Source organism: Gymnoscopelus braueri, assembly GCF_963280865.1.
Source record: "Gymnoscopelus braueri genome assembly, chromosome: 4".
Taxonomy (NCBI): Eukaryota; Metazoa; Chordata; class Actinopteri; order Myctophiformes; family Myctophidae; genus Gymnoscopelus; species Gymnoscopelus braueri.
This window is the reverse complement of record NC_137605.1, coordinates 13422843-13494931: the sequence shown is the minus strand read 5'-3', so window position 1 is coordinate 13494931 and position 72089 is coordinate 13422843. Positions and strand designations below refer to the sequence as shown.

The following is a 72089-nucleotide window of genomic DNA, read 5'->3' as shown; positions in this document are numbered from 1 at the left end:
TCAAGGCATTAATTCACACGTTGTGATGAATTGTGAGCTTGGAGATCCATTGTCAGCTGTTCTTGTCAGTGATGGATAAAACCTCCTAACTCCACTTGAGCTAGATTTCGGTAAAGTGGTGATAATTGAATGACACATGCAAGTATCTGACAATATATAAAGTCACAATACCAACTTTGATGAGGCAGTATTGCTTTGTTTTAAAAAAATATATAAGGTTTTCTTCATTTCCTGAAAAGAAAATATTTTGTTTTTTTATTTCCTGAGTTAGCTGGTTTCTGCCCGACAGCAGAGATATATTATATAACAATATACTGTACATGACCAATCCAAGTGACATTCTATGAAACCGAGGCAAAGTACGTTTACTTATTCCACTGCCCTTGAACGTTTTTGAATGTGTTCCGTCTCCTTTTCAACATTCATTTGGCAGTAGTCATAGCGACAGGCCAGTGATGAATCATCATTTGCATAATGGCAGGACAGGGTATTAAGGTTCCAGGTAGTGCTGAGATGTGGGAGGCTATTTCCATCCATCCATCTTCAAACCGCTTATCCTGGAGCGGGTCGCAGAGCTAACCGTTGGGGCGCCAGTGGCTCAGCAGGTAGTGCGGCCGCCTGGGAACTGGGAGTGTTCCTGGTTCGATCCCCGGCGTGACACTGAACCCCTCACTGCTCTTGTTGAGCCAGTTGGTGCCTTGCATGGTTGTGTGTGTGTGTGTGTGTGTGTGTGTGTGTGTGTGTGTGTGTGTGTGTGTGTGTGTGTGTGTGTGTGTGTGTGTGTGTGTGTGTGTGTGTGTGTGTGTGTGTGTGTGTGTGTGTGTGTGTGATAAAGGCGCTATTTAACATGCCAAACTTTTCAGTGCCGCGATCCCCCAAAATAATCATTTGAACTGGGGGGACCCCCACACCCTGACAAGCACTTGGAATTGTAGGCATTACATTTAGTTCCACAGATATATATTGTGAAAATAGCCGAACTACAAGCTCACGCTGCGACTCTGCGAGGCGTTGTGAGCTTGTAGATTGGCTATTTTCACAATGTTTGCCTCTTTCTTACGTTATATTTGACAACTTAAAAAGGTCTTAAAGGTTATTAAATTGTCACTTTAGAAATGTGCAGATACTCTATATACACTTACGTACCCCCAATTTGGGAACCACCGATATAATGCACTGTTCACCATTTTAATACTTCCAGCAGAGACTTCCAGTTCCCGGGCCACATTACGTACATCAAACATGAGGCATCATGAGGCATACCCACTTTGAACATTCAGTGGATTTTCTGTGGTCTGGGGTTTTCTGAATAATTGGGCTCAGAAAAGTGAGAGGCGATGATTGACAGGCGAAACCTGCAGGCAAATAGTTTTTTTTTCTTTGCAGCTGAAAAGGCCTCAGAACACCAAGAGAAAAAGTGGAGGGGACTTTTCAGTTAAAACCTTTTAATACATGTTTGAAGGACCATGATAAAGACTTGTAATGTTTTGTAAACCAGCATGTCATGAAACCTTTAAGTCATTACCCACACTTCATGACCATAGGTGAGAGTATAGGAATGAAGATTGACCGGTAGATTGAGAGCTTTGCCTTCTGGCTCAGCTCGCTTTTTGTCACAACAAAATAACGCAATGCAAATGATGCCAGCCAAAAGTGTGCAGTCCATTAGATGAGCTGTTCTCCAGAACTGGCCTGCTCCGATCTGGCACACCGTACAGGCCTGCACTTGTCTATGAATTTCGTGTGTGTGTGTGTGTGTGTGTGTGTGTGTGTGTGTGTACCCCCTTAGCCCATTAAGACCGGGAACGTATCTGTGTCATTTTAAGAATAATTTGGCTATTAAAAAATAGCAGATATAGATCCGCTACTTAAAAAGAAAGAAAAAAAAAGTGAAAATGTGTGCAAATCTACCTCATACGTTTAACTCAAATCTTTGCTTCTGGGGGTCCCTGGAACTAAATATTTTGAGATGGGGGAGGGGGGAGGGTCAAATACATATCATTTTGGGGGGTCGTTGACATGAAAAAAGTTTGAGAACCACTGATATTATAGCAACATAAGTTGCTAAAATGTGTAATCCCCAGAAGCAAAGATTTGAGTTACAAATGTTCGCTTTAAAAAACATATATTCAAAGATTTGCTTATCATGATTTAAAAAAAAATTGCAGATCTACAAGCTCGTAGCGCGGCACTCGGTGCCGTGCTATGAGCTTGTAGATCTGCTATTTTTTAATAGCCCAAAGTATTAAATAATGGTTTATAGCTATATTTTTAAATGACACAGTATGCTTTCCCGGTCTTTAATGGGTTACGGTGATAGGACAAGTGGCTCACTGCTTGGTATGGAAGATGCTCCACTCACTCTACAGAGGGAGGTCAAGACAAAACAGCACATCAACAGAAGTGAGCTGCTTGCTAGTCATGCAGAACATTTACGACCCAGACGGTAGCAGACTGAAGACGGGGTCATGCATGGCTTTTCTCAAAGGTCAGGTAGGAAGGGGACTGAAGGCTGCTTTCTTCTAGTAATGTTAATACTGGATATACTGAAATAAAATTAAAAAGACGAAGAAAAAAAAAGCTGTCCATGCAAACTTTTGTCTACTTCCATTCATATTTGGGAATATGTATCCACGCTGATGAGCCATATTGTCTCTTGTCGGGTGGAAACCTCATATGTCCAAAACCGTTACTTTTCAGGATTCAAATAAAAAAACAGCAAAAGTAGCACATCCACAAGCTCGAAACGCGTCGCTTTGCGCCGCGTTTCGAGCTTGTGGATGTGCTACTTTTGATGCTTTTGTGTGACGCTGTAGTATGATCGAGTAGGGCGTTAATTTACGAAAAAAACACAAAAAGTTAGAATATGGAGATAGGAGGTTTCTGCCTGACAGCAACGATATAAAAGGTTGAATTGTCTCCTGTCTCCTGGCTGCTTCTTGCCGGAGCTCAGTATGGTGGAAGGACATTCTAACTAGCCCTAAACTCCAAGAATACACTCCTCGTCTCGTCTTCTTGACATGTTGTCAATTTGTCATCATTCTTTATTTATTTAATTATTTTAAATTCAAAACAAAACTTTGGCATGGTCTAGCTCCGACATACTTTCACCTTGAAGCTTTGTTCAAACTTTACAAAGATTGTTTTCCTTAGCCAGTGTAAAGAGCCCAAAATATACCTAAACTAATACCTGTGGTTAAGGTGGGCTTAAGGTGGTTTTATACCTGGGGTATATTCAGGGCTAATCCAGTTTAATCCAGTTTATACCCCAGGCCATAAACAGGCTAGCCCAGAATATAGCCACCTAGTCCAGATTATACCCATGCACAAGTCTGCAAGACAGACATGCCCCTAGTCAGTGCACTTTAGAGATTTTAATACTGCTGCCAGGAGATCCACGCTATTGTAACGTTTCTGGAGTTGAACCCTGGTCTCCAGCTCGGCAGATCGGCAGGTAACAAGCAACGCCAAGAGAGCTAGCTCACTTGGAGGAGCAAGTTACGGCCGGGTCTTTTGCGGGGTCGCTACATCACCCCCTCCTTTCTGAAGTGCGCCTTTGCGCTTCTCGCTTCACTTCTGGAGTCCCTCACGTCCCTCACGCAAGGGCACGCTCCACTGGTCCTCAACCACTTCTGACACCAATGTCAAGTTTCCGCGCACCGAGTTGGAGTCGAACCCCGGCCTCCAGCTCGGCAGGTAAAAAGCAACACCAAGAGAGCTAGCTCCCTTGTAGGAGCAAGTTACGGCCGGGTCTTTTGCGGGGTCGCTACTAGGGTGACCATACGTCCTCTTTTACCCAGACATGTCCTCTTTTGGGGGGCTGTCCGGCCTGTCCGGGGGGTTTTCATAAAATCCTTCAAATGTCCGCGGTTTTGAGAGTTTGGGTAGCGTGTACTAGCCTGTGTACTGTAGCCGTGTATCAGTAGGGGGGATGTATCTTAACAACAATGAAAGCGCTAACTCTCATTGGTCGTGTCATGAGTAAATGAGCCAATGAGCTGCTGAGCAAACTCTCAGACGCCAGGATCCTAGTGTTGCCATGTCCGCTTATTTACCGCAACTTCTGGACAAGATTTGGCTTGTTTTTCTGGCTTGTTTTTGGAGGTATGTTTCCTTATTTCTCTCACGAGACTTGGCAACACTGCTGACAGGCTGCAGGCTGACAGCAACGAGACACACACACTCACACACACACACTGGACAGCACATACATCGCGCTGCCTGTCATTTATTGAAAAAACCTCCGACATCTACACTTCATGGAGTACATTTTTTTGTACCGAAGTAACCAAATTAAGGTAACAAAACCCCCCTAAAAACGTAACGAACCCGAATTTTTTTAATATCTGTAATCTTTCAGAACTCTGCTCAGCCGTTTCCAATGCTGATTTGTCAATTGCATGGTCTTCTTTCTCTCAAGTTCAGTATATTATGTTTTTATGGCTTATTGTGCATGTGCATATTGCATCGCTTGGCCCCCGTATTGCTGAATGTGGCAATTTCAGTTTTAATTAACTATATACTTCGTTGACCGGTGTTCCCCCAGGGGTCTGGACTTGGTCCCCTCCCTTTTCCCTCTACACCAAACCTCTTCGGTCAAAATAGTGATGTACAAGCTTGCAACACGTTGTGAGCTTGTAGATTGGCTGTTTTCACAGAATGTTTGCCTATATGACATGCCCAGAATAGGGGCGCTAGGGGTCATGTGGTTTGTGTGATATATATATAAAGTGTGATATATATATATATAAATAAATGCATCATAATCCGTCCTTTTTTTGTTTCCACATTAAAACAACTTTATTCAGATGAGTTCATTTCCTGATATTTAAACTAGTAGAAGGAATCCATGATGCGCCTCATGCTCATGAACCTCATGCCGCTGTCCATGCCCATGTTCATGAAGTTCCTGTACTCGCCGGGCCTCATGTACATCATCCTGCCTCTGTAGTTGGCCTGCTCGTACATCAGCCAGTGGCCGTCCATCACGTTGCAGGACATGCAGTTGTTCATCTGGTAACGGTCCATGATGTTCTCACAGTCGTCCATCATCTCGTGCATCTGTCCACCGAAGTTCTCCCTCTCGTAGATCCTCATCCTGTAGTTGCCCCTGTGCATGGGGATCATACGGCAAGACCTGATGGCGTCCCTCATGCCCATCATGCTCTGGTAGTCGGAGTACTCGCCCCTCCTCATGAAGTACTGGTTGCCCATGTAGTTGGTGCGGTCGTACACCATGAAGCAGCCCCCCTCCACCCTGCAGGAGTGGCACCTGTTCATGTAGGAGGACATGTCAGAGCAGTCACTCATGCACTCGTAGGAGCGGCCCTGGAAGTTCTTCTCCTCGTAGAAGGTGATCTTGTTCATCATGTTCATGCCGGAAGACATCTTTGTGTGGAAGTTGTTTCAGCTGTTGCTGCTGCTGCTGCTGTGGCTGTTGGTGAACTGACTTCCTACCTGGCTGAAGCCTTCCTTTTGTACAGTACCTGACCGGCAGAGGCTGCTTTGTGTGCCAGGCAGCTCCCCTGACACAGCAACACTCCATAGAAGAGCATAGAGCTGAGCTGAGGTTGTTCAGTGTTTCCACCTCAAAAACCCTTGGAAAGGCTTTTTCTATGACGGCACAAAGCCTTTACCATTACGACAATACAGACAAGAGGCTGAATGGGTTAACAATGACTAGGGGGTCGACAATGATCTAGCTGATCTAGCAGACCGTTCTGTCTCCCTAGGTGATCTTGTATCAGATCCAGTTGAGACAGAGTATGGGATACCCCCATTTTAGAACCCATTCTCTTCTCATTGTCTCCACCAGATTGAAGGCGTGGCCAAGACTATGTTTTGCCGTCCGTCCGTCCGTGTGTCCTACCTTCCGTCTGTGAATAGCTAATATCCGGCGTTGAAAATGGCTTGTTTTGACCACTGTAAAAAGATATGGAGATATGGACATTTTTCAAAGATCCTATCATTGGAACGGACGAAAGTGACGTTTTTTGGACTGGATTCACATCCGTCCATTCCATTTGACAGGGTCCTAGGATCATTCCTAAGTTGCATTAGAGCGGCCCTTCTGGGAAAAAATAAATAGCCGGTTTTATAGCCGGTTTTGGCACTCGACGGGTGTATTTGAAAAAACGGCTATAGCCGGTTTTGGCACTCAATGTGTTAATAACTTGGCACCTTCATATATCAAGGATTCTATAAAGTGTTATGTTCCAACCAGAACACTCAGGTCCTCCTCCGCTCTCATACTAGATGTTCCCAAAGCACTTCATAAAAACACTGGTGAGCCGCTTTCTGGGTCTATGGCCCTAAATTGTGGAATACACTACCACTGTAACTTAAAATGGCCAGCTCTCTTAGGGTTTTTAAGAGTAAGCTGAAGTCCCATTCTTTCAATATGGCATTTAATTAAATTGATCTTATGTTCACATCCTACGATTTTTTTATTATTATTTTCCATTTAATTAATTTGTGTTATTTTGCCCTACTTTGACTTGCTCTTCTAGCTTTAACTATACTGTTTAGTTATGTTTCTGTCTGCCAATTGTGTTATTTTTTCTGGCATCCTACTATTTATTATCTAAATTGAAGCACTTTTTATGTATTTTATGTATTCTTTATTTGGATCCCCATCAGCTTCCCCTGCCGAGGACACTAGTCTTCCTGGGATCCACATAAAAAATCTCAACACAAAACAACATACAATATTCATACAAACAACAACTGACACTCGTCACTCGTCAATTGCTAAATCTAAGTTACACTATTAAAATGCCTATGATAATTAGATAATATAGGAACATAGGTTAAGCATCATGTACAAAAACATATTGATAATTTCAGTGGTGTGGTATCTCATTAATATTTATTTAAGATATTTTTTAATAAGTTGCTATTGAAGGTGCGATACAAATAAAGTATTAGTATTATATTAATATTTATTTAAAAATGTGTGACGTATGTCCTAATGAAATGGGCATGGACATTAAGGAAAACTGTATGCTTTTCAGCAACTGTATGCTTTCAGCAAACGTTCCCAGTGAAGTGTCCTCTTCCCAGTGTCCCCCCATTCAGAATATGGTCACCCTAGTCGCTACAGTATATTGATGTTGCGTACTGCTGCTGTTTCTATTTGTTATATTATGTATGTGTGTTAAAATAATACTGTTTTAGTATTTTCTCTTTCCTTTTATCTCTTGTAAAGTATTTCTTTGTTGCTTGTTTTTATTGCTGCTGCATGCATGAGAACCAGAACAAATCATTTGTACTCTTGTGTACTTGGACACAATAAGATACCTTGACCTTGGTCTTTCTCAGTGTTCATCCAGAGCTCAAGAAGGAAACATCTCTCTTTTTTTGTCAGACAGACCTGAAGTAGTTGAGTAAAATAGGATGATTTCAGGCATTATTGTTTCAGTCCACCATTACTCGCATTATGACAGCAATCAGTCAGTCAGGCGAGTAGACCTGTGCTGTTTACATCACATAGGATGGGACCTTCCCTCCCATTCTGTCCTGAAGGCTGCTGTCCCATCTGTTTCTGGTTCACACAGAAAACTGCAAAAAAATAAACACACATTAACATTAACCACTTGAACCCATCCACATTCTGGGGTGACCATTAGCCGAAAATAGCCGATCTAAGAAACGTGACACATTGTGAGCTTGTTAGATCGGCTTATTTTTTATAGATATTTGGTGTAGATGGGGGAGGGGAGGGGGAGGGGGAGGGGGGGGGGGGTGCAAGCACTGTTGTAACTCAAGACCCTGAGAATAGAGGGTTTAAAGTGGTTCAATCAGAATTTGAGTCAAAATGCTGCATTCATGCATGAAGAAAATGGGAAAGTAAGCTTACATAAAGGATCGGAGCACTTTAAAAACGCATTCTCTTTTGGAGTGGCAGAGGATCACAAACATCCACAAAGAGTCAGCAACGATGTCACCGTTGGAGTGGTAACTCTCTTAAGCCTGAACCCTCCTCCCCCCCAAAACAAAACAGGAATAGAGAGGTCCACACTCCAAAACACCATATTTTCATGCATTTTCATGTTTTGTTTAGTTTGTCTCCTTTTTATACTAAAGCAAGGGATATACAAAGCAGCTTATAAATATTTTGGCCCAAAGTCTTCCTCTGGGTAAAAGAAGGAGAAATAAAAGCTGCTAAAAGCTGCTAAAAGTCTACAAATGCACTATTGTGGAAGATCCCCATGCAGACGATGCTTTGAATGTAAAACCTGAAAGATCTGCCCCCTGTTTAGCCCCTGGAGCTCTGCCAAGCCTTGGGCCTTGTGAGGTTAAAGACCTCTGGAAACCTCATAAGTCACAGTCCACTCCAGCACCTTTTGAGTTTTGTTACCCTGAATACTTTGTCGCGAAAAAGTTCCCAAAATAGCCGATCTACAAGCTCGCAAAACACGTCATGATGCGACGCGTTGTGAGCTTTTTAGATCTGCTATTTTTGCTGTGGGTTTTTTATAAATATGTAACGAATGAAAGGTATTAACAAGAGCTTATGTCTAAATAATGACTACACTGGATCCATTGGAGCACAGATATTTTTTCCCATCTCCTGGGAAGACTTATACAAGGTTTCCACCGGTCGACATCGACAATATACTACTACTAATAATAATAATAATAAACTTTATTTGTAAAGCACCTTTCATGACATGAAATGCAGCTCAAAGTGCTTTAACAGAGCAAGAATACAATTACAGAAAACATACAACTAAAATATAACTAATTTAACAATAAAGCAAAAAAAGAAAGGCAGTAAATCAGGCAAAACTGTGAGGACATGAATAACAACACAGAGATTTAAAAACCAACTAAAAGCAAGAGTGAAGAAATAGGTCTTGAGCTGTGATTTAAAGCTATCTACAGAGGCTGCCTGTCTTAGGTGTTATGGGAGTTTATTCCATGCTGTCGGCCCGTAGAAGCAGAATGCTCATGTTTTTTATGTCATTGTACACCTCGAGTGGCACCTCGAGCAGGTCAGCACTTGAAGACCTGAGGGGGTGGTTTGTAACATATCTAGGAAGGCATATCTACAGTAGTGGAGGTCAAGGCCAGAGTCATTGCATGTTGAGTTGCTTTTTGTTTGAAATGTGCTGTATATGATCGTCTCTGTCGGGTGGAAACCTCATATGTCCAAAACTGTAACTTTTCAGGATTCAAATTCAAAAACAACAAAAGTAGCAGATCTACAAGCTCGAAACGTGGCACGAAGCAACGCGTTTCGAGCTTGTAGATCTGCTACTTTTGTTGTTTTTGAATTTGAATCTGCTTGGATCTGCTACTTTTGATGCTTTTGTGTGACGCAGTAGTGTGATCAAGTTGGGCGTTCAATTACGGAAAAAAATGACAACATGGAGATAAGAGGTTTCTGCCCGACAGCAACGATATATGAAATTAAATGTGAGTTTTTGCTTGAAGGTCTGGCATTCAGCGTCCTGGCAGGTCAATGTGTCTGTAAGAATAACCAGTGGTTGAAAGAAACTATGTACATTTACTCACTGTACTTAAGTAAAGTGTTTACGTACTTTTACTTTACTTGAATATTTCCATTTCTTGATACTTTATACTTCTACTCCACTACATCTCACAGGCATATAATGTACATTTTACTCCACTACATTTATTTGACAGCTTTTAGTTACTAGATACTTTTCAGTTCTGATTTTTATTACAAAACCCAGTTTTATACTTGGCCTATTCAGAAATAGCAGCTCTGTCTACTCACTCACTTGTGAACTTGAAGTTCTGCTATTTTCAAAACTGCTTGAAAAATGAAAACTTTTACTTTTGTACTGCAAGTACAGTATATTTTGATGGCAATACCTTTGTACTTTTTTAAAGTAAACTTTCCAATACAATGCTATTTACTACTTATACTGTAAACCCTGGTCTTCACTCCTTTCACCCACAGTTGGTTTCTCAGTCTCATGTCGTTGCCATAACGCTGCTAGACAACAACTACTCCTAGTGTGTTTGCTCCTAGAGAATCCTAGTTCCTCACTTCTCAGACTTTGCAACCTTCGATTTCTTTGGTTGCCTCAGCTCACTCTGCTGCCTGCCTGCCTCCCACCTGTCTCGGCCTGCTCTAACCACACTACCTACACCTCCTTTGTCCCCCTTCTTTGTTTCTTAATAAACACCCCCTTTGACTTGGACTTTGTGTATGTGTTCTGCTTTTGGATCTGACAGTTTTACAAATCGTGTGTGTGTGTGTGTGTGTGTGTGTGTGTGTGTGTGTGTGTGTGTGTGTGTGTGTGTGTGTGTGTGTGTGTGTGTGTGTGTGTGTGTGTGTGTGTGTGTGTGTGTGTGTGTGTGCGCGCGCTAATGAATTCAGGTCACCCTGACCCACAACGACCCCAGAAGAAGCAAGTGAATCAAGAATCAATGGAGACAGAGATGAAAACAAGACAGGGTCTAATAGACACTAATAATGATGGACCTCTTCCCAGTAAATGGTGCATTTATATAGCATCTTTATCCGAGGAAACCATGCAAAGCACCAACCTGCTAAATTGGGGGCTAAATTGGGGTTACTTTTACAGTATCACTGGGGGAGCTGGAAATGGAACTGGGAACCTACTGTTTCCCAAGCGGCCGCTCTACCTCCTGAGCTACTGCCGCCCACTTCCCTGTCCTTGTATTATCCCGTTAAGACCTGAGGGCCATTCTACAAAATGCCTTATAAATCAGTAGGACCCGTGGACCATGTGGTTTTATCCTTTTAGGTAACAGGAAGAGTATGCACCTCGATGTAAAATTGGCTATTTGGTCAGAAATATTAACGGTCTTAAAGGGATAGTTTAAAAGTGCTCCGATCCTTTATGTAAGCTTACTTTCCCATTTTCTTCATGCATGAATGGAGCATTTTGACTCAAATTCTGATTGAACCACTTTAAACCCTCTATTCTCAGGGACTTGAGTTACAACAGTGCTTGCATCCCCCCCCCCCTCCCCCCCATCTACACCAAATATCTATCAAAAATAAGCCGATCTAACAAGCTCACAATGCGTCACGTTTGTTTGTTTTTCTGTGTGAACCATAAAGAGATGGGACAGCAGCCCCATTATTTATTACTTATACTTATTATTTACTACTTATACTGCAATCTGGGAACCCATCGCCAAATAAAAAGGAAAAGCTGCTGTTTTTTACTTATTCACTTGGCTCTGGGACAAGCTCAACGGAGCACCCGTGCGCAAGGAAACCGGGGTTTTTGGTCTGCCTTCAGCGCTCCACTTCCGGTGGTGCGACTATGTTTTCATTCCCACTAACAATATTTCTCCACGGAACACTAACACCAATTCTCCCAAAGAACATGGATCGTTTTGGTTATAAGCCCACTTGTTTCTATGATGAAAGAGCAATTTTAAAATGTTACGTGGTCTTGTCGGCTTCGAGGACGCTATTGTTAAATGAGTTTCGGCTTGTTTCTAGTGGGGAAGGAACGGCACACACGTAAATCCCGCCCACTACATTTGATTGGGTAAAGCACGGCCTGCTTCCTGATCTGATAGCACGCCCACTTGTAACCAATGCGCACGGGTTGTCAACACGGCTACTGACAGATTCAAACACAGAGCAGAATCTGTTCTTGAGAGATTACTTATACTGTAAACCCTGGTCTTCACTCCTTTCACCCACAGTTGGTTTCTCAGTCTCATGTCGTTGCTTAATAAACACCCCCTTTGACTTGGACTTTGTGTGTGTTCTGCTTTTGGATCTGACAGTTTTACAAATCGTGTGTGTGTGTGTGTGTGTGTGTGTGTGTGTGTGTGTGTGTGTGTGTGTGTGTGTGTGTGTGTGTGTGTGTGTGTGTGTGTGTGTGTGTGTGCGCGCGCGCGCGTGTGCACTCTCTAATGAATTCAGGTCACCCTGATCCACAACGACCCCATGCAGAAGAAGCAGTTGAATCAATGGAAACAGAGATGAAAACAAGACAGGGTCTAATAGACACTAATAAAGATGGACCTCTTCCCAGTAAATGGTGCATTTATATAGCATTTTTATCCGAGGAAACCATGCAAAGCACCAACCTGCTAAATTGGGGGTAAATTGGGGTTACTTTTACAGTATCACTGGGGGAGCTGGAAATCGAACTGGGAACGTTCTGTTTCCCAAGCGGCCGCTCTACCTCCTGAGCCACTGCCGCCCACTTCCCTGTCCTTGTATTATCCCGTTAAGACCTGAGGGCCATTCTACAAAATGCCTTATAAATCAGTAGGACCCGTGGACCTTGTGGTTTTATCCTTTTAGGTAACAGGAAGAGTATGCACCTTGATGTCAAATTGGCTATTTGGTCCGAAATATTAACGGTCTTAAAGGGATAGTTTACCCCCAAAAATATATTTTTTCCAATCGATTAGTCACCCCATGACTTGAATTCATGGATTTTTTTGTTTTTGTTGCATTTCTAAGCCAATAATTTGAGGCCCAGCGGACCGCTAGGCAGCGGTTCTAGTTCGAGTGAGTCACAAAGGAGACTCTTTGTGTCTCCTGCCGGAACCGCTGCCGGTCATCAAATGATTGGCTTAGGAATGCGACAAAAACAAAAAAGTATCCTTGAATTCAAGTCTCCATGGGGTGACTAATTAATTTGAATCCCTTTTGAATAGTCTACATAATTAGAACATGATTAATTGCTACAAATTGCTACAAAACCTGCCTTAATTTGGAGTATAAAGAAGTTGAAGGGTATAACTAAGTCTGATAATGATGTACCGTGGTCCGTGCATGTTCACATCATGTATACTTTACATTACTCAAATATTTTGAACAAAATAGCACGTTTTACATTGAGGTGCCCACTCGTCCTTAGTGTCCACTCTTCTTGTAACCGTCTTTTAACCCTCAATGTGTGATGGTTGTTAGAATAAATCTAATCAAATCTAATTAAAATGTGCAGTCACTACAGTACTTCAAATATCAATAGAATCAAGAGGGTTTATTTGTCACTAATTCTTACAGGTAGGAGCAGAGCTGTCGCTCATACCTGTTACTTCAACTGTTGATGCGGCGAAGGGCTCTTTTTTTACTTTGAAGGGAAACCCACAACCTTCCATGACCTGGAAACGACGACGTAGGGCGTTCAACATAATGATTACTAATATGGAGATAATAGATACAAGGTTTCTGCCTGACAACAGCCACGATATGCTGAGAAAGGACAGACTGGGACGGTAGGCCTATTGGACGAGTTCAGATCAACGACATCAATAGACCTTTTCACACATGACAACATATAATAAATTAACAAATTATAACTGCGTTTATAAACGGCTCCACAACCTTTATTTCCTGTTGCAGACTCGCAAGTGTTTATGAATATCAGTAGCGGACAGGAAACAAACTTGGACCCAAACTGTTCCCTAGCAACACAAATCCACTGACAAGGCTAATAGTCCGTGTGACCAAAAAAAAAGAAGAAAGAAATCACCAAGAGTCTTAGTTGTCAGAATATGGTTGTCAGGGAAACTGCGTGTATAGCTGCCTAATCTCCATTTGAATTCTCTCTGAAAGAGCAGTTTCCATATGATTTCCATGTCTGCCTTCATCCTTTTGTCCTCACAGTCACTTCTGATGAAATTAGAATAAAGCATGAGAAGAGGAAAAACTGGATAAAACACTGACCGCATGTTGCTTTGGATAACAAACAAATTATTCCCCCTCCTTGCCCGCTCTTCAATGCTCTTGTGCTCCAGTGGTTCTCAAACATTTTCATGACAATGAACCCCAAATTGATATATATTTGTTAAATAAAACATGTTTCCAAATGTTTGACCATTTTCAAGATTTTTCTAAATTATTCAAAAGTATCCGATCTACAAGCTCACAGTGGGTCGCACTACGATGCGTTGTGAGCATCGTGGGTGTCAGGCAGCCGGTTAATACGGAGAGCGGTGTTGATGGCAGCATCAACCTTCTTGACATGTGGGCTCCTATACACCTGGTTGGGGCTCAGTATTCGGCTGCAGTGATGACAAGGGCTTGTGTGGAAATTCGTAGTGTCTTGGCCGAAAGCTCCCCAGCTCGTAACGGTGAAAACTCCCTTGTACTCCTTGCCGTTCGATGATCCAGACTGAGAGTTGCTGTTTCGGTTATAGAAATGTGTCTGTGTGTTTCACCCTCTATGCGTTTTCCCCTGTTTATTGTTTTACTCTCAGTATTTTTAGTGTCTATTTGGTTACAGAGTGTACAGCACTTTGGTTCAATGCTTGTTTTAAATGTACTCTATAAAGTGGATTGGATTGAAAGACAGTGTCCAATCCAGGCGTATGCAGAGGTACTTTGGGACTCGAACTCCAGGCGCTTGTTGCCAACAATCACATTCGGTTCCTTCTTCGCTTCGCTGTTTAGTTGTTGAGATGGCAGGCCGCCGACACGTCTTACTAGTACTGAGCTGCAGGCGCGCCACCTGCGGAGGTAGGCAGCCAAGATGCCCATATCCTGGTCGAGACCCTCTTCCATCGCCTTCCATGTCGGGTGTCGTGGCATAATTGCCAGATCATCTGCGTAACCATATACTTTCTGGATGTTGTCTCTCCGGTAGGTCGTAGGTGTAGATGTTAAACAGCATCAGGGATAGAACAGACCACTGTGGAACACCGTTTTTCAGTCTTCTAAGTCTTCTTCACTGGAACCCCCCAATGACCCCTGGGGGTCCCCGGACCCCAATTTGACAGCCACTGCTCTGATAGACCATGTTGTCCTATACAGTCACTTCTGTGGAATTTAGAGTAAAACCTGAGAAGTGAAAAAACAGGAAGAAACCGTCATTTAAAAAACAACAAAGCAAACTCTAGCAAATGATTCCACGTCGCCCCCTCCTCAGTGCTCTTACCAATTTTCCATGACTGCATAATGAAGTAGATAAATGATTGAGGCTATTTACACTTTAATTTAATCATCTCCATGTCAACAGGGAAGGCTGTTTATTCAGACAGAAAACACAGAGAAGCATATTAACCTTTTCATTTAGTCAGCGGTGTTAATGCTTTACAGCAGACTTTTCAAGGTAAATACCAGTTATTAATGGTGGATGTCGTTGTTGTCGGGCAGAAACCTATCTCCATATTCTAACTTTTTGTGATTTTTTTGTTGTTGTAAATGAATGCCCTACTATCCACCATTAATTACTGGTGCTGGGTAACTATAGACCCATTTCTAATCTGCCTTTTCTGGGCAAGGTCCAGGAAAAACATATCTTCTATCAATTAGAAGTGTTTCTACAGAACAATAAGATTCATAACAAAGTCCATTCTGGCTTCAGGAAAGGTCAGCACAGAAACAGCACTTGTGAAAGTAATTAATGATCGGGTGTCCTCTGACAATAAAAATGTATCCGTCCTCCTACACCTTGATTTAACGGCTGCATTTGATACAATTGATCATACAATTTTAATACAACGTCTGGAGTACTGGATAGGTTTGTCAGGCACGGCCGTGTCTTGGTTTTACTCTTACCGAACAGGCAGGAGCTATTTTGTCAACCTAGCTGACTTTGATTCAGACAAACACGAGATCTGCTCTGGTATTCCACAGGGCTCAATTCTTGCTCCGTTATTGTTTTCCCTGTATATACTGCCGCTGGGAGAACTTATCACTGATCACGGAGTGAATTTCCATTTCTATGCTGATGATACCCAGCTACACCTTTCTGTAGCTCCAGACGACCCCTGTGCTCTGGTCTAGACCCGTTGTTGACCTGTCTGTCCAGCATCAAATGCTGGATGAGTGAGAACTTTCTCAAGCTAAATGAGGATAAGACAGAAGTTCTCATTATTGGTTCTAGTGAGCAGAGAGAATCAATATAAAGTAGACTCTGTAACCTGACTGTAGAAAGTAACACTACAGTCAAGAACCTGGGGGTCAAATCTGACTTTCCTCCCCTTCTGAAAATGAACATTATGGCATATACTAACTATGCTGAAAGTTTCACGCTTCTTACAAAAAGTGCACGATTTGCTCAAAAATGGGAGCTTAACCGCTCTACTATACCAAGTTCTCATAATTTGGTTCTAGTGAGCAGAGAGAATCAATAACAAGTAGACTCAGTAACCTGACTGTGGAAGGTAACACTACAGTCAAGAACCTGGGGGTTATTATTGATTTTGAATTACATTTTAATACACACATTAGTCATGTTCCCAAGATTGCCTTCTTTCATCTGATAAATATTGCATGAATTGGAGCCTATCTGTCGTTGGACGAAGCAAAAACATTGATCCACGCTTTTGTTTTCTCTGGCCTGCCAAAGAAAATAACCGACAGATTACAACTCGTTCAAAATGCGGCAGCCAGAGTTTTAACAAAAACTAAGATGAGAGAACATATTACTCCAGTTTTAGCATTACTAGCTTTATTTCTCTATTATCTCTATAAGTACATTTTGTCACTTAATTTACATCCAGTATTATTACTTCTTTATTATCTCGTCGTTATATTGTGTTGTACTGTATTGTTTTGTTGAGCACATTTCACTATTGTGCCTGTATGAGTGAGTGGTAAATAAATCCCTCCTCCTTGTAGATTTTCAAAAGATTTGTATATATTTTGAACACTTGTGAAATAGGATATTCTGCATAATGAGTACTTTCTACTTTTGGTACTTTAAGTGCATTTTGATACCAATACTTTTGTACTTTAATAATTGTAGTGGAGTATAATATTTGTCTCTGAGTGGAGTAGAAGTACAAAATATTGGAAATTGGAAATACTCAAGTAGGCCTAACTTACAAATACCTCAGAATTGTACTTAAGTACAGCACTTGAGTAAATGTACTTAGTTACTTTCCACCACTGGGCCAGCAGCCTGTCAGCCCAGAGTCGCTTATTATAAACCACTTTGGGCTTGTTTTCCTGTAAAGTCGCTTGTAAATATTGGCAGTGGGATTTTGGGCTTGCTGTTGTTTAAATCCGTGGTTCTCAAACGTATTCATGCCAAGGACCCCCAAATTGATGTGTATTTGTCCGCGTAAAATATTTAATCATATTCAAAGATTTGCACACATTAAATGGCAGAACTACAAGCTTAGTATATTTGTTATTTTTAACATATGGTTAAAGTGGTTAAAATGATTGTGACTATATTAACTAATTTAGCTGGGGACCCCTGACCACACCCCCCCCCACACACACACACCCCCCCAAGGACCCCACAGTGGTTCTCAAACTTTTTTCATGTCAAGGACCCCCCAATTTCATGTCAAGGACCCCCCGTGTGTGTGTGTGTGTGTGTGTGTGTGTGTGTGTGTGTGTGTGTGTGTGTGTGTGTGTGTGTGTGTGTGTGTGTGTGTGTGTGTGTGTGTGTGTGTGTGTGTGTGTGTGTGTGTGTGTGTGTGTGTGTGTGTGTCTGCGTGTGCGTGTGTACGCACGCTCATGTGGCATTGTCTCTTATTTTGGGGCTTGAGAAAAGCAAGAAGCTGATAGATGCAGGCGTGTCCATGATGTGACAACAGGCTGACAGTGATGAATGTTACTGTGGAAAGACTTGCTGCTGGGCTCAGATTCTCCTTCCAGTTGTTGCATCATCGTTAAATAAATGAAAATAAAAAGACAACGGTCAAATTGCTTTAACAACATATCGTCTCTGTCGGGTGGAAACCTCATATGTCCATATTGCAGGAGATCTTCAGCAGCTTCGAAACTTGAGCAGAGCTTGTGTGGGTCTGCTACTTTTGATGCCTTTGTGTGACGCTGTAGAATAATCAAGTAGGGTGCAGTGTTGATTTCGTCGACTAAAATTATGACAAAGAATGTTCGTCAACTACCTTTTTTCACTGACCAAAACTAAATAAAAGCTAAGCTACGATGCACTAAAACTAAGACTAAATATATTGTCAATTTCGTCAACAAATAAAAACTAGACCAACATGTTAGTGAGGGACTAGTGGAGAAGAGATCCAGTAGAACTAAAAGACAAGTCATTTTATGTTTGGTTGCGCTCAGGTGTTGCACTCTGAAAATAGCAGATCTACAAGCTCACAACGTGTCGCGCTGCGACGCGTTGTGAGCTTGTAGATCGGCTATTTTCAGCATGCAACCAAATGTAAAATCAGCCATTACGACGCCATCAAGGCACCGCCAAAATACATTTTAGTCGACTAAATCAAGTCGACTATAATATTATATTTAGTCGACTAAAATTAGACAAAAACTTACGACTAAAAAATATGACTAAAACTAAATTGCTGTAAAATCAACACTGGTAGGGTGTTAATTTCCGGGGGAAAAAACACAAATATTTTGAATATGGAGAAGAGAGGTTTCTCCCCGACAGCAACGATATTCTGGAATGGAGAGACTGGAACGATAGAAGAGTTAAGAGTATAGGGCTGGGTAATTAACCCAACATATATCAAACCTGACATTTAGAGCCAATAACTGACAATAATGTGTCTCATGTCTGTTGTCAGACCCACCCAACGGATGATAGCTGTAGTCTGCATTGTGGACACCTGCTATACCTGCTGTGTTGGAGAGTAACTCAGTAAAAAAAAAAAAAAAAAAATCATGTACTCAAGTACTGTACTTAAGTACAATTTTTAGGTATTTTGTTGGTGTCAGGGACTTGCTCATCAAATAAAGTAGCTTAACATATAAACAACGACATTCAATTAGGTTAATCGAATACCGGTAATCTATGGAATAATTGTTTCCCCTTACACATCCTCCAATAAATTTGAAAATTACCCCCAAAAAATCTACTTGTTTCCCCTTACACATCTACGAATCAACACAAAGAAATGTATAGATTAAAGGTAGGGTAAGTGATATTTTTTGGTATAAAAAAAGTGTTAAAAGGTTTGTCGTGTCTGGACTGCGGGTTACTAGGCCTGTTTACTAAAGTTTTCAAATAATTGTAGTGGAGTAAAAGTACAATATTTGCCTCTGAGATGTAATGGAGTAGAAGTAAAAGTATTGAAAATACTCTAGTAAAGTAAAACAAATACCTAAAAAAATTACTTAAGTACAGCACTTGAGTAAAAAGTACTTAGTTTACTTAACACCACTGAAAGCAGTGGAGTAGAAAAAGAGAGTTGGATGGCTGAGGGGAGGGAGAGGCCGGCGGGTGAGGAGCTTATGCTTGCATAAAAAAGTGCAAAGTGCATAAAAACAAAATCTATTTATTGACTTCTCATTGAGCGTAAATGCCACTGAGTGTGTTCATGTAGACGAGAGTCTGGCGCTCCTCTCTCCCCCTATTCATGAGTGGCTTTTGATGATAGCGTCGGAGCAGTACCGATTCTGAAGGCCACCATTCTGACATTTGAGTGTGCCCAAAGGCCACGCACGGCAGCCATTCAGCCTCCACAATGCGACTGCATCGCAGCGCACTTGGCAATGAGAGACGCTGGCCTGGAGACGATCAATACCACCAGGCACCGAGTACAAACCCGTCATCGGCTAAATCTGCCATTCTGCCAGCTCAATACTCATCTGTTCAGATTGACACTATAGCACTGTGATAGTGTTAAGCAGCACGGTGTGCTTCTGACATTTGTGTGAGTCTGTGTGTTTGAGTGTGTGTGTGTGTGTGGGTGTAACTTTACAAAAGAAACGAACCAAAATCAAGGTTCAGGATTCATGTGACGCCTCCTCCTCCCCGCTTCCGTTTTGTCTTTACAGTCGTCCTAATATAAAGCAAAAATAATCGAAGCATATATAGCTTGCTACTGGAAATTCTAAAATAAAACGTGAAGATATTTTTCTATATATTTTCGTGAACAGAAATGACGAACAGGTGACAGCTTCCGTTCTCGGCTTTCGGGATGTGTGGTTCCAGACTTTATAATAGGATTTGGACATTGCATGTGGAATAGTTGTCTGGCTAGGTAGGTACGCATTACATTCACACACAGACGGCAAAGGAAACCAGAGCCAGGAGAGTTGCGTCCAGTGGCGTCCCTGGGATTTATATTTAGGGCAGGCGAGCCCCCCCCCCCCTCTATTACCCCCAAAAAAAGACATTTCAACTCAATCGAAAATCGGCGATCGAAAACCGGCGAAAATTGCTGTTTTCAAGATGTTTTGGCCACTATCTCTGGAACAGAAGGTCCAATTTGCTCAGTTCAAAGCTTGTTGGATGCGTGACTTTAAGGACATTAAGCACGCTATGACCTTTTCGGTTTATTTGTTTTTTTTAGGGGAGGCAAGATCTTAGTTGGGCAGGCCTGCCATGCCTCTACAGTGGGTACGCCACTGGTTGCGTCTCCCGGCTCCGTTCACTTCATCGGGCCAGGTCTTCTACAGAGCCTTCTATTGGCGAATAGTGACAAAGCCCTGAACCGGAAGTTTACGGAATGCACTGGAGTCTATGAGCGTTTGTCACTATTTCGAGTTTACATGAACCACGTGACCGGCGCTGTTTACTGCCCCCGAGGTGAAGCAACTCTCTAATACAAGACTCTGGAGGAAACCATGCAAGGCACCAACCTGCTCATTGGGAGCAGTTATGAGGACACTTCGACGCTAACCCAGGGATCGAACCGGGAACCTTCCTTTTTTCCCCAAGCGTCCGTTCTACTTCAGTAGAACGGACTAATGCCAGTCCTGAGCTAATGCCACGGGAAACGAGGAAAAATGTCCCAGCGCTAAAGGTGTTTGAAGGTGCGGTGTGCAAAGTTCTTTCTCCCCTAAGTTATAAACGTATAAAAGTTTTTCCCCACCACTGGAAACTTGTTCTGAAAAGTCTGCTGTTCAAGGCCAACTCTGTCATCCACCTCAACTGCAGCGTATACAGTAGCTTTGCCAGAACGCCCCATCCTATCCTATCCCAGTCTCCCTATTACAGTAAGTGCTGCATGATGATACACCATTAACTTACTTCAATAACTAAATCGCTTATTAAGATCCCTTTGAATTGAGACAAAGGGGTTTGGTCCAGCAGTTACAGTATCTGGTACTGCTGGAACATCCATAGGAGTGTGATGTGACAGAGCCAGGGGCTTCAGGTTTAAGGGGGGAGGGAGGTGTCCAATCAAATTACTGTACAATAATCTCATTATGGGGGAAGCCATTCCCCACAACGGTGTGGTGGCAATATAATACTCCGTTAAAATGACCGCTACAAGCCTCCACAGTATAGTGTGAGAGATCAAGAAAGGGCCCATTGCAAAAAGCACAGGACTTAATGAACGAGAAAATAAGGAAGTGCATTTGGAAATGGGAGGATAATTGCCAGTCCGAGCTTCCTGTTTTGCGTTAACCCATTCAATCCAGGAAACACATCTGTGTCATTTTAAGATGTCTTTGGCTATTCAAAAATAGCAGATCTATACAAGCTTGTAGCGTGGCACTCGGTACAAGCTTATTTTCGAAAAAACCATTTTTTACAAATCTTTGAATATATATATTTTTTTAAAGCAAACATTTGTAACTCAGATCTTTGCTTCTGGGGGGGGGGGTCCCTGGAACAAAACATATTGAGATGGGGGTCCGCAGCCAAATACATATCTAAAAATGTTTTCTAAATCCTAACAGTATGTTGCTATATCAGTGGTGCTCCAACTTTTCCATGTCAAGGACCACCCAAAATGATATGTATTTTGCCACCGACCCCCATCTCAGAATATGTTGTTCCAGGGACCCCCAGAAGCACAGATCGGAGTTCAAAATGTTTGCTTTAAAACATATATATATTCAAAGATTTGTACACATTTTCCACAAAAAAACTAAAACAAATTGCAGATCTACAAGTTCATAGCGCGGCCCTCTGTGCCGTGCTATGAACTTGTAGATCTGCTATTTTTGAATAGCCAAATAAATCTTAAAATGACACGGATGCGTTCCCGGTCTTAATGGATTAAACACAAATGCAGGAGGAGGCGAAGCTGTGGATGTGAGAAGACGTTCTGCTAGCCAAAGTCCTCATTAAGTCCTTGCTATGAGACAGGGGGCCATTAGTACTTAGTGTCATTAGTGACGTCCGGCAGCCTGTTCCACAAAAGGAACCACAGCCCAGTGTAGAGCATGCCAGTGGTTCCCAAACTGGGGGTCAGGACCCCCAGGGGGATCCCCAAATGATTTTTGGGGGGTCCCCAGATGATTAGCTTAATGTGCAACATTGTTTTATCACCCAACAGCAAAACAAACCTCCGTACAGTATAAGTGTATACACCCTGCATTTTTTAAATCAGCCTCGGTGGCGCTATAACAGGCAGATTCACGTTTTTACCCTATAGCTCTTGAATGTGTGCGGCTATCGAGGCTGAGATACCACATGCCTGGCCGTGGCCACAACCCCCCCCCCAAAGGAATGGATAGGGGAGGGGAGGGGCGGAGAGGAGAGGGGGCGGGATTAATGGACTGTGACATCAAAGTCCAGGGGCCAATCAGATTACTTTTCAGCCTAATTATTCAGAAAACCCCAGACCACAGAAAATCCACTGAATGTTCAAAGTTCAGGTTTTTTGGGTCTAATTGAGGTCATAAACCCCCCCAAAAAACATTAAAAAAGTGAAAATGAATGTCATAGAACCTTTCAGGTTGTCATCAATGTGTGTGCCAAGGAATTTAAACTCACTGACTCTCTTTACTGCAACTCCATCGATTTAGATTGACGTGTGCTCCCTCCTCGGCCTCCTGAAGTCCACAATTATCTCCTTGGTCTTTCCAGCGTTGAGAGCGAAGTTGTTTTCCGGCACCATAGTGCCAGTGTATTGACCTTGTCTATAGGCCTTGCGTCTGTGATCAGCTCCATGAGTGTAGTGTCATCGGTGTACTTAATGATGACATTGCAGCCGTGCGTGGTCATACAGTCATGTGTGTACAGGCAGTACACACATGACTGAATAATACACTACAATCGACATAACAGTGTGCAGTAAGATCAACGTAAAATCATCATGAAAAAACACGTTGAAATACAAGCAGCATTACATGGTTTTGGCTCTGGCTAGCTTGTCATTCAGGGCTTTGATGGACTGGGGGACAACTGAGTGTTTAAAGCGGGGGGACTCTGAAACTTTGTTTAACTTCAAAATGATGCTTGATCTTCTGGGTTTCTGTCTTGGATTATGAATACACACTATAGCGGGGGAGTGTAGTGGCCTGAACCACCCTGTCCTGCAATGACACAGCACAGGCTTTAGAGAACAGATCATAGCCAAGAGAGGCTTTGTCTCCTGCTCGCACTCAGTGTGCCAGCGAGGGGTCTGGTGGTGGTGAGGGACAATGTACAACGGGGACATCTGAGGTGGCTGAAATGCCATCTAAGCATCTGTCTCGCATGCAGAGGTGAAGATGTGTCTGCGAAAGGAAAAGACACATTGTGACATCATGTATACTGTAATGACAGTGTGTCTAATACAGCCAATCCCAACCTGTGGGCCGGGTGAAAATAGCCGATCTACAGGCTCACAACGTGTCACGGTAGATCGGCTATTTTCACCATTTTATTTTCACATTTTAAAATGTTTTTCAAAATAACACAAAAAGGCCTAATAAGATTAGTCATAAGTTACTGTATAAGATGCTGTGCAAAATAAGGCCCTAAGATTCTAATGAGTGGTCAGACGGCTGAGAAGATCCAGAGAAGGTTTGGAAGCCCCGATCTAAGCATGTGTGTGTCTGGTAATGGAGAAAGACTCACCGTGCCATGACGTGTCTAATAGCACAGACTGAGCCTTTTGTGAAGCACAAGAAGATCCTTGACATGAGGGGTCCTTGACATGAAAAAGTTTGAGCACCACTGATATTATGCCGACATTTCAGTGAACTGTAAGGATTTAGAATTGACATTTTTTGAATCGGCCTCAGGTCTTAATGGTTTAAAAGCTGCAGGAGGAAGGATGCCATTTTCACAGCTTGATAGCTGCTGTTTATTTTACACACTTGAATGCAGGGATGGATTTGCTGCTGGGGTTGGAGGGGAGCAGGGGGGAGGGGGGAGGGGGGGTCTCTATGCCTTTGGGCTCAGTTTCATAGACCTGTTTGCTTATTTCTCTCACAAAATCTGGCAGTGCTGACAACAAGGTTCAGTGAATCATTTCCATCAATGCGGAGGAGAAGAGAGTATAAGACATTTCCATGCGAAGCGCTTCAGCCTCATTGCACATGATAATGGAGATGATAATGACTCTTGGACATCCATTGAAGTGTATTTGCATAAAACATTGTGGTTGTTGTTTTCCTTCTTTCATGCACCTGCATCACAGAGAGGCTGCTTCACCTTGACAGATTTGGCCAGGCTTTTGTTATGATGTCTTGGTAGGTTTGCTATATTTAGAGGTGCTGTAAATTATATTTTCCGGTAAAAACATAAAGTTAATTACGGAGCCCCAGAGTTAGCCTGGTAAACCCCCCCCCCCCCCCCAGAAATCTAATTTCCACTCCTGAAATCAAATGGAAATGAGATTTCCGCAGGGGGGGTGGTGGTTTACCAGGCAACCCCGGAGTGGCCATTGAAAGAAAAAAGAAAATAACTTGTGGCCTCGAATTACTATCTTGTGGCCTTTGATTACAATCTCGCGGCCTCGAATTACTAATATATATCTCGTGCGCACGAGTTAGTTAACTCGTGGGGACAAGTTAACTAACTTGTGGGAATGAGTTAACTAATTTGTGGCAACGAGTTAACTAACTAATCATATAAATAATAATAACTAATAATAATAACTAAATAATAATTCGAGGCCACAAGTATTTTTTTCTTTCAATGGCCCCTCCGAGCTCCGTAGTTAACGGTTAAAAGTTTAAAGCTCTATATTCCCATAATAATCATTGCTCTAGAAACAAAGTTACAGCTATCTAAATAAGGCAATAGTAGACCTACTGTTCAATTGACTTTACCTGTAGTGTGATGGGTTTGTCTTATTTCCCTTTGACTGTATTCGCTTTGTTTGGTACAATGTAATAAACACTATAGGTATGCAAATCAAACAAAGTATTTTTCTTAGTTGTCATTTATTAATCTAAAGTGTGCTTGCTTAACATCTGGGGGCAATATCCAAAATGGCAATATAGTCTACAGAAAAGCAAAACAAAAATGTGCACACACACACACACACACACACACACACACACACACACACACACACACACACACACACCTGCACGAGACAAACAGACACAAGCACCATTATATTTGGAAGTATAAACAAGTGAAATGAACAACTTATAATGTAGCGTTCAACCTCATGGAAGTTGACAGGAGTTGTCAGCGTTTGTCGGGGAGTAAAAATGGTCGAGTTACATCTTTGACAGTGACAGACAGTTGAAAGAGAAGTTAATTGTCGTGTTGGTCCTTTTGTATCCAACCGAGTTTATTCTCCAGTATGTAGGCCTAATTATGAGTCATAATTAGTTATGACACAAAAAGGCTGGTAAACGAGGCTACTTATCCAGGTGAGTTAACATTAACATATCTAGCAGAGCTGAATTGTGTGTAATGTCACTTTAATGATTTTGTCGTCGTGAATATGTATATATGCCAGGCGTGTACTTGTAGGCAGCGTTTACACTTTGCACCCTGTTATTAAAGTAAAAGGCTCCAATCATCCGAGTTGCTCCAGCATCTTCTTTATTCAGGAAACAGTATGTATGTGGGTCTGGGTCACTTCAATTATACTACAGGATGTTTGAGTTTGCGATTTCCTTTTAAGTTCAAGCTATAGAGGTTTTGGCCTTTGACATATTACAGGCTTCAATTCCAAATGCTGTGTGGATCTTCTACAGCATACATGGGCAACTGGCGGCCAAGGGGCCACATGCGGCCCCCACCTTCACTTAATGCGGCCCGCAGGTTAATATCGGAATACTGATATATTATTGATTTCAGCTGTTACAATTGCAAACATGATCCGCTTTGATTACTTTAGTCTATGTTAGTCGCTTAATAATTAGTATTAAAATGCTATTGTCTTTTTTATGTCCAATGTATTTGTATTTAAGTTCATATAACATGAGTATAACTAAATGCATTTTTTGTGCTACTTTTGTGTGACATAGATTGGCCCGACAGTATATGCAATGTGGCCCACTGGAGTGAGTGTGGAAATATAGTGGCCCTCTCTATCATCAAAGTTGCCCACCCCCTGATCTACAGTGTGTCTGTTAGGTTGTGGCTGCTATTGAAGGCTTGTAAGTTGTGACAGGGTTTCTGTATTGGTTCATGACTGGCATGGTGGCAAAACGTGTGTAGGCCTATTCTGCATCTCTCTCTCTCTCTCTCTCTCTCTCTCTCTCTCTCTCTCTCTCTCTCTCTCTCTCTCTCTCTCTCTCTCTCTCTCTCTCTAAGCTGCTGCTTGTGTAGTAAGCTGTGTGTACAAATGTAATTCAAGCTGTTGTATATTGTTTCATTCAGTGACTGTTTCCGCCTCTGAAATTGAATGTTGATGTGAATCTACAGTGTGTGTCGTTTCTGATGTTCAAGGTATATGTTGTAACGGGGAACAGTGTGTGTAGGCGTAGCGCTTGGTCACTACAATTAGCCAATGTGTGAGGTTTGCCATTTCCTTTAAAGTTCAAGCTACATTATGTGTGTTGTGGCTGCTGTTGAAGGTTAGTGAGTTGTGACAGGTGGATATTCCTTATTGGTTCACGATTGGCCAGGCAACAGCTCTGTCTATGTAGGCCTTTTCCTATAAGACCTGTTGTACCGTGGTAGGCTACTCCCTAATCAGGATAACCCATTACACTACTAGATAATGCAATTTCACCAATTTCTCAGTAATTGCTAACATGGTCAAATCAATAAACCTGTGGTGCTGGGTCTTTGTGTACATCAGATATATGATAATTTTTAAGTGAACTTAAGGGTTGTTTCATGTAATTGAGACGTGATGAGCATGAGCACGGTGGTTCAGAATGTAAAGATGTACCTATGATTACCTCCCTGCATGCTTGAGTTAAGCACTGGTTGACTACAGATTACTTGCAAACATTCAAAAAGTTTGTTGAGTGAACTTAGAACTCAACCCCAAAATTGAGTCAATACAGTCTGTAAACAAATATTGAAAAAACAAGGCCATTCGATTTGTTTCATTTCATTTAGAATCAACTGAATGAAAGGTACACGGATTCAGTTAGAGCATGTGCTGCTGATTATAATTCTGGGACAGTTTGGCTCACAGCATGTCTTTGCTACATCTTTACAGTTTTCCCCCATTATTTAGCTGACATAGAAGCTTGAATGCCTCATTCGCCTCATCCATTCGGCACAGTATTTGAATGGGTGAAAGACCTTCACACTGTAAAGCGCTTTGGATAAAGGCGCTATGTGAATGCAGATAATTCACCATAAAACCCAAGCTTTATTAATTTGCAGGCAGAGAATGAGATTTCCTCCCACTTCAAGAAGAGCAGCGTCTTGACAAATTATAGTTGTTTTTCAGACACCATCAAGATGTGCTGTTTTGCTGTCTGTTCGGAAATGTCAGTGGGGTCGCAGTTACTGTGGGATTACTGTGGTTAAAGTAAACCACCTAAATGACACTGCGGGACAGAATCCCTATGCGTCTACAATGATTGACATTTTCACTGCTCAACACTGGTGCACTGAGATCATAGACTTTCCATTTTGACATTTTTTATTATTTTTGGACAGCCAAATACATTTCATTCCAAACCACTGTAGGGCACAGACAGCCAAATGGCCTTCCCCCCACTGGAGATCAAAAGGCAGACAGCCTAAACACGAGAGCACACATCATCCATGCTCTTTCTCCAAGCATTTCAAACAGCTCAGAGATGTCTTCACAGCGAAACTTTTCGGCAGGGGCTTGCATGGCTGAAGGTCATGTGAGATTTTGCACTTTCGGAAAAGTTTCAGAAATCGATAAAAAAAAAGTATAAATTAGGCTATACTGGTGCAATGAAAGACAAACTGATGAAATGTATTCTCCGTCAGCTATCATGTATGAGATTGAAACACGTGGTCAACTAACACAGTACGACTTTGAACCATGAGGGAAATCCATGTGTCTGTTAATTTTTTCCTCTTTCAACATATATTTTTGCCCCTCTTAATTCCCTTGAGGCTATACAGAAACACAGAGATAAAGTGTATTATTAGTAGGCTATAATAGAGCTATAACCCCATCCAGCGAACAGACTTGTGGTGAAATCATTTACAATAGCCTTCCTCCTAACATCTTCACTTCTTATTCCAGATGCACTGCTATTGGCCTCCAGGGTCTGGGGATCCGTTTCTGGGAGGACGAAAATCACCTAAAAAGTTTTTTTCTATATTGGATTCAAATTGAACCAACAAATGATACTAAGATCCCCAGACCCTCCCGAAGGTTACAACCGTACGCCTATACACTACATTAACCCATTAAGACCGGGAAAGCATCTGTGTCATTTTAGATTTTAGATTTTAACCACCTTAACTATTATTTTATACTTTGGCTATTCAAAAATAGCAGATATGCAAGCTGATAGCGCGTCACTATGAGCTTGTAGATCTGCTATTTTTGAAAAATTCGTGAACATTTGTGACAAATCTTTGAATATAAAGTATTATATTAAATGCTATTTTTGAAAAAAATCTTAAAATACAATGTGGAATATTTGGAAGATCTTTGAAACACAAATCTGGTACAGGACTCCCTGGCACAAAATATTTTCAGATGGGGGTTAGGGGACAAATGCATATTAATTTGGGAAAATATTTGAGAACCATGGTTTAAATAATAATAAAAAGAATAATCAACTACACTTTAGAAACAAGCCCAAAAAAACGCAACCTGCAAATACCAATATTTATTAAAAAAAAGAGCACAGTCCCTTATAATAAGCAGGCCTAAGCTAAGGGATATAATTTTTTATTTTTTATTTTGTATAATATAATATATATATACATATTATTTTAATAATATGTAGTTAAGATCATTTTATATTATGAGTCAAACGTATTATTGTAATTATGTTGTATAGAATAGATCATACCTCAAAAGATTCCTCAGACATTGTAGACAATGTTATCACTGTCTCATCTGTACGCATGCTGTTTCCTCTGTCTGCATTGTGTGAAAAATACACTTATTACCAGGTCCCTTTCATTTGCGATTGTTCTCTCAAATTATTGGCGTGGAGCCCACAGCGGGGGAGAGAGGTGAATTGACAACAAATTGAAGGTGAATTGACAACAAATTGAAAACGCTTGGTGAATTGAGCCTGTCTTGTCATTCTACACCTCTCGCAGATAATAGTCTTTTTATGTGAATGCACTGAATGCCCTTTAAATGTGTTTTGGTGAGCAGACAAGATCAAACTCTTTGCAAGAAAAGTGGCAACAGTGTAGAAGTAAGCCAATTAAAGGAGAATTCCGGACAAATTAAGTGTTATCTTTGATGTTTCGTTACTCACCTACCGACGTAAAAAGTGGCGTTCTTTTTTTCCATAGATTCCCCTGTCGTCATTTTTTAAACCCCCTCCGTTGGTTGCTTGTTTCCAGAACCTGGCAACACGAGTTGCCAGGTTCTGGAAAGAAACAAGCATCCAGTGTTAAATCGTTCGCCATTAACGGTAGCCTCGCAGGAAGTTTCAGCGCATGTTTGACTATCATGAGACTCTACAATGAATAGTAGTAGAGAAAAAAATAACTTTGCATCGGTTATAATAGACGAATATCCCTAACCCACGCGCTCCCATTATGACAACGGAGGGGGTTTAAAAAATGACGACCGGGGAATCTATGGAAAAAAAGAACGCCACTTTTTACGTCGGTAGGTGAGTAACGAGACATCAAAGATAACACTTAATTTGTCCGGAATTCTCCTTTAAGTCGGTGACATTTTCACTAATAACAACACAAATAAACTGAGATGAACATCTCTAAATAAAAGTACAGAATTGATATAAATATATAAAGTGGGGGCTACACAGAGCTTGAGCTACACAGAAACAAATTTAGTGAAGTTTTAAAATAATCCCCCCCAAAGTCTTTGAATATAGGCTACAGCAATGGTTCTCAAAGTGGGGTCTGGGGATCATTTTAACCACTTTAACCATATTTTATACTTTGGCTATTCAAAAATGGACACCAGCTCAGTGGCCGTGTGGTTAGAGTGTCCGCCCTGAGACTGGGAGGTCGAGGTTCAATCCCCGGTCGGGTCATACCAAAGACTCTAAAAATGGTACCCAGTGCCTCCCTGCTTGGCACTCAGCATCAAGGGTTGGATTGGGGGTAAGTCCCTGTGACACTAGCGTCATGTCCACGGGGTGTACTTGTACATCAAGCTGCCTCACGCTAAGGAAACAGGAGATAGGCTCCTGCCTTATAGGGGCTTACTACTTACTCAAAAATAGCAGATGTACAAGCTCATAGCGAGTGATCTGAGCTTGCAGATCTGCTATCTTTGAAAAATCGTGAAAATCTTTGAATATCTATATCTATATCTATATATATATATAAAAATGTAAGCAAACATTTTCAACTCAAATCTTTGCTTCTGGGTGTCCCTGGAACAAAATGTTTTGAGATGGGGGTCCACGGCCAAATACATATCATTTTGGGTGCTTGACATGAAAACGTTTTGAGCACCAGTGCACTAGCCTGACACTCTCAGTGCAGCCGTTTTCTGAGATGGGGGCGTGGCCAAAGTGGGACTCTTTGAAGATTGGTTCATACTGGATTATCCCGATCTCAATTGGGCCGGGCCGCCGGTTAGATTTTCAACCGAGAAAACCCCGCCTTCGGCAGCGTCACCAGACCCTGAATGAGAGGCTAGCGATTCAGGGGCTGGAGCCAGGCTACCAGTGCACTATAGCAACATAAGCTTTTCAGCAAACTGTTAGTGGAGTCAGTACTGCTGTATGGGGCTGAGACATGGACCCTCACACAGCGGAGTACTGCTGTATGGGGATGAGACATGGACCCTCACACAGCGGAGTACTGCTGTATGGGGATGAGACATGGACCCTCACAGTGGAGTCAGTACTGCTGTATGGAGCTGAGACAACGACCCTCACAGTGGAGTCAGTACTGCTGTATGGGGATGAGACATGGACCCTCACAGTGGAGTCAGTACTGCTGTATGGAGCTGAGACAACGACCCTCACAGTGGAGTCAGTACTGCTGTATGGGGCTGAGACATGGACCCTCACAGTGGAATCAGTACTGCTGTATGTGGCTGAGACATGGACCCTCACAGTGGAGTCAGTACTGCTGTATGGGGCTGAGACATGGACCCTCACAGTGGAATCAGTACTGCTGTATGTGGCTGAGACATGGACCCTCACAGTGGAATCAGTACTGCTGTATGTGGCTGAGACATGGACCCTCACAGCACAACAGGAAATTGGATGGAGTCTATACAAGAATGCTATGAATGACACTATAGGTGTCACATAGACGGACCACATCAGAAATGTGGTCCTCTATAGGGACCTACCTCAGGTCGCAGATAAAGTCAGAGAGAGAAAGATGAGGCTGGCAGGTCACTGTGTGTGGAACTAGAGGCAAGCAAACTGACACTGTATGGGAGCCAACCCAGAGAAAAGCCAGGAAAGGCAAGAAGCGCACCGCCTACGTAGATGCACTGTCTATTATGAAGCTATCAATGAAATCTATGAAAAAGTTTACTCTGCAACACACTTTTATACAATATGTAGTGGGGGGTCCTTACTTCATGTCTCTCTCAGCTAAGGGGTCCTTGGCCTCCATCTAAACCCCTGGTTTTACTTGAATTGCTTGCAAAAGTTTTTTTTTTACCTGCTCTTTGCTGTTTCTTTATGCGTATTGTATATGATTCAGAGGTGTACCGTATGGCTCAATGTTGTATAGCTTATTATTAATGGACAATGTATTTGTCATGATCAACTTTCGGTGAAGGATTTTTTTGTATGTATAGACCTAGTTTTTTTGTATTGATTCTGTCAACAAGCACAATTCAACATCTATTATGTCACTTACAATGTTAGTATCTGTTGAGGCTGAAGTGAGCTATTCCTCTTTATGACAGCATAAGAACATAACATGATCAGTGGTGGACAGTAACTAACATTTGTAATTTACTTTATTTGTATTTCGGATGCTTATGAATACATACTTTTGACTCTACTTTGTGTAGAGAAAAGTACATGGTGAATTAACCACTTAAGCCCTTTTTCAAATATGGTGGAAAATAGCTGATCTACAAGCTCACAACGTGTCCTGAGGCAGATTGTAGATCTGCTATTTTCACTATTGATATTTTTGGGTACTTTGTAATTTGTACTTTTTGATAATTAAGTATTTTTTAAAAAATCAAGTACTCCAGTACTTTAAAGTAATACTAGGTAACTTTTTCAATAAAATTAAAGTTAAATTGTATATCTTTTGTGAGTGGCAATTGTTTCACAACACCCACTCCATGAATTTCACCCCCGAAAGCCTTTTATTTATATATTTTCTATTGAACGGTGTCGGGGGGGACTTTCCCGCGGAAATGACGTCATCTGGCCGGAAAACGGATGCTTTCCTGTTTGGCCAGGAACTACTGCACCGGTTTCCTGTTTGGCCAGGAACTACCGCGCTAATAACAAAAAGGAAACTCACGCTGATTTTAAGAGATTGTATGATTTGAAGATCGAAAAACAACAGAAAAAGAAAACACAGCTCACGGTAACTAAAGCTCCACTGGCTAAGAGAAACGATCCACAGATCGTATAAAACAATTAAAAGAACGCTTTTTGAAACGCTTCCGTCTTCCGGTGAAAACAAATGGAATTCTGGGTAACAGAGGAATAAACGAACGGCCTGCAGTGACGGTAATGACCAGCAGAGGCTGCTAAAAATCTTTATTTGTGGACCTGCATTGTATAACTTTAACTCAAGTAGGCCTACACATTTGACAGAGCAAACCTTCACTTGTAGTTGAGTAATATTTGACCAGGAGTATCTACAGTATATATATATATATAGTATATATTTGACTCAAGTACTGTAGTTAAAGCAGCACTATGTAACTTTCCTCTTCTACCCCGCATTTGAACCCGGTTTCCTGCTCAAATCCTGCTTGCTCAGGGGATAAATTGAATCTTGACTTTCAAGTCAAAATTCGTGTCAGAGGTGAGACATGACCTTTGACACGATCTAAATGTCTCAATAGAAGAGCAGGGAGACAAAATACAACCACACCAATTGTATAAGTTATGCAAGGGATAATGCATGGGGAGGTAGTCATTATTGAAATTTAAAGCCCGATAGGGCGATTAACCACCGAGGCGAAGCCGGTTAATGACTACCTCCCCATGCATTATCCCGCTTATTACACGGCTACTTAATAAATACATAAATAAATTTACCCAAAAGTAACAACAAAACGAAGTATTTCCTTGCTTACGGCAATGAAAGTATTCCATAAGTATTGGGCTGGGCGGACAAGTTCGCCTCGGAAAACAAATGACAAAATAAATAAAAACTCGCCCCAAAACACACTCGCCCCCATTCTATATACTGCCGATTTGCCTGTAATACCACCGGATTTGCCCCGGGGCGATTGTGTTTTGGGGCGAGCGTTTTGGTATTTCCCCCGTTGTTGAGACACGATAAACAAGGAAGTGCAGTGGATCAAATATAATCACTTTTCGGTTATTGCATCGTCTATTTCTCACTTCAAATGTTTTCAAAAACATTCTTGAGAGCAACGTTTAGTTGTAAATGACATTGGTTGTTTGTTTACATGGCTGTCATGTTGGATAAAGCATAAAACCAAGCAGCGCAGGTTGATATGAGCAGGTGTTCTGAGTCTCTGATTACACAGTTTCCTCGTCGGTCTCACCGGTCATTATCATCGGTCATTATCCAGAAATAATGACCGATGACTGACCAATCAGAATCGAGCATTCAACCAAGCCGTGTAATAAAATGTATTAACATACTCTTGGCAAAATGACATTTTCAACTAAATTCTTTGCTTCTGGGGGTCCCTGGAACAAAATATTTTGAGATGTGGGGGGTCCACGGCCAAATACATATCATTTTGGGTGGTCCTTGACATGAAAACGTTTTGAGCACCAGTGCACCACTGATATAGCAACATAAGCTTTTCAGAAAACTTAAAAGAATGCTACGAATGACACTATACTGTAGGTGTCACATAGACCGTTGGTTCTCAAAGTGGGGTCCGGGGACCCCCAGGGGTCCTTGGGGGAGTTCAAGGGGGTCCCCAGCAAAATTATTGATAGTTAGGAACCATATGGACCGTTATGGGTCTGTAACTCAGAGAGTGTACGCATGCTGTTTCCCTAACAGGTCCATTTGGTTCCATTTGTACACTCTCAGAGTTAAATTAACATTGATTTTACAATATAAATTGGGGTCCCAGAGATAGAAATGCCATTAAATGGGGGTCCGTAACCTAATGCATGTCAAACTGGGGGTCTTTGAAATTAAAATGGTTGAGAATCACTGCTAGAGCCATAAAAAATCTTCTCTTATGGGGGTCCTTGGCATATCTTTTCAAATGGGGGTCCGCGGGCTAATAAGTGTCAATTTGGGGGTCCTTGACATGAAAAAGTTTGAGAACCACTGCTCTATAGGGACCTACCACAGGTCACAGATAACGTCAGAGAGAGAAGGATGAGGCTGGCAGGTCACTGTGTCAGGCACCTGGAACTAGAGGCAAGCAAACTGACACTGTATGGGAGCCAACCCAGAGAAAAGACAGGAAAGGCAAGAAGCGCACCGCCTACGTAGATGCACTGTCCATGAAGCTATCAATGAAATCTATGAAAAAGTTTACTCTGCAACACACTTTTATACAATGTAGTGGAGGGTCCTTGCTTCATGTCTCTCTCAGCTAAGGGGTCCTTGGCCTCCATATAAACCCCTATAGTTTAGAAAGAATAGAGGATCTTTCCTCACCACAGAAATCTGCAAGCAATTCTGTAGGAGCTCTCTTGTTGCAATCTAAGTTTTCCAAGTTGTATTGATATATTACATTTTGACTATAATTGCTTGCAAAATAACTTTTTTTGTCCTGCTCTAAGTGGTTTCTTTAGGCGTATTGTGTATGATTCAGACATGATGGCTGGATGGATGTTATTGGACAATTTATTTTTCATTATCAACTTTAGGTGAACTAACCTTGTAAGTGACATAATAGATGTTGATTTGTGCTTGTTGCCAGAATCTGGCCTCTGTTGAGGCTGAAGTGAGCTATTCCTCTGTATTGTATAAGTTATATTGTATGAACATACTCTCTGCCAACACGATGCATTTAGCGCTGCCTCCTCCATTGAAACAGTAAAAGGGTTTTAATGGGACTAATGCAGCAGAAACGATGTGGTTCCAACTCACAGGAAAGCAGATGGAGGATACAGTCAGTATGAAGCTCATGAAACAGCTGTTCTTTCTCCACTTCTATGTGGTTCTAACAGTGGTGGGAAAAGTACTCCCATGTTTTACTTCAGTAAAAGTATCAATACTGCAATGTAAAAAATACTCTGTTACAAGTAAAAGTAAGGTATTCAAAATTTACATAAAAGTACAAAAGTTTTGGTATCAAAATGTACCAAAAGTAAAAGTACTCATTGTGCAGAAGGTCCCATTTCAAGTTTTCAAATGTGTAAAATGTATAAAAATCCTACGCGTCGCTTGCGACACATTGTGAACTTGTAGATACGTTATTTTCAAATTGCCAAAGAATATATACTGTGTATAAGTGGTTTTGTAGCATTAATCAAAATCTACGAAGTAACTAGTAACTACAGTTATCAAATAATTGTAGTGGAGTAAAAGTACAATATTTGTCTCTGAGATTCATTGGAGTAGAAGTAATAGTATTGAAAATTGGAAATACTCCAGTGAAGTAAAAGTACCTCAAAATTGTACTTAAAGGTAGAGTAAGTGATATTTTTTGGATTGTTTTTTGTTAAAAGGTTAAAGTAGGCTACTATGCTGATAGTAATCATTGCTACAGAGCGTTTGTTTGGTCACAGGGGTCTCTCCAGCTCTTTAGTAAACAGAATATAGCACATTTTCAGATAGGTGACACATTTTAAGCCAATCAGGAGAGAGAGCACTGAAAATGCATTTTCTGTTTAATAAAGAGCTGGAGAGACATGGGAGACTCCTTTACTGAACAAACACTCTATAGCAATGAGTACTATCAGAATATAGAGCTATTTAACACTTATTTTAACAAAAGTAAATCACTTACCCTACCTTAAGTACAGTACTTGAGTAAATGTACTTAGTTACTTTCCACCACTGATGCTGAACAACACACAGCAGTGGTGGAAAACAACCAAGTACATGCACTCAAGTACTGTACTTTTGTAAAAAAAAAAAAATATGTACTTTTACTTTACTTGTCCCATTTTCTTTACTCCACTACAATTAAAAGACAACTTTAGTTACAAGTTACTTTGTAGATGTACATTATTATCAATATAAAAGATACATTGATCGCCTGAGCACAATTTTTTTAATATACTTTGACTTTCCAAAAATGGATGTTCTGATTGACGTCATAATGTCATAATGTCATAATGTCTGTCATTATCACACATTCCCTGATAACTTTTTTGTTTGGTTTATTTTGGTCTATTCCCTGTTTGCTTGTTTGCAATATGGATTTGACACCCTGTAAAATCAAATATGTCAACTATGTTGGCTTATTATTATTATTATTATTATTGTTATTATTATTATTATTATTATTATTATTACCAGTAATCTTGTCATTGGTAATCAGGTATAATCATGTATTTTTATTTTTATACTGCAATCAGGTCATTTTTTATTCTATATAATCATGCGTGCCAACTTTGTTGGATAATTTGTTGTTTGCAAATCATGTTCTATTAATGTTTTTATTGTGTTATACATGGGTAGAGGCCTCGTATAAAGGGATACTTCACTTTAGGGCCGGGGACACATTTAAAAAAAATATTAAAAATAAATGAAAAAAGTTATGGAAAATTCATGGCCCCCTCACGCATTAGAGTGTCCTACTAATGTGTGAGGGGGCCATGAATTTTCCATAACTTTTTTCATTTATTTTTTATATTTTTTTTAAATGTGTCCCCGGCCCGAAAGTGAAGTATCCCTTAAGCCCTTTGGGCTTCTTGCCTCCACCTGGCACTTTTCCTTTTTATATTTTGTGTACGTTTTTTTGTATTGTTTTTTACATTGTGTGCTAAATAAACGAATTCTCAGCGGCTCTCTCTGTCTGACACTCTCCTTTATGTGAGCTGTCAGTAGCTAGACTGAGTCATATTTGACCCCCCCCCCCCTCCCCCCTGTCATGAGTTGAGACATAACATTTAGTTTGACTCGGTTCCACAGATAAATATTGTGAAAATAGTCGATCTACAATCTACTGCGTTGTGAGCTTGTAGATTGACTATTTTCTATTATCTATTTTGACTATTGCCTCTGCTCTTTCTTATAATATTTGACCATACAGCAAATGTTTGACCAAGTATAGTTGTTGATTACTTTGTTGATGCAGTAATGGTCTCTCTTTTTTTCATTTTAGAGGTATTAAAAAGGTCTTAAAGGAGAAGTTCAACCCAAAATAAAACATTTTTTCTATCAATTACACACCCCATGAAGCCTTGAATCCATGGAGATTGTTTTAGTTTTTTTGTCGCATTTCTAAGCCAATAATTTGATGACCAACAGAGTCTCGGGTAGTAGACTCCTTGAGTAGGAGACTCTTGAGTCAGGTCACATTACTTGAGTCTCCTACTGAGTCCCCTATACTGACCGATGACCCGGTCTTCAAATTATTGGCTTTAATTTTTTGGGTTGAACTACTCCTTTAAAAGTCCTTAAATTGTCACTTTAGAAATGTGCAGATGCCCTGTATACACTTATACTGTATGTTGGTTTGTTTAATGTTGAGTGAAAAAACAATGTTCCTCATTAAGCAAATCATCTGGGGACCCCCCTGGGGGTCCTGACCCACAAGTTGAAGACCCCTGGTTTACATCGTGTCAGCTACTCTGGGGACTAAATAGGTCTCTGGAGAAACTATGTGTTGTCGCCATCTACTGTATGCTTCTGGTGGTGCAACACGTGGGGCAACTCCAGCTTTACTGTTCTCATAAAATTAAATTAAATAAAAAAACTGCTTTAGCTATGGTTATTTATTCCTCCTTATAATGGACATTTCAACAGTAACATATTCAAAGATGGAATTAGGATTCAGCTTTTCCCCCATGGGCTTATGTACTGTACACCCACAAGGTTTATTTATGACCCATTAATGTGTATTACTTTGGTCCTAGCCGCTATTATTTGTGGTAATCTAAGAGTAACTACAGTTTAATTAGCTAGCCAATAAGCAGTTCAAGGCCAAATCTGTATTGCTCAGAAAATTTTAGTATCATCTCAGTAGATCAGATAATGAGAATACATCTGTATAACAACTAGGTGAGAGATTAGAGTACTGTTTTTACTTTTTATGTATAATGTTGAATCTTTAGACCAGGAGCCTTCAACAGGGGGTCCGGGACCCCTAGGGGGTCCTCAGAGTTACTACAGGGGGGCCGCCAAATCTTTGTGATTTTTACATTAACCACTTCAACCAAGCATCCCTATTCTGAGAACCGTAGCCAAAAATAGCATATCTACAAGCACACAACGCCTCGATATGCTATTTTCGGCAAAGAGGTTTGGTGTAGGGGGGAAAAAGAGCAGACCAAGTACAGAGTGGGTCAAGTTTACTTAGTATGGACGGTTTATGTGGTTAAAAGTCTGAAAACACACATTAAAATGAATCCAACACTGATGACAGTGCTGTCAAACAAGTCTATGAAGCTATCTATGAAAAGATTATATTCTATACAATATATATTGGGGGTCCCTGCTTTATCTCTCTCTCAGCCAAGGGGTCCTTGGCCTGAAAACGTTGAAGACCCCTGCTTTAGACCAAGTCACAATTTGATAGAATTTTTAAGAATCGATAAATAAATAATTGTTTTGGTAAATCACTGCCGTACTTGATCATACTACTACAGCGTCACACAGAAATCCTGTGAAGTAACAGTTTTGAACATACAGTATGATGTTTCCACCTGACAGAGACGAATATGTCAGTGACTGAGACGAACACAAAATAAACCTTTGATTATCAGAATCATTTATTGCATTGGACAGGTTAGAAAGCCTCCATATTGCTAATCTATAGTGTGTAGTGAATTTGATATATACAAACAAGTGAATATTGGCATAAAAAGCACCGTCAGAAAATGTATTGATTTGAAGTATGAACCTCAGCACCATGCGTTCTACCAGGGTTGACTGTCTTAAAGGTTTCATGACGTTCAGTTTTACGGTACCACACATTAAAAGTCTTTGTCATGGTCCTTCAAACGTGTATAGAAAGTTTTAACAAAAAATTCCACTCCATTGATCCATGGCAGCCTTGGCAGGTGTTTTTCTCTCACATTTCTAAAGCCTTTTCAACTGCAATGAAAAAATTAATCTTTGCCTGCGGGTGTCGCTGGTGAGGGATTTTGCCTGTCAATCATCGCCTCTGCTCCGCCCCCCCCCCCCCAAAGGAAAGGATAGGGGAGGGGAGGAGCGAGGAGGAGAGTGGGCGGGATTAATCGGCTGTGACCTCACTGCCGAAGGGCCAAGCTCAGATTACTTTTCAGCCTAATTATTCAGAAAACCCCAGACCACAGAAAATCCACTGAATGTTCAAAGTTCAGATTTTTTGGGTGTAATTGAGGTCATAAAACCCCCAAAAAAAACATAACAAATAAAAAAAAGTGAAAATGAATGTCATAGAACCTTTAAAGTGGCACTATGTAAATAAAAAAATGAATAAAATGTAATTCTGTCCAATCTGTATGGTAGAGTATGTTAATACAATATAACCTATATAATTGGGGTGGTTGTATTTTGTCTCCCTGCTCTTCTATTGACACATTTAGATCGTGTCAAAGGTCATGTCTCACCTAGACACAGGATCTGACACGAATTCTGACCTGAAGGTCAATATTCAATTTATCCCCTGAGCAAGCAGGCAGGCACTATTGGCTCAATGGTAAAAAAAAAAAAAATCAGCACTTGCGCAGGAAACCGGGTTCAAATCCGGGGTAGAAGAGGAAAGTTACATAGTGCAGCTTTAAACCACTTGAACACTCGTGTCTCTATTGGTGAACATTCGGCGGAAACAGCCCGTTTACGAGCTCACAACGTGTCGCAATGCGCCGCGTTTAGGCCTGTCACAATTATAACATCATTCTCTAATCGCAATTATTTGAGAAAATCGCAATTATTTTTGCATAATCGTCATCATCGTTTACATGCTGAAAATGTTTCACACATGTTCAAATAAAAAAGCAGAAATAGCAGATCTACAAGTCACTTCATGACGCGTTGTAAGCTTGTTGATCATCTATTTCTGCTATTTTTTACATGTATAAAATTATTAAATATGTATTTCTTTGTATATTTCAGTTATTTGTCATATCTGCCCTGTGCAATGTTTGATTAAGAAGCCTAAAAGGCTTCATATGTTCCAGTGTTCAATGGCCAAACACACAATGAAATCGCTAATCGCAATTATTTGAGTGACAATTAATCGTCAACTTAAATGTGTAATGGTGACAGCCCTAGCTGCGTTATTGTGAGCTTGTAGATCGGCTATTTGTCGACAAAGAGGAGGGAAATACTAGATCAGTGGCTCTCAAAACTAAAAAAAAAAAAAAAAGTCAAGTACCCCCATAACTCTGAGTGCACACCAATGGAACCAAATGGACCCTTCATCATCAGGCTCCATTTGGTTCCATTCGTGCACTCTCAAGAGTTACAGACCTGTGGGGGTCCATTTGGAACCCTCTCAAGGAACCCTGGACCCCACTTTGAGAACCACTGTAGAGGATCTAGCAGTGGCAATTCTATAGGGGGGGGCAAGCAGGGCAATTGCCCCCCCCCCCGTTTTATTTTTATTTATATATATATATATATATATATATATATATATAATATATTTAATATATATATATTTTTTTAATTATATATATTTTTTGTCCATATATGGCACGTATACAGAATATATGCTGCATATATGCCAATTATAGCTTATATATGTCCACATATATGCCACATATATGTAGAGACATAATATGCAGACGGCCAATTTCGAATATGTCACATGATAAACATATGTGCTGCATCTATAAATAAATATAAGTTAATATATTTCCTTTGCCCCCCGTGCTAGCAGAGGCAAAAGTCGCCTATGGGATCTAGTATAGAGCCCTGGGGGACCCCGGTCAACGAAGTAGAGTTGGATTTAAGTGGTTCTACTCCCCAGTAAAGCGCTCCTTGATTTAAGGCCCAGTTCATTAAAAGCACATGCTTTACAAATCTTAAAAATTCAAGTATAAATCGTAAGAATTTTCAACACGCTATATCTTTAAAACCACTAGCTGCAGTAATTTTTAATAAACCTCCCCTCCTCCCCCTTATAGAAAAAAAACTAAAACAAAATGTTGTTCATGTTGATTGTTGTGACTTGAGCCGGAAGACATCAGCAGAACTAAAAAGAGAAAAAAAGAACCGAGAAAGAAATGTGATTAGAGATGGTAAATAGGCCTGTCACAATTATTACATAATCCTCTGATCACAAATATTTGAGATAGTCGCAATTATTTTGCATAAATGTCATAATCGTCAAAATTAAAAAAGCAGAAATAGCTAGATCAGCTATTGTTTTTATTTTTATATAAAATTATGAAATACTAGACCATACCCGTGGGGGGGATATGCGCACATGATTTGGCAACCCGGGAGCCAGAGAACACAAAAACGCTAATAAACAGCTGACATTTGGGAAAAACAGGCTTCGGTGTTCCGTGCACATGGTAATGGTCAATGGCTGTGTGCAAATGCATGGTAATGGTCAATGGCTGTGTGCAAATGGAGATCAATTGCTCCAGCCACTGAGGAGAACCGGGCAGAAGAGATTTTGGGCTCACCGCACAGACAGAGCTTTGTCCAATTATAGGAGGATGTCAGCAATTTCTTTGTATATTTCAGTTATTTGTCATATCTGCCCTGTGCAATTTTTGATTACAAAGCCTTAAAAGGCAAACAAAAATTAAAATTGTATTCATATGTTCAACGCCAAACACACAATGAAATCGTTAATCGCAATTATTTGCATGACAATTAATCGTCAACTTATAATTGTAATGGTGACAGCCCTAATGGTTAAAGGGACAGAGATGAATGTAAACAAGCTCCTGGGGGCTTTTTGTATTATCCTTTTAGCATAACTTTTGACTGTGCTACTGTACCTGTACTGTTAACGATCTTGTTAATAAAGTATTCAATCAATCAATCCTATCACTATCAGAAAATGCGAGGCTGAGATGTTCAGTATCGGAGATCAAGACATGGTAGGGTCATGTTCTATAGATCTACTATTTTCGTTGCGCGACAACGGCACACAATGTAGTATAAACCAGGCATGTATCCCTGACCTTAAAGGGATAGTTCACCCAAAAAAATTTTTTTTTCTATGGATTAGTAATCTCTCAAGAACAGATTCTGCTCTGCGTTTGAATCTGTCGGGGGGGTTCGTCATATCGCGTACGCACTGGCCTACAAGTGGGCGTGCCTTCAGATCAGGAAGCAGGCCGCGCTTTACCCAATCAAATGTAGTGGGCGGGATTCACATGTCCGTCGATCCTTCCCCACTCGAAACAAACCGACACTCATTTAACAATAGCGTCCGCGGAGCAGACAAAACCACGGAAAGATATTCATATATATATATATATATATAACCAATATATATATAACCAAAACGATCCATGTTCTCTGGGAGAAGTGGTGTTAGTGTTCCGTGTAGAAATATTGTTAGTGGGAATTAAAACCTAGTCGCACCACCGGAAGTGATGCGCTGAAGGCAGACCAAAACCCCGGTTTCCTTGCGCACGGGTGCTACGTTTTCTTCCTCCCAGAGCCAACTGAGATAGTCAAAAACAGCAGAGGGCGCTGTTTTTCCTTTTCATTTGGCGCTGGGTTCCCAGATTGATGGATTAGTGACCCCATGGAGACTCGAATTAATGATTATTTTTTTGTTTTTGTCTCATTCCTAAGCCAATGATTTGATGACCAGTGGACCGGTAGCCAGCGGCTCCGGTAGGAGACTCCTTTGTGTCTCCTACCGGAACCGCTGCTGGTCATCAAATTATTGGCTTAGGAATGCGCCAAAAACATATCCATGAATTCAAGTCTCCATGGGTTGACTAATCGATAGGAAAAAAAGTCATTTTGGGGGTGAACTATCCCTTTAACCCATGTGCCTGGTAATGTCAAGCCCTACAGTAATAGTAGATATTAAAGTGAATCTTAAAGGTAGGGTAAGTGATTTGCTTTGGTTAAAATAAGTGTTAAATAGCTCTATATTCTGATAGTACTCATTGCTATAGAGTGTTTGTTCAGTATTAGGAGTCTCCTTGTCTCTCCACCTCTTTATTAAACAGAAAATGCATTTTCGTTTCAGTTTCAGTTTCATTTCCAATTTTATCCAACCAGGACAGAGAACTCAATCAGGATACAGATTAAACAAGTGAAATTGGAAGTGATGACACTAAGAAATGAGCAGACAAAATTGGAACTGGAACACTATACAAATTAAGCTTAAAAATTGGTACTTTCTCCTGATTGGCTGAGATTTTGACACCTACCGAAAAATGTATTTTCTGTTTATTAAAGAACTGGAGAGACAGGGAGACATCTGTTACTGAAAAAACACTCTATAGCAATGATTACTATCAGAATATAGTATTTTAACCTTTTAACAAAATACTTTTTGTTTTAACCAAAAAATATCACTTACCCTACCTTTAAGAATAACCAGTAGCTGAACTGGTAAAAGTTTAACGATAGATTGCACGTTCAGAAATATCTTCCATATAAACCCCTAATGGTCTCGTGTATTTCATAAAAGCACAGGGTTAAAGCTTCAATGCTGTATGTAGAACAGCAGGAGCATACTGTAGGTTTGGAACTGTGTGTGTGTGTGTGTGCGTGTGCGTGTGTGCGTGTGCGTGTGCGTGTGTGTGTGTGTGTGTGTGTGTGTGTGTGTGTGTGTGTGTGTGTGTACGTCACTGCCGTGCAGAAACCTTGTATCTCCATATTCAAATGTTTTATGTATTTTTCCCATAAATGATTGCCCTACTTGATCATACAAGAGTGTCACACTACTCTATAAGTATTGAAAATAGCCGATCTACAAGCTTGAAGATCTGCTAATTGCACTATTTTCAAATGGTTATTTTTAAATAATAGGTTTCCAAGGTTTCCACCTGACTGCGGTGTTTGTGTGTGTGTGTGTGTGTGGGGGGGGGGGGGGGGGTAAAGGTCTCTTACCTTCCAGCGGTTCCCACACTCATTGCACAGACAAAAAGTGGTCATTGGCTCATCAGCACTGCGGGTTTGCACCTACAAAACACACACGAGAGAGAGAGAGAGAGAGAGAGTTTTATAACCCATCAAGTGTTCAGATGAGATGATGGTTATATAAGCTAGGGAGAAACAATCGTCTGTAATCAGCCCTCTTTACAGAAGAGCTACAGTACTGTGTGACATGGGGATGTTTTTGAGGGGCTGCTGCTGATTACATAACAGCTGTTGTCTTCTTCCTCATGTTATTGCCGTGAGTGCCTAGCCCCCCCCCCCCCTCCCCCCTGAACTGTTTACAGTACATATTTTTGTTTTTGTTTTCTAACTGTTTATATGATGTTTTGCATAGTAGTGTATATTTGTCTGTCATTAAATGTTTCAATGAATTGAGTGCAAAGGAACCCAATGGAAACAAGCCATAGCCTTTCTTGGGTTTAAAATTATCTTTCCTGTGCTTTGTTTTTGGCAAACTGAAAAGTATTCAATCAATCAAGTGCATTGTGCTTGACAGAGTGGGCATGCAGTTTGCTGTGCTGCGTGTAATAATGTGCCTGTAAGATGGGGATGTTGGGCTCCGACATTGTGCTTTTGATTTCCCCTGCCTGTAGTCAAACTAATAATGTTTCATCTCCAGTGGAGATGTGCTATATATTAATTTCACTTGTTGTGGACCGCAGCACTGCTTAATGAAGGCCTGCAAGCCAACGAGCACAGAGAAGCCATCACTGATGTAATCTGTGCTCTGTTTAGAAAATGTGCAGTGTAACCAGTGAAGATATGCAGACATATCTGAATCACTTGATCTGATGGTTTGTTTTGTTTTGTTTCTTGTATTGAATGGGATTGAGACAGCGTGTTATTTTTGGACAGATGCTAGGTTCACTGACTACCTGCTATCCTATGGTTCCAAATGTGCAGAATGTTATTTAGACAGATACCTGGTATCCCAGTCTCTCTGAGGCTCTCTGCATTATATTTATGTGATTTTTTTCTTTTTTAAATAGCAGATCTACAAGCTCAGAACGTGTCGCAATGTTGCCACACGTTCTGAGCTTTTGGATCGGCTATTTTGTGGTTAAACTGAATGTGATGATTATAACAAATTTTGCTGGCTGGGGATCCCCTCCACTGGACCCACGGGGGTCCCTGGACCCCACCACTGCTTCATACGTGTTTATCATCATGCTCTTGTTGCATTTCAACAGTCCTCAAAGTACAGGCCACATGTTTGACAGTTGAGGCGGCGAGGTGAATGACAGATGAAAGGATAAAAGAAACAGTCATAGGAAAATGTATGACAATTGACAAATTAACCCATTCTAAATCAGTAGTTTTCTGCCAGGGACCCCCAGATAAGATTTGTGTTAAAAGATTTTTTTTCAAAATGATTTAACACTTTTGAAACATTTTCAAGATTTTTCAAGCTTGCAGCACGGCACGAAGAATATCTGCTATTTTTGAGAGCCACTGTTCTAAATCACGGTTCTAAATCGTGGTTATAGCACAAGCGGTATAGGCTTTGGTATGTATGTCGCGTCCACACATGTACGAGCTTATAGATCCATATCTATAAGCTTGTACATGTGTGGACGCGACATACCAAAGCCTATAGATCCATATCTATAAGCGTATCTGATACGCTGATATGCATCTGATACGCAGGAGGAGGGGCTGGGGGCAGGGGGCACAGCAAAAATGTGGATTTCAACTGTCTGACTGAGGTGAAGGCTTTCATGTGTGGCTATTGTCTTTCTTGAGATTCCATACATTAGAAAACAAAAGTTTGAGGCCTGAGGTTCCGATTCTACAAAATGTCTTCTAAATGTTAAGTTTTTTGAAAAAACGTATGTTTCTATGTCAGTGGTTCTCAAACTTTTTAATGTCAAGGACCCCAAAATGTATATGTATTTGGCCGTGGACCCCATCTCAAAATATTTTGTTCCATGGACCCCCAGAAGCAAAGATTTGAGTAACAAATGTTTGCTTTAAAAGTATATCTATTCAAAGATTTGCACAAAGTGTAAAATAATGCTTTTTATCTCAAATCTAAAAATGACACAGATGTGTCCCCGGTCTTAATGTGTTAAGAAGTAGTGAAAATAGCCGATCTACGCGTTGTAGGAGCTTGTAAATCGACTATTTTCACTAGTTTGGGTCCCTGACGGGTCTTTGAGCTAAACATTTTGGGAACCACTGGGTTTTACCTGGTTGTAGGTGCAGTTCTTCTTCCTGCACTTGCTGCACTGCAGCATGTCGGAGGTCGTGCCTCCGGTCTTGGCCATCTGGTGCTCCCTGATGGCCTCCTGGGTCAAGTCGTTCCTCAGCTGCTTCAGCTCGTCACTGGCCATCTCCTGAAACGCAGGGAGGAGGGGGGGGGGGGGTGGTGGAAGGAAGAGACGGGCGATCAGTGATGTAAAGTAACTAAGCACATTTGCTCAAGTACTTTACTTAAAGGGTAAGACCACTTTGGTAGAGGTTTGGGTTGTGTAGTTACCTTGCCATGATGTAACTCCAAAGGTGGGCAAGAAATCAAAAATAATTGCTCCATTGATTAGAAATTGATAATTCAAAAATATGCTCCTCATTGACTTACATTGTATGGTAAAACAGCTCTCAAAGTCACTCTTTTAGCACATAAATGAACACAAACAAAGCTGATTCAGACAATATAGAGCATCACCAAACCCAGTACTGTTTGTTTTTTTAATAAAAATGTCAACTTCCTGTTGATTTTACTATTTGAAGATCTGGATCCGGATCCGCGGATCCAGTCCAGGTTTTCTACTTATTAAAAATGGCAAAATCAACAGGAAGTTGACATTTTTATAAAAAAAAAAAAACAGTACTGGGTTTGGTGATGTTCTATATTGTCTGAATCAACTTTGTTTGCGTTCGTTTACATGCTAAAATAGTGACTTTGAGTGCTGTTTTACCATACAATGTAAGTCAATGGGGAGCATATTTTGAATTATCAATTTCTAATCAATGGAGCAATTATTTTTTATTTCTTGCCCACCTTTGGAGTTGCATCATGGCAAGGTAACTACACAACCCAAACCTCTACCAAAGTGGTCTTGCCCTTTAAGTACAATTTTGAGGTTTTTCTACTTTACTGGAGTATTTCAAATTTTCAGTACTTTTACTTCTACTCCACTACATCTCAGAGGCAAATATTGTACTTTTACTTTAGAAAACTTTAGTTACTAGTTACTTTAGTTAGTTACTTTAAAAAAAAACATACATTCACCACTTTAGCCTTATTTGATCTACAACACGCTCACAACACGTCGCGATGCGACACGTTGTGAGCTTGTAGATCTGCTATTTTCAAAAGATTTTAAGACATTTTGATACCTTGTGAAACGGGACATTCTGCCAATACTTTTGTACTTTTACTCAAGTAAATTTTGATTACCGGACTTTTACTTGTAACAGAGAATAGCGCGCGCACATTTTTTACAATAATTAATTATATACGCTCGCGCGTGCCGTGCCGTGCCGTGCGTGTGGGAGGGACTAGGGAGGGAATAGTTATAGTATAGCCTCCCAAAAAATCTAGAACACACCAACCACTGCATTACAATTATTACACATACAGTAAAATCTGGTGTCAATTTAAAGGGGTGACGTGTCATTTCTATCCACTAGAGGGTGCTTTGTGTTCACTTGCTCAACTAAAACACCAATATGTAAACTTTCTGCTGTGTTATTCGCATTAAAATAAGCATACACACATGCCTTATGTTGCTCAGATACCTACCTTTACCCACATGACAACATTCAGTGCACTGAACATGAGGGTTTTGTTATATATTTGTCATATATCCAGAAATGTAAAACACAATGAAGGTTCAAGTCATCTGTAACACAAGGCCATTTGTCCTGCCTTCTGCTTTCAGGGGTTTGCATTGTGACTCCTTATTGCATTTACTTCATGAGCAACAGTCACCCAAATGTCTCTTTCTCTCAGTTAGAGTTGCATCGCGTCCATTTCAGCATCGCTGAATTGAGCATTTCTGTTCATTAATTGAGGGCTCCCAAATTCCACCAGTCCACTGCCCCTTTTTAGCCCTGCTTCAAACGCCAAATGTGACAAGGCGGCGGTCCCATGCGCTGATCACACAAATTATCCGCCGCCTTAGTAAATTGGAATAATTTTTCCAGCTCAAATTGAACTGAAAATGGTGTCTGGCCTTACTCTAAAAGTTAAATTAACATTTTTCTTTGGTGTGTAGAGCAGCTAACAAGTTCTTTAACAAGTCCTGTACTGTACAGCAATATACAGGAAGATGTGGTTGAAGGCTCAGACAGCCGCAGCCCTACCTACCTCAGCAGTCATGGTTGCAATGTGGATCAGTTCTCTTTTTTGTTGTTGCTTTTTACACCTTTTTTTTCTCCCCAATTTAGTCGCTATTGGCCCGTGTTCCCTCCCACGAACACGGGCCAATTGTGTTCGTATAGACCAGGGGTGGGCAACTTTGATGATGGAGAGGGCCACTATATTTCCACACTCACTCCAGAGGGCCACATTCCATATGCTGTCTCTCCGTATTTTAACTTTTTTCGCCATTCTATGTCAAAAGTAGCAAAAATAGCCGATCTAGAAGCTCAAAACGTGTCGCACTGCGGCACGTTTTGAGCTTGTAGATCTGCTAGTTTTGCTATTTTTGAATTGGAATCCAGATTTTTTTTTTGTGCTATTTTTGAATTGGAATCCTGAAAAGTAACATTTTTATTTAATTTCAAATGCATTTAGTTATACTTATGTTAACTTTATGAACTTAAATACAAATACATTGGACATAAAAAAGACAATAGAATTGTAATACTAGTCATTAAGCTACTAATATAGACAGTAATGTAGTAATGTAGATAGTAATTAAAGCGGGTCATGTTTGCCATTGTAACAGCTGAAATCAATAATATATCAGTATTACGATATTAACCTGCGGGCCGCATTAAGGGAAGGTGGGGGCCGCCAGTTGCCCATGTACAGTATGGTATAGACACTCGACAAAGCCAGATGCACCACGGTCGATTCGAGCCCCCAGACTCTGTGCTGGTGGGCAGCTACTTTACCACAGCGCCACCTGCAGCTCAGCTCTACGTACCTCAGCAGACATGCTTGCGAAGCGGCTCAGCTCGATGTATCCCGCCAGGACGTTGCGGCGCAGCCCGGGGTTCTTGGGGTCCTTCAGGTTGCTTATGCGGCTTCGCACCCTGTTCTTGTACTTCATATCGGTGGCCTTTATCTCCTGGTAGATATGTGCAGCCTCAGAGAGGATGGGAGTTAAGGCTGCATGAAACACCCCGTGTGGCAGATAGTGTATAGTGCACCAAGCAAACTGCTTTATAACAGCTGTTTGTTTTTTTTTGTCGCATTCCTAAACCAATAATGTGATGTCATCGGTCAGTAGGAGACTCGGAGACTCCGCCGGTCATCAAATTATTGATATATATATTATAAAATAAGATATTTTCTTATTTTATGAACTACTCCTTTAATGTAAAACTTGATGTAATCATTTGTTGCGTGCCAGTGTCGCACCCAAAAGTAACATGAATTAATTCATTAATTTTCAGCACATGACATTGCCCGACTATAAATCAGTGAATAGGTCGGGAGTGGCTTATTGTGCTACTCATATACCGAGTTGGTGGTATCCAGAACCTTGCGATTCAACGGCCAATCTCTACCGACTGAGCTACCTGAGCACAATGGCTAACATCCAGCCAGTGGTATGACAACCTCTAGCATATCATACTGCTTCTAATGTATATAAAGTATGCCTAAAAGCTAAAACATTTATGTCTTTTAACCATTGTATGTGCTGTGGCAGTTCACAATGCATCGTGGATAATATCACACTCCTGGTTCAGGGGCCGCTGCCTAATAGAAAATGGCAGAAATGTGTTTCTGTATTCCGTTTGTCAGATTGACTGATATGTGATGTAGTAATGTACAGTATCTAACCTGTGTGATCGTAGTGTGTGTAACTGTAAGGCCTGCTAGTGCTCAGTTCAGCCTGTTCAACACAGTCAAAGGATATGATCCTCAATCTCTACAGCCATGCCTTCACAGTTGGTGCCAAATTCCTTGTAGTTATCTATGGAAAGGACAGAAAAGACATGATTCATTTAGATGTGTATTTATCTGTGGTGTGGTGGGTGATGGCTAATGCAATGTAATTAGACCCTGAGCAGGGTGTAACCACACATCTGTTGGACGTAAATCTAATCGATGCATGCAGGATGAATCAGTCGTCCCTGCACACACACACTCTCTCTTTCTCTCTCTCTAAGTGAGAGAGAGAGAGAGAGAGAGAGAGAGAATCCTCTGCCCTGACTTGTGCCATCTTGCCCTCTCTACAATCAACATGTTTGTTTGTTTTGCCACATGCCACCTGCCCTGGCTTTGGGGATTCCTCCGACACTCAGGACTCAGTCAGGTAGATGATGGTATAAACACGTCTATTGTAGACAGGGCAAGATGATACAAGCCAGAGCACATGGAAACGGTGCTGACGTGATGGCTGATTTAGGAAATTATGGTCACATTGCGTCATACTGTAAGTGTTGTGGCCAACGCATGACGAGGCATCAGGGGCCTAAATGATCCCATGTTGTCTTGTGGCTTGTAGGCAGTGCCGGCCAGATCTCTGGTGCCGGTTATCTGGTGCGCAGTATACGTTTGACTTTGACGATGCTGGGGTTGGCTAACCCCGGTTCAATGTGTACACTCTTAGGCCCCGTTTAGACGACGACAGCCTCTAGAGAAAACGGCTAAATCAAATATCACATGTGCGTTTAGACAGCAACTGTGTTTTCGGGCGTTGTAAACGCAGCAAAGCGAAAGAGAGAAACCTCCTTCCAAAGTGACTATGAGAATTAGTGAGTTAAAAGTGTAGTTGTGTCTGCAAGCGGTCAGTGATGTGTGTGTGTGTGTGTGTGTGTGTGTGTGTGTGTGTGTGTGTGTGTGTGTGTGTGTGTGTGTGTGTGTGTGTGTGTGTGTGTGTGTGTGTGTGTGTGTGTGTGTGTGTGTGTGTGTGTGTGTGTGCGTGCGTGCGTGTGGTACCCTCGTGGCGCAGGGCAGCGGTCAGCATCTCAATGCACTTGTCTCTGATGCCGTCTCCGGTGGCAAGGCGCGGGGACAGCGGACCCCCAGGTGAACTGAAGCCGGGGGACATGGGACTGGTGGGAGTGCTGGGCGTTTTGGGGGTGTCCGCTTTCCCTTTCCTGCAAAAAAAAAAGATCAATATTTGAAGATGTTACTTAGTAGCTGTTCTATATTTAACGTATCTTGATGTGATTTAGAGCAATTACACCTGGAGGAGCAATTGCGAGGTAACTTTCTTTTCACAAGGTATATTAGGTTAGCACTTCAGACCCAGAGCTGTTATCTACATTTAAAATATCAGTGTTTCATTTGTCCCATTCCATCTTGTCTTTCTGTCGGCAGTTAGAATGAATGTAATTAATACAATAGATGCTGAGGTGAACAGTGCATTCAGATACCTTTCCACGCTGTCCGTTGATGGTTTCCTCAGCACAGATCCCAGGTTAGAGGGCTTGGAGCCATGAGACTCTCTCCTAGTGTACAGAGTCACACATCATCAACACTGTCTCTGTCATCAGCATCATTAACTCTCTCAGTGCCACGCCCCGAGATATCCTGAGTTTTTCCAGAGTACCCTCCGTGCCAGCGCGAGAAATCCCGAGTTTTTACTTTTGACTGTGGTCGCACTATTCTGTTTATTTTTCATGATCACTTTCGCTTCCTGACTCCTTCAGACTCATTGGGTTCCGGTTTCATGACGCAGATTCCGTTTCCGGTTCTCATTTTTTTCCCGCGGTCATTTTCGGCCAGAATAGGGAAAGTCACGTTTTTTCACACGGTATAAAATACGAACGGAGAGGTCCACGTCTACTCTCTTTGGTCTGGGTGACGATCAGTCATCGTAGTCGTGTATCGCATCGTAATTTAGCCCGATCAACGATTGTCAAAAATGTCAACATCCGGTTATGACCGGATGTGACGTGAGCCTGTTTGGGAGGGGGCGAGTGAGCCAGCGAGGTCATCAATGTGTCGATTTGTTGCTCTCTACTGGTAGAACTGTATTATGGGTTTAAACACCCAATCAGATAATTTATTTGAATGAAAAATTACAAAATATAAAAAAAAAAAAAAGCAAATTGCTGGCACTGGGGGAGTACTTTATGAAAAAACTCTTGGCACTGAGAGAGTTAACATCATCATCATCATCATCATCATCATTTTCAGGCATTCGACTATATTAGAGAAGTGGATCAGTTAGGCGTAACGATTTATCGTTAATCGATTAAAGTCGATTCAAACTGGTGACAATTTAAATCGATTTAATAAAAAATGTATCGCGATGCAAACAGCAGAGGGAGCGTTAAAAAAAGAGAAGAAAATACAGGATCTTTGTAAGAGAATTGATTAAAAAAAAGTTTTCAGTCATTTGTCTGGAATATAATTTTGTGTTTAAATAATCGTATTGTGAACTTAGTATCGTGATTCGAATCGTATCGTGAGTTGAGTGAATCGTTACATGCCAAGTATCATTGTTTACTCCTGTACCTCTCTCCTGTCAGCTTCTTCGCTGGGGGTGAACTGGCTTTCTTTGAATCAGCGGACTCCCTCCTGAAACAGTTTAGCAACATGTAGTTTTTTATCGATTTGTTAAACCATTTATACCATCCACCTCCGACACCAATCCTCTCCTCCATATTTCTCTCATACCCTTTTTTCCCCCTTCTCACAATAGTATTTTGCCATCGAGCATCTGTGATCATGGGAATCTTTTCTGAGCACAATGGATTTGCCCTGGCAGTTTGTAGCCAGGTTTATATACAAATGCACTGGTGTCATGCGCTGCTGCGCAGAAAATAGCCAATTTTCAAGCTTGCAAGAGCTTGTAGATTGGTTATTTTCGTCACGAGACACCTGTGGTGGCTGAATTTATGGATTGCCAAATATATCCATTAATCTACTTACTGTATATTCAACCTGGTTGAATATAGTCTAAAAGCATTGTCGGCAACTTCGTAAACCAAAGCTATAGTTTGACTTTACTACAGCTGTCCATCTTAACAGGTGACATCCCCCACAGACTGCTACTTCTACACTACTCTCTGTGTCAGCATATTATATAACCTGTCCTAAGTGATATACATGGTCATTGCTAATTTAACCAGTCAGCTTTATTATATATGGTACTGTCACTTATTATAGCCTGTTTATATTTATCTCCATTTAGGGAGAGCATCTTTGTGTATAAGAGGTGTCCCATATGACACTTCAGGAAGCTGGTGCCCTGAGGGGCTGCCAGAACAGGCCAGGAGCTCCTGTTCCTTATGATCTGTAATGCTGTTGCTTTGCTGAAGTGGATATAAATATTTTCCATTATACACCTTTGTACGATGAAGTATAAATCAGGCTTTAATCCTCTGCCGTCTGGCATTTTGGTCATGGGTGGTACTGTGTGTGTGGCCAATCTTGGTGGGTAAGAATCTCAGCTATAATGTAAGTGCCTAAAATGTAAAAAACTAGTCGGTACCTGTCTGACTTGGACTCGGTCGACTGGCGTTTCACAGGATGACTTGGCTTGGAATCAGAGGAGTCCTTCCTACAACACACACACAAACATCAGCGTTAAAGCTGCTGACAGTGCCGTTTCCTTTTTTCGTCGAGGAAATGAAAGCGTACACTGTGGCTTCTTTATGACATCGTTGAGCACAGATTGTGCAATAATCAGTTTAGCTCGTTTTCATCCTCCTCGAGGTGCACTTAGTGGAGGGTGAAGATAATGAAGAAAATGCCTGGTGCCGTACGCCTCCATGCCTGCACACCTGGGTTTGTCTTTGTCTTTCTTCACTTCCAAACTCGTCTTTTTGAGAGACACTGGTTCCAAACTCGTCTTTTTGAGAGACACTGGTTCCAAACTCGTCTTTTTGAGAGACACTGGTTTAGAGTCAGATGAATCTTTCCTGAAAACAGGAAACATTTGCATGTGTGTGATAAAAGAGAACTTTAACAACATATAAGAAACATGAAAGAAAATATCATGGCAATAGTCAGTCAAACTAAATGCAGGTGACTTATTAACCTCCATTAAAGCAACAAGAATCAGCAACAGAATCACATTCAATTTAGTGGCCAAGTATGTTTGCAAATACAAGGAATGTGACTTGGTGGGCTACAGTTCACACCTGTCCAATTAATTGTCATATGATGAATAGTGAAAATAGCCGATCTACAAGCTCATCATCGCGATGTGATGCATTGTAAGCTAATCAGCTATTTTCCCTATTTTGGACATTTCTTAAAATTCTTTTGAATTAAAAATAGAGCATTTTTGGGGTAAATTCTTGAAAATGTTTGCCAATGACATGCAGTTTAAAATGTTCAGACTTTTGCCAATTAGTTATGTCGTGTGTAATGCATTTAGAAACAAATTCTAAATCTTGACAAGCCAACCTTTCTTTCTTGGCTTCTTCTAAGTGCTTTTTAGGCACTTTGCTCTCCGACGAGTCTTTCCTGCAAACAGGAGAACAGCCTTAGCACTATAAGGCTCACACAATCTGTATTCTCCCACATCATCCACACAGGTTATTATAACCAGCCACAATAACGCATTGCAGATGGCGTAGCAGTGGTGGAATTATAGCTGCTGTAAATTATTGCCAGAGAGCTGCACATATGATATACTGTATCATCTTGAGCCCTGGGCCACAAATGTTGCATTGCTAGTTTTCAAGTAATGTTTAATTTGACGGTGTTTTGTCAGTATAAACATCACCAAGTGCTACATTTAATTTATAGCTTTGAGACGATAGTACAGTACATGAAAAATGTATTGAACAAATATTTATACTTTTCCCCTCCACCCTTAGAGCCAACTCAAGCAGAATGAACAATCCGACATCTAGTTTGTGTAACTTTTTAGTGACACATCTTCACAACACTTCCCGAGAACAATTCAGCGTTCGACTTTCTTAGTCACCAAGCGATGAAAGAAAGGCGCCACGCTTCACAGATCCCAGACCTGTCTTTGTCTTTGTCTTTCTTCACGTGGTCTGACGCCTTCTTCAATGACGGGGATTTAGAATCCGACGACTCCTTTCTGGGATGGCAAACAATAATGACAGAGCTCAGAATAGAAAGAAATAAGGGTTTCGGTCATAATAAAACGCCCTCCCACTAGAAAATGACAGATTCCCCTCTGCAGAAACGCAGACACACACTTTCACTAACCACACAAACAACATGCTTGCAGTCTGCAAGAACAACAAATGGTGTCCTGACCTCTCTTTCTTCACCTCCACTGAGGGGCGCTTTGTGGGAGGAGGGGGGTGAAGGTGAAAAGGAAGAGGAGCAAATGGTGCGTTTGGGTCCGGAGGCTCTTTTCTAAAAGTACATAAATGAGTACAAATGTGTAAAGTCATTTTCTGAACAGTGGCTCCAAAGTGCTTCACAATAAGATGCTATAAAAAACAGAGAATGGCAAGTAAATAAGTAAAACTTCCACAAAAACTGAAACATCTTATATTGTATGTGTCGTGTCAACTACTAGCGAGTTGATCGTGGGTAGCTGTAGGCAAATGAATTGCAACGAATAGGCACTACAGTCGATTAATGCAAGACGACATGCAGACGCCTGACCTTGGTGGTGGAGGATGAAGATGCAGAGGAAGAGGAGCAAAGGGAGCGTTTGGGTCCGGCGGGACTTGCCTGAACAGAGAAATCAAGAGACTCCTTTGAAACGAATCCCCACTTGACTTTTATAAACTCATCCTTCAATCAATAACAATGCTGTGTTTGAGTACAACGCACTCCACGCCTTTCACTCAACAACCATCCCCGTACACACTTCAGAGTATCTGACCTCTCCTTTATTTCCAGTGAAGGGCGCTTAGCAGGAGGAGGAGGAGACGGCTTCGGGGCGTTGGGACGAGGAGAGGGGTCCGGGGCGTCCTTCTTCTTCCTGAACAAAATGTCACCACGCTCAGACCGTTGTGCAGTCGTGAGGTTCGCACAGCATGCCTCTGTAGTTAAACCTCCAATATCCTATAACGACCCCATCACATCATGCACCATGCACAGCAGGAACGGTCTGCTTAGGTTAGGTTCCTGAACACCCCCCCCCCCCCCCCCCCCCGACCTTTAACCACATAAACCGTAGCGTCCCTATGTCACAATGGGTGAAAACTCTAAGTATTAAACTCATCCTTTAATAACCAGTCGGTATCGAGTACAACGCACCCCAATTCTTTCACACAACAACCACTGCACACACTTGAGAGTGGCTGACCTCTTTTTCTTCTTCTTCTTTTCCAGTGAGGGACGCTTAGCAGGAGGAGGAGAAGACGACGACGGCGGGTGGGTGTTACGACGAGGAGGGCCAGTAGAGGGGTCCGGAACGTCCTTGATCCTGAACAAAAATGTCACAACGCTCAATTGTGCAGGGGGCGCAGGGTTCACACGGAACACAGCATGCTTCTGTAGTTAACGCACCTCATAATAAAGGCTCACATCACATCATGCTTGCAGCGTGCACAGGAGACTTCTGATTGGGTGAGCAATCCAGTTAAAATACTGCAGGAGCAAGTCAGTCAAACGTCAGAATTAGTTTGTGTCACACTAACAATATACTGTAGGACTAGACGACGAGTTAAATGTCTTCATGCAGCACGCCAGACAAGTTAGACTGTCTTTGCATGCAGTCCTTCTCCACGCCAAAGTGCACGAGCATCCTGACCTGTCTTTCTTCACGTCAATGGAGGGACGTTTGACAGGAAGGAGGGGGCGGGCGGGGCGAGGAGGAAGGGAGATGGCGTATGCATCTGGATAGAGGTTGTCCATGACTCCTCTCCTAAAGGGAAGAATTCAGCAGCTCTAAAACCAAGCCCCACTTGCTTAGTGGCACAGTAATGTTACAGTGAGTGAAACGCGCTTTTCTGTGTCGCCTCTCACCTTTCAAAGATCGGCCTGTGATTGTCAAACGGTCTCTCTCGTTGGGGCTCGAACAAGGGCCTCTCTCGCTGCGGTTCGTACGGGGCTCTCTCCCATTGGAGGTCAAGCGAGTGCCTTTCGTTTCTGCGATCCTCCGCGGGCCTGTCCTTTCTTGTGTCTTCCGCGTGTCTGTCCACGTACCTGCGCTGTTTGGGGTCCTCAGAGATTCTCTCCTTCGTGATCTCGTCCACGCCTCTGATCTTCTTCTGTTCTCCTGTTGGGCTTTCTCTGTCTGCTTCCTGCCTGGGTTTGTCACTGTGAAGGTCTCGTGCAGGCCTCTCTTTTTTGGGATCGTCTTGTCTTTCCGGTTTGGAGTCTTGAACGTGTCTTGTTTTTTTGTGTTCCTCAGAATGTTTCTCCTTGCCAGTGTGATGTAGATGCTTCTCATCTGAGGATTCCTCTCTGTGCGTTTGATTGGGGGAGCCATAGGTACACCTCTCCTTCCTCACTCCATCAGCCCTGTCCCGTTTGGGGTCTTCAGTGGGTCTTGTTTTTTTTAGTTCTTCCAAATGCCACGCTTTTCTGTTTTCTGGTACCTGTTTGTTATTTTGGGGGGATTCCTCTCGCTGCGTCCGATCTCTCTCAGCATGTCTCTCCTTCGTCTGCACCTCCTCTCTCTTTTTGTTTTTGTGTTCGTCGTCGTCGTGCTTTCCTTTCCTGTGTTTGTGGATGTCGGGGGATTTCTTTTCGGGGTCAGAGTCATGCTGCAGTCCGACATCCAGTCTCCTGTCACTGACAGACAAAAAAGCAAATCATTCTCGCCTCGGACCATCTCTACTCGTTTCTCTGCCCGCACAGACACTGCACGACTAAGAAAAAGAGTCTCAGTAAGAAAGAGATAGAGAGAGAGAGAGTGTGTGTGTGTGTGTGTGTGTGTGTGTGTGTGTGTGTGTGTGTGTGTGTGTGTGTGTGTGTGTGTGTGTGTGTGTGTGTGTGTGTGTGTGTGTGTGTGTGTGTGTGTGCGCGTGTGCGTGTGCGTCCGTGTGTGTGTGTGTGTGTGTGCATGTGTACATTACTCTTTCTGTTTTATGTGTTGTGTCTGTTAGTTAAAGTACCAACCTGCCTTCCTTCTCAGATGAATGGTTCGGTGACGTTGCTGTGTTGGTGACATCTGTACCATTTTTTATCTCGTTGACCTTTTCGCTCTGAGAACTGGCCGAGTCTGTTGGGAGGGAGAGAAGTTCTGTCAGTGTTCACTGAGCTAAAAAGAATAACCAACTCTTGAGCTGTTTGATACATGCTGGACCACAAATTGACCTGTACAGGCCTAATCATTAGGCCCTAATCAAACTGTTAAAATGTTTGAGAGTCACTGTTATAAAGGAAGTGTCCTCCTACCCAGTAGGCGTTTCCATTCTTTAATGAGGAACTTGGCCAGGGCAACAACCTCCTCGTCGGTGCACTGCTTCCTGACACTGTTCACTGACATGCCAATCCTCGTTTCCTAAAAACATCACAACAACAATTAAGAGAGAAAAGGCACATTTTTCAGTATCAATATCATCAGTCAACAGCCATCTCATTAATTCACTGATCTGATGTGGCAAACGTTATTATGTTTTAACGGATTCAGTTTAGTTTGTCACTAGCAGAATGGTGTGGTTTGTTGTATGTTTAGTTTGTCACTAGCAGAATGGTGTGGTTTGTTGTACGTTTAGTTTGTCACTAGCAGAATGGTGTAGTTCGTTGTAAGTTTAGTTTGTCACTAGCAGAATGGTGTAGTTCGTTGTACATTTAGCTTGTCACTAGCAGAATGGTGTGGTTTGTTGTATGTTTAGTTTGTCACTAGCAGAATGGTGTAGTTCGTTGTAAGTTTAGTTTGTCACTAGCAGAATGGTGTCGTTTGTTGTACGTTTAGTTTGTCACTAGCAGAATGGTGTAGTTTGTTGTAAGTTCAGTTTGTCACTAGCAGAATGGTGTCGTTTTAATGTGCATATTTCACGTCATGTAAAGCTGTGAGATCAATTATATACATATTCATATTTTTGCATTTGTATAAGTATGTCCAATACTCTACCTGAAGAAGTTTGAGTGTCATGTTGAAATCTTTAAGCTCCTTCAGCAGGTCCAAAGCCCCCTCCTGTAAACACAAATATGACTATTTAAACAAAACATAAATCATATCTATTGAAACCATAATCAACTTCGATGTAGAAACGACACAATGACACTTGTGAATAGTGTAGCGTAGTTACATAATAGTGCATAATGCAGAGTCCCAGTTATGTTGCAGAGGTGTCGAAAGTGCTTATAAACTATTAACCAGCCATTATTTAAATATGATATTTTTAAATATACATTTATATTTATATTACATTTGCAGGACCACATTGGAAACAAGTGTGGGTTTAAGTTATATTCTGATTACTTGTATTTATTTTACCAAAATAAAATAAAATAGAATTGTATCTGTTTGAACCATAATCAATCTAACTACACAATGACACTTATTAGTAGTGTAGTGTAGTTACATAATAGTGTATAATGCAGTCCCAGACAGTAGTCATAAGTTTAACAACATTATAATTATAATGTATTATTATTAGTCTTAGTCATAGATAGTTATATTACACAGTTATAGACGTATAGGTTTAACAAGATTATAATTTGTGATTGATTGATTGATTGCATACTTTATTAACAGTTTGCCAAAAAATAAAAGCTAAAACGATTGAATTTCTGGATAGGCTTGAATTTTTTACAAGGGCCAGTTCCGAATTGCAGCCACCTGTCAGTGCTCTTTTAGAGCGGTTTTGAAGGAGAGTAAGGATTCACTCTTGTTATGACTGTTAGTAGGGCACATTTTGGTGGCATAGCAGTAGAACAAATTTAACCCCTTGTTAGAGCCAAATCTGGGTTGAATTTGATTTGTGGAGCTCCCTCTGGTGTTGTGTTTGTGGACGTCATTGACGTTTGTGAAGTAGTTTGACAGGTACATGGGTGTCTTTGTGGTGTATAGCGTATCTTGTAGACCAGGCCCATTGCAAGTTGCTGTAGGCTACTCTGTCCTCTACCCTGAGCCATCCCACCCTAGCAAAATGAGCAGGGGTTAAATGAGTTGTATATGTAAGGCCAGGCAGTAGCCTGACCAGTTGTTTTGGGATGTCTGGAGCCTTGTTTTTAAGGCCTTTGTGGTTCTATGGTACCATGAGGTGCATGCATATCATAGTGACAGCTAGAGTACTCAATCATTAGTCTTAGACTAATAATAATCACACATTATAACACACTAACACTACACTATACTACTATCATTAGTGTAGTATGCACCATTACATAATAGTGTATATTGCTGTCATGTAGTTGCAGGAGGTGTCGATTTATTAAGTGTCTATGAATTATTAACCAACGATTACTACAGAATGACCGCCAAGAATAATGGCCTACTTCTGCCTGCATGCGTTCTGGCACGACCTTGTGCTACTACTAGCACTGTTTACTTTCACTTATAACTTATGTTTACTTTCACTTATAAGTTCTTCTGTGCACCAAGTCAGCCTGAAAAGAAACAGTACAGGCCCAAAAAGTTGTCGGTGGAAGAAAAAAAAAGTGTTTGCAAATGTTCATCTGTGTGTGTGTGTGTGTGTGTGTGTGTGTGTGTGTGTGTGTGTGTGTGTGTGTGTGTGTGTGTGTGTGCAGGCGCGCGCGCCTGCAGGCAGCACCTGCTCAACAGTTGTTAAGGTTTTATGACTTCAAGATGTAGTCTACAACTGTTGTGTGTAATAATATAGGCTACCCCAATATTCTAAGCAATTTTGAATGATGGCAACAAGAAACGCAACGAAAAAGGGTATAAAGCTTAATAGCTACAACAAATCTAAACTTTAAATAGGCGGGAGTTGTTTAAGTTGGATTTTCGTGCTTAATTTCCAATTCCTCGTACGGCGCGGTATTAGCTGAAAAAGAACAGATCTGCAAGCTCCCAACGAGCTTGCAGATCTGTTCTTTTTAGGCCGAGGCCTGCAGCTAGACTAGCGCTGCTGCCCAGCAGCAGAACCCGAGGTAACCATGGATCACATGACGGTCGGCTGTCACGACCGTCATGGATGAACTTCAACATAGTGTTTGCACTTTCTATCCTTTTAGCCCGTACATCTACATAAACGTTTAGATTTTAAATATAAAGCTGACCCCAATGGCTATGGATGTTAGAATTGTGTACGGGTCCTCAAAAAGACCTGTATTTTCTGTATTGTTTAATAGAAAGCATTTTAATCCGATTGATGGCCATTTTCTCATAGAGTTATAGCGTATCAGAGTGCAATACACCTTCCATCCAATAGGGTCACTTTGCTGAAAGCACACAGCAAAAATACGGAGAAAATGGCCACCGATCGGATTAAAATGCGTTTTTATTGGACAATACGGAACATACGGGTACTTCAAAGAACCCGTACATGATTGTAACATCCACGGACATGGGGTCAGCACTTTATATTTGAAATCTAAACGTTTATGTACATGTACGGACCAAAAAAGCAGAACAAGCAAACACTATGTTGAAATTCATCCATGACTGTCATGATATCACAGTCACGTATCAGGGCTATATAGACCCGAGGCGACAACATAAACGCGGCGCGCAAGGCGTCAAAACAGAGACACTCACCGTGTTGTTCCTGGACACCATCTTGTCCAGTGTTTTGGCGATCCGGATCAGCTCTTCCTCTCGCGTCATGGTCGCGGCATTGAAAGCAAAACCAAAGCGATGCTAAAAAGTCACAATAACGGGCAATTGATGTTCTTTTTATTATTATTAAAATTGGAGAGAGGATTAAATGTATGAAGTTAGTTTGATCCCTTGCATGTAAACACGGTCACACAGAGTGCGTGTCGCCGCGGCGCGTCTTTACGCACGTAGTTCCATTCAACCAGAGGGGCGGGGCAGTGGTGTAAAGTAACTGAGTACATTTACTCAAGTACTGTACAATTTTGAGGTCTTTTTACTTGTCCGAAGTGTTTCCAATTTGCAGTACTTTTACTTCTAGCCTACTCCACTACATCTCATCTCAGAGGCAAATATTATACTTTTACTCCACTACAATTATTTGAAAACTTTAGTTACTAGTTAGGCTACTTTGTAGATTTTGATTATTGATTATTATCACAAAACATACACTATATATTTGTATACATTTGAATACTTGCAAAATGGGACATTCTGCATAATGAGTTTCTACTTTTGGTTCTTTAAGTAGCCTACATTTTTATACCAATACTTTTGTACTTTTACTCAAGTACATTTTTAATTCCAGACTTTTTTTGTAACAGAGTATTTCTATATTGCAGTATTGATACTTTTACTTAAGTAAAAAAAAAAGAGTACTTTTTCCACCACGAGGGAGGGGCGTGTCCTGGTGGGTGGCTGCTGGTGGCACTAGACTAGACTGTAGTGGCACCCTATGGGTGTCACTGTGACACCCTATGCTATGGGTGTCACTGTGACACCCTGTGCTATGGCTGGCACTGTGAAACCCTATGCTATGGGTGTCACTGTGACACCCTATGCTATGGGTGTCACTGTGAAACCCTATGCTATGGGTGGCACTGTGACACCCTATGCTATGGCTGGCACTGTGACACCCTATGCTATGGGTGGCACTGTGACACCCTATGCTATGGGTGGCACTGTGACACCCTATGCTATGGGTGTCACTGTGACACCCTATGCTATGGCTGGCACTGTGACACCCTATGCTATGGGTGGCACTGTGACACCCTATGCTATGGGTGTCACTGTGACACCCTACTGTCACTGTAGTGTGAGGACAGTGACGGCTGACCGGCCCTCTGGTCTCTGGCACATGACAACAACTCGCCTAAATATAGACGACGTAGTAGAGAAGAGACCACCACACACACACACACACACACACACACACACACACACACACACACACACACACACACACACACACACACACACACACACACACACACACACACACACACACACACACACACACACACACACTTACTTAAATTTTTATTTTGTGTTGTTGTGACGTAAAAAAGAGTGGGCACCTTGATCCAAAATATATATATATACTTTTTAAATGTAAAAATTGTCTTAAAGGGGTAGTTCACCCAAAAAACGACGAGCAATTACAGGCCCCATGAAGCCTTGAATTCATGGAGACGACTGACTGCCTGGCTCATGAATGTGACTAAAATCATGCATAGGTTTATATCACTAAAGACCATTTTCCTTTTTTTTTTTTTTTTAACAACACCGTTATTACAACATCATGATTGTTTTGACGCATCAGTGACCTATAACCTTGCCATTATTAGCCTTTGGCCTGTCATAAGCTCTACAACCTGCTCAACACTTGTTTAGTTTTGAGCAGAGAACTATGTCAATGTGTGATGATTAACCCAGCTGACAGTGGTGTAAAGTAACTAAGTACATTTACTCCAATACTGTACTGAAGTGTATTAAAAAAAAATAGCTAGCCTATTTGAAAACTTTAGTTACTAATTACTTTGTACATTTTGATTTTTATTACAAAACCAATTCAGACCTATTATAGCCTATATTCTTTGGCAATTTGAAAAAACATGTGTTGTGTGAGCTTGCAGATCGGCTATTTTCATACGTATTATACATTTGAAAACGTGTTAAATGGGACCTTCTGCATAATGAGTACTTTTACTTGTGGTACTTTAAGTACATTTTGATGCCAATATTGGTACTTTTACTCAAGTACATTTTTGATTCCAGACTTGTACTTGTAACAGGTTATTGATACTTTTACTTCAGTAAAATATGTGAGTACTTCTTCCATTACTGCACAATGGACATGTTATTGTTGACGTCACGTTTTCATGCGTAACAAGTTCAGTTCAGCTGGACAAAACATACATTAACCACTTCAGCCCTACATTTTGGGCATTTGAAAATAGCCGATCAACAAGATCTGATAATTTTCAAAAGATTTGTTTACATTTTAAAACTTGAAATTCTGCATGATGAGTACTTTTACGTTTGGTACTTTAAGTTCATTTTGATCCAATACTTTTGTACTTTTACTCAAGTACATTTTGAATTCCAGACTTTTACTTGTAATGGAGTATTTATATATTGCAGTATTGATATTTTTACTTAAGTAAAAAGTGCGAGTACTTTTTCCACCACTGAAATAAACTGTATTAAAGCGTGGCTGGCAGTGTTTTCCTGAAAGAAAATGTGTTTATGCTAAATTACCACTAGATGATGCTGTTGTCGTAGATTACAGCCATAATCAAGAGCCATGCAGGACATGTTAAGAGAGGGAGAGTTCAAATACATTTTATTATTTTAGGGCTGGGATCATATTATGATACCAGCCCTAAAATTAGTTTTCTCAGATTTGAGGCACATAGGGAAAAAAAGCAGATTTTCATATTTATGCAATCAAATCATGTAGGCCTATACAAACGAAATACCTTAACATTTAATAGTCTATACGGTATGTTCATATTCGACCCAGGGGCCCACAACCTCGAATTATTTCCGGTTTACTTTGGAATGTTATCAGATTATAGTGAACTATTAGTAGTAATAGTAGTAGCACTTGTATTATTAGTCTTAGTATTATTCATTTATTCTTTTTTAAATTGTTTCAGAGAAATAATCAGTTTGATGTAAAGGACCCCAATGGAAACAAGCCATAGGCTTTCTTGGGTTTAAAATCCTTTTAACAGATCTGGGCATTGAGCTGTACTTTCCTGTGCTTTTTTTTGCAAACTGCTAATAAAATATTCAATCAATCAATCAAACGTAATCTTCACAGGAATGAGATTAGAGTTAAATCAGATATGTAATGCGCCATATACAGTTTGCTCAGCTCATACAGAGAATGAATTGTTTCAGAGAGATATGTACTTTTACTACTGTAAAAGCTAATATCCCCTTAAGGTCTCATGTATCCTTTGTAAAAAAAATAACATATCGTCTCTGTCGGGTGGAAACCTCATATGTCCAAAACTGTTACTTTTCAGGATTCAAATTCAAAAGCATCAAAAGTAGCAGATCTACAAGCTCGAAACACGTTGCTTCGTGCCCCGTTTCGAGCTTGTAGATCTGTTCATTTTGATGCTTTTGTGTGATGTTGTATGATCATGTAGGCCTAATGTAAGAATATGGAGATAAGAGGTTTCTGCCCGACAACGTTATTATGTATAGAGAGCCCCCTTGGAAGAGTTCGCAGGAAAAGAGCAGAATTGAAGCATGTACTGTTTTCTTTCTAGGGAAGCATCCTCTCCTTTCCATGGAAAAGTGAGGTTCAAACCCAAGACACACACACCACCAGTCCACCACAATTAACAGTTCAACCACAAGTAACACCCCTCTACTGAATTCCTCTCCAATTACGTGGAGATTGGGGACCATGAAGAGTTTCAAGTTAGATTGGATTGCAGCTGCAGCCTATTGATGTTGGATCAAACATATATTTCCTCACTCGGGGGCTTTTAATTGGCTTTGGCAATTTTATGGCCTTGGAAATGTATCGTCTCATGTCCAGCAGTTTATATGGATCCCATAAATAGCAATACTCTCCCCTCTTATTGAACTGTCTGTTGTTTTATTACATTGTTTAATTACAAAACACCATTGGCATTGCTTCGCTACCACCAAAAAGCATTCATTCAATAATCTGTTTGGGAAAAACAAGCCATCTAATAGTAACTATGTCATGACCAGTGCTAGACAAAGTATTCAACGCCAGTACAACTACAAGTGAAAGCTGCTATGTCAAATGTGTACTCGAGTTAAAGTATTGGAGTACTTGGTTTTAGAAATACTTGAGTACTCAAAAGTAAACTATTGATGCATTGCTGTATTAATATTTAGACTTAAAAAAAATTAAATAATAGTGAACATAGATAGCAGATCTACAAGCTCATAACGTGTCACATCTCAACGCACTGTGAGCTTCTAGATCTACTATTTTCACTTTATTGTCTCCGCCAGGCCGAAAGGCATGGCCGAGACTATGTTTTGCACCCTGTCCGTCCGTCCGTCTGTCCGTCCGTCGATCTGTCTGTGAACAGCTAATCTCCGGCACCATTGGCTTGATGCCAGCGAAACTGTGCACACACACTCCCTGGATGCCAGAGCAGAACTTCTGGGCCAAATTCTTCACATGGGCCTGTCATAGCGCCACCAGGAGGCCGATTTGTGCAAAACACATTTTTTGACAGTACTACAGATTTTGTCCAAACATCACGCAAATCGGTACACATTATCTCTATAGTCATTAAACAAAACGGGTATTTCAGATGTTTCATATTTCATCCTGATTGGCTAAGATTGGCTTCCAAAGTTTGCAGGAGTGCTTCGTTTTGAACAAAATGCCTTTAATCATGAACACAGTGTGCAATTTCCGTGAAACTTTGCACGCACATTCCCACTAGGCAGAGGAAGAAATGCCACTTGAACTTTTTCAAATCAGCCTCATGGTGGTGCTATAACAGGCCGATTCGCGTTTTAACCTACTGTATACAGTCAGTGCCTATTGACTGTAACTGCAACGATCTGTGCAAAACTTTGTATGCGCACTCCCTATATGCCAAAGAAAAACCTTTGCCCTGCATTTTTCACATCTGCCATTTATAACGCCAACAGGAGGCTGACTTATGTAAAATATATTTTTTTATATTACTCTTTTATCCAAATTTCATGCATCTTGACATGACGATGATCTCTATAGTCATGTGATCAAGACGGATCTGTTTTCTGTTTTCATATTCCATCCTGATTGGCTAAGATTGACATCTAAAGTTTGCACGGCCCAAGACACCATCACGCTGAAGTGAAATGTTTGGAGCTGGGGAGTCTGGTGCAACACTCAGGCCCTGGACCTGGTGAGACGAAGGAGGGGCCCGGACAGGAGGCCATCCACAAAGCCTAGTCCCTCCACGTGCCAGAGCCTGGGGTGAAACTCAAAAGCCTGAATACATGTTAAAATAACCCCAAACATGCTGTTTGATTGACATTACAAAAGTAACTTGTACTGGGTTTTTTTAAGTAGTGGAGTGAAAGTCATGAAGTGAAAATATCCAGAAACAAAACTAGAACTAACTCTCAAGTAAAATACTGATACTCAAAAAAAGTACTTAACTTCAAGTATTAGAGAGGATCAGTTTTCGCAGTGTCCAAGAGGGACCGCTTCAACCACAACTGATATGAAGCTGTGATTGGCCCCGCAGATCTCAGAGCATTGTCCGTAGAATACAAGGGTATAGGGCCCGACAAGCCTAGTGCTTCTCCCTTGCCCTTTTTCGGACTCATGGACATTGCTGGAAAAATAGTGGCGATTTGTGAAATGTACTTCACTACTTACGTATGTTATGTGTCCATTATCAAAAACAAAACACTGTGGTCACAGTGGTCATCACAGTGATGGAAGTTCATAAGTAATATTGTGGACCAACCATTGTACACCCCTAACTAAAAAAAAAAAACATAAATGTGTTTTTTTAAAAGTGCATAGTCCTATTTATAGGGCTATGCACATGTGTCATGTTTCACTAGCCAATCACAGTCCTGAATATATAGGGGCGGTTTCACCGCCCAAAAACTGACCTGAACTGAACACCTGGTGTACAATGTACTGTCCCTCACTGATTATGACGAAGGCTAATGAAGGGATTTAAAGCTGTCTGTCTGTATGAATGGATGACGGTGCGTCTGTGCTCAGTGGCTCATCTTTACTCCAGGGTATTATGTCTTTACGTGGGTCTTACACAACAGGCCCAATAGAGCTTGTTATGACCCGGCCTAGGGTTCACCAGCTGTAAAAAAAAAAAAACAACGTATGCTTACCTTTAACACAAAAATAAATGTACATAGATCTTACAGTACCTAACTCTTACCTAAAGACTAAAGTGATCTGACGAATGCAAAACAAATTAAACTGTCATAACAGAACCTCTTCCTGTCTCTCTCTCTCTCCCTGCAGACTACTGTCTGTCTGCCTGGCCTGGCCAGGCCAGCAGGGACTGGGACAGCCAGCCTGAGAAGTGGGCCAGTTCACTGAGAGGTAAGAGAGGAAGCGGGCCAAGAGGAAGCAGCCAGGAATCGAGCACAAGCTGTAAAGTTTCATTCCTTTAAAACGCTGAACTCTTCTGTCCCCATGCTCTGCTACTAGTAAAGGAAAGCAATAAACTCGTTGTCCCCATGCTCTGCTACTAGTAAAGGAAAGGAATAAACTCGTTGTCCCTGTGCTCTGCTATACTAGTAAAGGAAAGGAATAAACTCTCTGACCCCATGGTCTGCTACTAGTAAAGGAATGGAATAAACTCTCTGACCCCATGGTCTGCTACTAGTAAAGCAAAGGAGGAAAGCGAAGCCTCCCTCTGTGACATCCTGCTGAAGCTTCTCATCACTCAGCCCTATCGGTTCTCATATTTATTTTCATCTCAAGGAACCCCCAAATTAATATGTTTTTGGCCTCCGAACCCCATCTGAAAATCTATTCCATCTATCCAAGGACCCCCATACGAGATTTGTACTGTTACAATGTTTAAAAAATATATTATTTTAAATTCATTTATTTTATTTTATTTTTTATAACCGATCTACAAGCTCTGTAAACGCCCCCCCACAAGGACCCCCTGGGGACCCCACTTTGAGAACCAACTGGCCTAAATAACCCTTCCAGGTCTCTTTCAGGAAGAAGAACTCCCAACTTATGTGATCCATCTGACCCCCGTCCTGTTCACCCTGAATGCCCCCTGGGCTGGGACAGCAGGTTCCCATGGTAACGTAAATGCTAATCCCGTGTGCATTTCCCATACTGTACGTCTTGGAGAGAAAGAGAGAGAGAGAGAGAGTGAATTACATCAGATCTCTGACGCTATGAGCTTTGCTGAGTCTATCATTACCCTTCCTCCTCCGGGTCCGACCACATCAGGCCCCGTCTTGTCTTTAGCCTGTGTGACAGCAGCAGAAAGCTGCTGCCCACGGCACCGGCTCTGGCTTCCAAAGCCACAGCGGCGGTCAGAGGAAAGTGGTCCAGGCTTCTTCTTCTTCCCATAGCATCCTGGACTCTGTAGCTGAAGAGCATCCACTCCATTCCAGGCCTCATCGTCCACCAATCAGCCAGTGGTGGACTGTAAATAAGTACACTTTACTTGAGTACTGTACTTACAGTAAGTAGTACATTCTTTGAGTGTTTGTACTTCACTTGAGTATTTGTATTTTTGGATACTTAACTTTCACTCCGCTATACATTTCAAAGACAAATATTGTACTTTTGGACTTCACCATATTTCTAGGAAGGCAAAAAGTGAATTATGAATGAACCACTTAAAGGGATATACGGATAGTTCACCCCCAAAATGACTTTTTTTCCTATCGATTAAAAATATCCATGAATTCAAGTCTCCATGGGGTGACTAATCGATAGAAAAAAAGTATTTTTTTGGGATGAATTATCCCTTTAAGCCCTATTTCAAATATAGTGAAAATAGAAGATCTACAAGCTGAACCGCGTCACGATGCAGCGCATTATGAGCTTCTTAGATCTGCTATTTTCATCATTATTGATATATTCTTTTGAAAATGTCCAGGAAATCTTAAAAACATTATGTCTGCATTTCAGTACAGCAATGCATTGATATTAAAAAAGAAAAAGTACCTTGTAATTTGTACTTTTGAATACTTAAAACGGCACTACGTACTTTTTTAAAAAATGAATAAAATGTGTTTTTTTTTTCAATCTGTATGGTAGAGTATATGTTAATACAATATAACTTATACAATTGGGGTGGTTGTATTTTGTGTCCCTGCTCTTCTATTGAGACATTTAGATCGTGTCAAAGGTCATGTCTCACCTAGACACAGGATCTGACACGAATTTTGACCCGATGGTCAAGATTCGATTCATCCCCTGAGCAAGCAGGCCGCCTCTCAATGGTAAAACATGTCAGGACTTGCACAGCAGGAAACCGGGTTCAAATCCGGGGTATAGAAGAGGAAAGTTATACATATAGTGCAGCTTTAAGTATTTTTAAACGCAATTTATCCAAGTACAAATTTGGCAGAGAAACTTCCACTTGTAGTTGAAGTATTTATACTGGGGTTGACTACTTTGCCCACCACTGTGACTGCCTCCGCCAATCAGCCGGTGTATAAACCCGGGCCCGCTTCGGCGGCCCTGCCAGTCACAGACCAGAGACGCCAGGCCCGCGCAATTATGGCAATTTTTGGATGACATCAGACCAGAAAATGAATGACTTCATTTAGTTAGTCTTTCCCTTTTTTTCCTCTCTCCTGGATTCTGGTGTAGGATAGGATAGGGAGAACCTGTAATAGAATACTCAGAGCAGTTTAAGACTGAATTGTTTAGACGTTCACATCTGCTGCTGGGGTCGAGGAGCTAATCCCAGCCCTGGTGGTGGAGCTGGATTGTCTGCTAATAATGAGCACTCTTAACCCGTCAAGACCGGGAACGTATCTGTGTCATTTTTTGATTTCTTTGGGCTATTCAAAAATAGCAGATCTACAAGCTCATAGCGCAGCACCGAGTGCCGCGCTATGAGCTTGTAGACCTGCTATTTTTTGAAAATCGTGAACATTATGTGCAAATCTTTGAATATATATATATTTTTAAAGCGAACATTTGTAACTCAAATATTTGCTTCTGGGGATTCTACAAATGTCTTTTATACAAACAGTTTTTTTTTTTCTTAAACATATGTTACTATTATAGCAGTGGTGCTCAAACTCTTTCATGTCAAGGACCCCCAAAATGATATGTATTTGGCTGCGGACCCCCATCTCAAAATATGTTGTTCCAGAAGCAAAGATTTGAGTTACAAATGTTCACTTTAGAAAATACATAATTATTCAAATATTTGCACACATTTTCATGATTTTTTCAAAGAATAGCAGATCTACAAGCTCTACAAGGCTATTTTTGAATAGCCAAAGAAATCTTAGAATGACACAGATGCGTTCCCGGTCTAAAAGGGTTAATGTTTCTGGACTCTGAAGAAGGAGCCTTGAGTCTCCTTGAGAGGCCGGACCACCCAAGGCTTTAAGGACATCATTGTACCCTCAGCTGTGTCTAAGGGTGTATTTATCACCACGCGCACGCACACGCACACACACACACACACACACACACACACACACACACACACACACACACACACACACACACACACACACACGTAAGTGCGCACCCACCCACGAATGCGTACACACCTGTACCCACACACACACCCACACATACCAGATTCCCCACGTTAAGGTTTCTTCAGAAGGTGCAACCAGCTTCAGACCGACTCCAGCCAGCCACCCTCATTCTGAGTTATGCATCGTTGACCAGAGTAAATATTGTGGCGTCCCGGGGCGGGCCATGTGTGATGAAAAAAATGACTTCCCGGCATGCCTCAGGTGCACACCACACCATACAGTTGTTTATTGTCGTGTTATTGCATGGTTATTTGAGTTAGGAAATTGGTGTTTATTGTGAATGAGAAACAGTCTGTGTTGTTGTTTTGTGTTCCATTTTACCTAGACCGGGGTCAAGTCGTGGTCTTTTTGTCTAGTGCAGATATACAGAAACGGTGTGTAGTATGTGTGCGTGCAAATGACCGGATACCGAAATCGGAGCGGATTACACTGGTCAATTCAGAACAAACGCCAGGCTTTCCGCTGTGTGGAAAGCCTGGTGTCTGGTGATGTAACATTAATTTGACCATTTATTTAGTTGGACTGTACTGTATGGGTA

The 72089-nt window shown here is 41.3% G+C and overlaps 2 protein-coding genes across 2 annotated transcripts; both read right to left on the bottom strand.

Annotated features, from left to right (window-relative positions):
• Positions 1-4833: 4833 nt before the first annotated feature.
• Positions 4834-5388, bottom strand: LOC308083356 (gamma-crystallin M2-like; the record flags this gene model as incomplete). The annotated part of the gene is made up of 1 exon (XM_080425650.1): positions 4834-5388. The coding sequence occupies one exon, from the start codon at positions 5386-5388 to the stop codon at positions 4834-4836; it is 555 nt and encodes a 184-aa protein (XP_080281776.1).
• A 35543-nt stretch (positions 5389-40931) lies between these two features.
• Positions 40932-62203, bottom strand: LOC308084583 (uncharacterized protein). The gene is made up of 22 exons (XM_080427300.1): positions 61973-62203; positions 59381-59443; positions 58702-58807; positions 58423-58525; positions 57325-58095; positions 57110-57223; positions 56663-56782; positions 56237-56335; positions 56014-56082; positions 55657-55758; positions 55397-55474; positions 54829-54888; positions 54201-54338; positions 53909-53977; positions 52930-52992; positions 51843-51917; positions 51403-51563; positions 50379-50434; positions 49439-49594; positions 46532-46678; positions 44295-44366; positions 40932-41451 (listed from the first exon to the last, which is right to left on the bottom strand). The coding sequence occupies exons 1-22, from the start codon at positions 62039-62041 to the stop codon at positions 41443-41445; spliced, it is 2700 nt and encodes an 899-aa protein (XP_080283426.1). The 5' UTR covers positions 62042-62203; the 3' UTR covers positions 40932-41442.
• Between the last annotated feature and the right edge of the window lie 9886 nt (positions 62204-72089).

Excerpts from the sequence above, each read along its gene's own strand:
- LOC308084583 (XM_080427300.1), bottom strand. The coding sequence starts at position 62,041 with ATGACGCGAGAGGAAGAGCTGATCCGGATCGCCAAAACACTGGACAAG. Across the intron at positions 58,526-58,701 it reads AGAATGGAAACGCCTACTGG|ACTCGGCCAGTTCTCAGAGC; the intron begins GTAGGAGGACAC and ends CCCTCCCAACAG. Across the intron at positions 52,993-53,908 it reads ACCGAGTCCAAGTCAGACAG|GAGGGAGTCCGCTGATTCAA; the intron begins GTACCGACTAGT and ends AAACTGTTTCAG.